The 60,393-nt window shown below is 41.0% G+C and overlaps 1 protein-coding gene and 1 pseudogene across 1 annotated transcript; both read left to right on the top strand.

The window, feature by feature from the left end:
• The first annotated feature begins 24,954 nt into the window (after window positions 1–24,954).
• LOC111545657 lies at window positions 24,955–26,171 on the top strand (annotated as a pseudogene).
• A 4,292-nt stretch (window positions 26,172–30,463) lies between these two features.
• ASAH1 (N-acylsphingosine amidohydrolase 1) lies at window positions 30,464–58,940 on the top strand. Its single transcript, XM_023216631.1, has 14 exons — window positions 30,464–30,819; window positions 39,514–39,560; window positions 43,676–43,766; window positions 45,214–45,300; window positions 47,324–47,402; window positions 50,039–50,113; window positions 51,336–51,381; window positions 52,135–52,279; window positions 52,817–52,871; window positions 53,302–53,383; window positions 55,349–55,480; window positions 55,587–55,710; window positions 56,465–56,521; window positions 57,744–58,940. Exons 1-14 carry the CDS (start codon window positions 30,742–30,744, stop codon window positions 57,831–57,833), a joined length of 1,188 nt encoding a protein of 395 aa, XP_023072399.1. The 5' UTR covers window positions 30,464–30,741; the 3' UTR covers window positions 57,834–58,940.
• Window positions 58,941–60,393: the final 1,453 nt, after the last annotated feature.

The raw sequence follows: 60,393 nt of genomic DNA, 5'->3' as shown, positions 1-60,393 counted from the left end.
CCCCCCATCAACAAAGCCCCCCATCAACAACGCTCCCCCATCAACAAAGCCCCGTCATCAACAAAGCCCCGTCATCAACAAAGCCCCCCATCAACAAAAGCCCCCCATCAACAAAGCCCCCCCATCAACAAAGCCCCGTCATCAACAAAGCCCCCCATCAACAAAGCCCCCCCATCAACAAAGCCCTGTCATCAACAAAGCCCCCCCATCAGATGCTATCTTCTTTTGCAACTGTCAGGGGCAATGTTCTAGTTGGGATGGATGGCTTGCGGGGGTGCAAAACTCAATAGGAAGGGCTGTATAATATTAATATATCAATATTAATATTAATGTATTCCTCCAATTAGCATTCTTAGAAATATCTTTTATACATGTATATTTTGACAGTGTATAACAGGCAGCAGAGTGAACACGGTATTTTATTGAAAAAACGCTATCTTGATTCATACCCACAAATAACATGCTTAGAAACACATTGTATACATTTGTCTTTGGAGAGTTTTAACCTACGTAACAGAAAGGTGAACATAGCATTCCATTGAGGTAACACAACCATGATTGCTATTTGCAACGGCTACTCTAAGAAATATCTTTTACATGTCTGTCTTTGTTGAGTGGATAATACACAGCACAGAGTTTTGAGCATGTGTTTCAGTGAAACAACATGAACTAGATTTATGTGTGTTGTACGATTTCGGGGACCAAGTGTCATCTGAACCATTAGGCATCTATATTCAAGGGAAAACAAGGAAGAAAGAAAACAAAATAAACACCGTAACTCTTCTAATGCATCAGCTGTCAAGAGATCATTTTTTGGCAGTCGGGGGTTTAGGGGTTATGCAAGAACTTTGACATTCAATTTAGGAACTCATTCCTCCCACATTTCTCTGTTAGAGGCCAAAAACACAATTACTAATGAAGAATATGACTGAGACATTCTCATGGGCGACCCAGTCCAATCTTTGGGCAACCCAGTGTGCCTATAGGGGACATAATCAAATAAATATTTGATCTGCTTTTAAAACAACAAAAGCCTCACAAGTTAAAGATGAAATATCCAGCCTGGGCAACATAGCAAAACCTCATCTCTACAAAAGTTAGCCAGGCGTAGTGGCACACTCCTATAGTCTCAGCCACATGGGAGTTTGAAGTGGGAGGATTGCTTGAGCCCAGGCAGTGGAGGCTGCAGTGGGCTATAATCATGCCATTGCACTCCAGCCTGGGCAACAGAGCAAGACTGACCTGTCTCAAGAAACAAAAGATGAAATATGATTTGTATAGATTTTAAAAATTATGTCAAACAGAGGGACAAACATTTCATGTTCTCACCAACTTGTAGAACCTAAAAATCAAAATAATTTAACTTATAGAGATAAAGAATAGAAGGATAGTTACCAGAGGCTGGGAAAGGTAGTGAGGGGCAGGAGAGAGGTAGGGATGGTTAACGGGTAAACCCTAAAGACTCATCCAGAAAGCTCCTAGAAATGGTAAATGAATTCAGTGAAATTTCAGGATATGAAATTAATGTACACAAATCAGTAGCTCTGCTATACCCTAGCAGCGACCAAGCTGAGAATCAAATCAAGAACTCAGCGCTTTTACAATAGCTGCAAAACAAAACAAAACAAAACAAAAAAACAACCTAGGAATATACTTAACCAAGAAGGTGAAAGACCTCTACAAGGAAAACTACAAAACACTGCTGCAGGAAATCAGATGACACAAACAAATGGAAATACATCCAATGCTCATGGATGGGTAGAATCAGTATTGTGAAAATGACCATACTGCCAAAAGCAATCTACAAATTCAATGCAATTCCCACCAAAATACCACCATCATTCTTCTGCCTGACTTCAGAATAATATGGTACGAAGCATTGGTAACCAAAAATCATGGTCCCGGCTTAAAAACAGACACATACACCAATGCAACAGATTAGAGAGCTCAGAAATATGCCCATGCATTTACAGCCAAGTGATTTTCAACAAAGGAGCCAAGAAGACATAATAATATTCTATTGTATGTGTATATATTTAGGGTTTTCTAGATATACAGTCATGCCACAGCAAACAGCGACAGTTTGACTTCCTCTTTACCAATTTGCATGCCCTTTATTTCTTTCTCTTGTCTGATTGATGTATATACATACCTATGTACAAATGTAAGGCTCAAAATGATAAAACTATCAGAAGAAAACACAGGAGAGATGCTTTAGGACATTGGTCTGGAAAAAAGATTTTATAAGACCTCAAAAGCACACTCAAGGCTGGGTGTGGTGGTTCATACCTGTAATCCCAGCACTTTGGGAGGCCAAGGCGTGCGGATCACGAGAGGTTGGGAGTTCGAGACCAGCCTGACCAACATGGAGAAACCACGTCTCTACTAAAAATACAAAATTAGCCAGGCATGGTGGCGTATGTCTTCAGTCCCAGCTACTCGGGAGGTTGAGGCAGGAGAACCCAGGAGACAGAGGTTGCAGTGAGCCAAGATCATGCCATTGCACTCCGGCTTGGGCAACAAGAGTGAAACTCCGTCTCAAAAAAAAAAAAGCACAGGCAGAAAAGCAAAAATAAACAAATGGATTATAGCAAACTAAAAAGCTTCCCTGCACAACAAAGGAAATAGTCAACAAAGTGAAAATACAACATGCAGGATGGGAGAACATATTTGCAAACTACTCATCTGATAGGAGATTAATATCCAGAATATACAAGAAACTCAAGCATTTAAACAGCAAATAAACAATCAGTTTAAAAAACAGCAAATGATATAAACAGACATTTCTCAAAATAAAACCTATATATGGCCAAGAAATATATTTTTAAAATGCTCAGCAACATCACTAATCATCAGGGAAATGCAAATCAAAACCACAATCAGATATAATCGTGCCCTGGTTAGGATGGCTATTACCAAAAATGCAAAAAATAAATGCTAGCAAGGGTGTAGAGAAAAGCGAATTCTTATACACTGTTGGTAGCAATGTGAATTAATACAGCCACTATGGAAAACAGTATAGAGGTTCCTTTCAAAGCTACAAATAGGGGCCAGGTGTGGTGGCTCACTCCTGTAATCCCAGCACTTTGGGAGGCCAAGGTGGGTTATCACTTGAGGTCAAGAGTTCAAGACCAGCCTGGCCAACATGGAGAAACTCTGTCTCTATTAAAAATATGAAAAATTAGCCATGTGTGGTGGTGAGCACCTGTAATCCCATCTACTCAGGAGGCTGAGGCAGGAGAATCACTTGAACCTGGGAGGCAGAAGTTGCAGTGAGCTGAGATCATGCCACTGCACTCCAGCCTGGGTGACAGAGTGAGATATCGTGTCAAAAAAAAAAAAAAAAGAATTCCATGTGATCCAGATCTCTACTGGGCATTCCAAGAAGAAGGAAATCAGTATATGAAAAACATATCTGCACCCCCATGTTTTTTGCCACACTAAATTCACAATAGCCAAGATATGGAATCAACCTAGGTGTCCAGTGGATGAATGGATAAAGAAAATGTGTCATATATACATAATGGAATACCATTCAGCCATAAAAAAGAATAAAATTCTTACATTCATGGCAATATGGATGAAACTGGAGGATATTATGTGAAGTGAGATAAACTAGGGACAGAAAATGAGATAAACTAGGGATACCACAGGTTCTTACTCATTTGTAGAAACTGAAAAGAAAAGATGATCTCATACATGTAAAAACTAGAACAGAGGATATTAGAGGCAGAAAAGGGTAGAGGGAAGGGGGTGACCTGGAGAGATTTATTAAAGGACACAAATTACAACTAGATAGGAGGAATAGTTCTCATGTTTTATGGCACTGTAGGGTGACTATAGTTAGTTAACAATAATATACATTTTCAAACAGCTAGAAAGAGGATATTGAATTTCCAAACACAAAGAAGTGATAAATATATGAGATGATGAATATGCTAATTACCTTAATCTGATCATTATATATTACATGTATTACATTACTTTGTACCCCATAATGAACAATTATGTGTCAATATTTTAAAACTTTAAAAATTTTTAAATATTTTAAAAAGAAAGAAAAATGGTAAGTACACAGACAAACTCAGAATACTCTAACACTGTATAATTGTGGTATGCAATCCACTTACAACTCTAGAATGAAGACTAAAATACAAGTCTATCAAAAATTACAATAGCTACAGCAACCTGTTAAGAGACAGGCAATATAAACATCTGTAAATTGAGATGCCAGAAAGTGAAAATGTTGGAGGATGGAGTTAAAGCCTAGAGTTTTGAAGTTTTTTCTCTGTTTGATTGTTTTTATTCTTTTCTCTGTGATCAGTAATCAGCTGTTCAAAATAGTTTGTTATATCTTAGATGTTTTTGTAAGCCTCATGGTAACCACAAATCAAAAGCCTTCAAGAAATACACTAAAAATAAAAAATGACAAATTAAACCATACTACTAGAGAAAATCACTTAACCCCAAAGGAATATGGTGACAAAGGAAGAGTTACAAAACAAGAAAAGAGGTAACAAAATGGCAGTAATGAGTTCTTACTTGTCAGTAATAACACTAAATGTAAATAGACTAAATTCTCCAATTAAAAGGTATAGAGTTACTGAATGGATACAGAAACAAACCCAACTATATGCTGTCTTAAAAAAAAAAAAATCCCTCTTCACCCATAAAGACACACATAGACTGGAAGGGAGAGAATAGGAAAAGGTATTCTATGTAAATCCAAACCAAGAAAGAGTAGGAGTAGCTATTCTTTCATCAGATAAGATAGACTACAAGTCCAGACTATAAGAACAGGCAAAGAAGGGTTACTATGTAATAATAAAGGAGTTGATTCATCAAGAGGTTAGAACAATTATAAATATGCACCCAACACAGGTGCACCCTGGTATATAAAGCAAACATTAATGGATCTAAAAGGAGAGGGAGAGTGTAAAACTCTAATAATGGTAGAGAATTTCAAAACCATACTCTCAGTAATGGACAGATCTTCCAGATAGAAAATTAACAAAGAAATAATCAGCATTAAATTCCACATGAGACCAAATAGGCCTAACTGACATTTACATAAGATTTCAGCCAAACACTTCAGAATACACATTCTTCTCATCAGAACATGAAACATTCTCTAGAATAGACCATTGTGAGGCCACAAAACAAGTCTCAGCAGATTAGAAGTCAAAATCATATAAATTATCTTTTCTGACCACAATGGAATAAAACTAGAGATCAATAACAGGAGGAACCTTGGAAACTACACAAGCACATGGAAATTAGACAACATGCTCCTAAATAATCAATGGGTCAATGAAGAAATTAAAAGAAAAATTATTACAAATGAGTATAAGAATGCAAAATACCATAATCTGTGGAATACAGCAAAAGTAGTGCCAAGAGAGAAGTTTATAACAATAAACACTCACATCGAAAAAGAAGAAAGGTCGAGTGTGGTGGCTTACACCTGTAATCCCAGAACTTTGGGAGGCCAAGGTGGGTGGATCATTTGAGGTCAAGAATTCGAGACCAGCCTGGTCAACATGGAGAAACCCTGTCTCTAGTAAAAATTAAAAAATTAACTGGATGTGGTGGTAGATGCCTGTAATCCCAGCTACTAGGGAGGGTGAGGCAGGAGAATCGCTTGAACCCTGGAGGCAGAGATTGCAGTGAGCTACCATCATGCCACTGAACTCCAGCCTGGATGACAGAGCAAGACTCCATCTCAAGAAAAAAAAAAAAAAAAAAGGAAAGACTTCAGTAAACAACCAAATTATGCACTTCCAGCAACTAGAAATTCAAGAACACACCTGACTCAAATTTATCAGAAGAAAAGATTTAATAAAAATTAGAGCAGAAATAAATGAAAATGAGGCTGCAAAAATACCAAAGGTCAATGAAACATAAAGTCGGTTTTGTGAAATGACAAACAAAATTGACAAACCTTTAGCTAGACCAACAGAAGGAAGAAAGAAAAGAGACAAAGCCAGAAACAGAACAGGAGACTTAACAACTAATACCTAGGAATACAAAGAAGCATTACAGAATATTATGAACAACTATACACCAATAAATTGGGAAACCTAGAAAAAAATGGAAAAATTCCTGGACACATTCAACCAACATACGACAATATTGAACCATAAGAAGTAGAAAATCTGGGGATTCCAATAATGAGTAACAAGATTAAAGCCATAATAGAAAATGTCTCATCCAATGAAATCCCAGGACCTGATGGCTACACTGGTGAATTCTACCAAGCAGTTAAAGAATAACTAATATCAATGGGATTTTCTTTTCCATCACATTGTCCAGCTGCAAATTTTCCAAACTTTTATGCTCTATTCCCCTTTTGAAACTGAATGCCTTTAACTGCACCCAAGTCACCTCTTGTATGCTTTGCTGCTTGGAATTTTCTTTGGCCAGATACCCTAAATCATCTCTCTCAAGTCCAAAGTTTCACATATCTCTAGGGCAGGGGAAAAATGCCACCAGTCTCTTTGCTGAAACATAACAAGAGTCACCTTTGCTCCAGTTCCCTTTGAATTGAAAGGAATTGAAATCAAAATCTCAAAGAGATATCTTCACGCCCATGTTCATTGCAGCATTTTTCACAATAGCCAAGAGATGACAATGACCTAAATGTTCAAATGAATGACAAATGAATGAATTTGACACAATGGAATATTATTTGGCCTTAAAAAAATGATGAAATCCTGTGTATTTTCTACACTGTGGACAAACCTGGAAGACATGCTAAGTGAAATAAACCAGATGCAGGGGGACAAATGCTACATAATGCCATTTGTATTAGGCCGTTTTTGCATGGCTATAAAGAAATACCCGAGACTGGGTAATTCATAAGAAAAGAAGTTTAATTGACTCACAGTTCTGTGGGATATACAGGAAGCATGGTGCCGGCATCTGCTTGGCTTAGGGAGGCCTCAGGAAGCTTACAATCATGGCAGAAGCAAAGGGAGAGCAGGAGCAAAAAGGAGAGAAAGAAGTTGGGGGAAGTACCACACACTGTTAAATGACCATATCTCACAAGAACACACTGTCATGAAGACAGCACGAAGCCATGAAGGGTCCAACCCTGTGATCTAAGCACCTCCCACCAGGTCCCACCTCCAGCACTGGAGATTACGGTTCAACATGAGATGTAGGCAGGACATCCAAACTATATTATTTCTTACCTGGCCCCTCCCAAATGTCCTTCTCACATTCATTGCAAAATAGAATCATGCCATCCCAATTGTCCCCCAAAGTCTTAACTCATTTCAGCATTAACCCAAAAGTCCAAACAAAGTCTCATCTGTGACAAAGCAAGTCCATTTCACCTATGAGCCTGTAAAATCAAAGACAAGTTATTTACTTCCAAGGTACAATGGGAATATCAACACTGGGTCAACATTCCCATTTCAAAAAGGAGAAACTAGTCAAAAGAAAGCGAGTACAGGCCCCATGCAAGTTCTAAACCCAGCAGGACAGTCATTAAATCTTAAAGCTCCACAATAATCTATTTTGACTCCATATCCCACATCCAGGGCACACTGATGAAAGGGGTGGACTCCTAAGGCCTTGGGAAGCTCTGCCCCTGTGGTTTGCAGGGTTCAGCCTCCACAGCTGCTCTCATGGTTTGTTGAGTATCTGCAGCTTTTCCAGGTGCAGGGTACAAGCTTCTAGTGGCTCTACCGCTCTGGGGTCTGGAGGACAGTAACCCCTTTCTAATAGTTCTACTAGGTAGTGGACTCTGTGGAGTCTTCAGCCTCGTGTTTCCCCTTGGCACTGCCCTAGTAGAAAACTCTCTGTGACAGCTCTGCCCTGCAGCAGACTTTTGCCTGCGCACCCAGGCTTTTCCATACATCCTCTGAAATCTAGGCAGAGGCTGCCATATCTCTTTTACTGTTGCATTCTATGCACCTACAAGCTTAATGCAACGTGGAAGCTGCCAAGGCTTAGAGCTTGCCCACCTGGAGCTATGGCCTGAGCTATATTTGGGCTCCTTTGAACAAGGGCTAGAGCCAGAACAGTGGGAATGTGGGGAACAGTGTCTTGAGACTGAGCAGGGAAGTGGGGCCTTGGGCCTGGCCTATGAAACCATTCTTCGTTCCTTGGCTTCTAGGTCTGCGAAGGGAGGGACTGCCGTGAAACTTTCTGAAATGCCTTCAAGGCCTTTTCTCCATTATCTTGGCTATTAGCACTTGGCTCCCTTTCTCTTGGCAAATTTTTCTAGCAAGTGGTTACTCCACAGCCTCCTTGAATTTCTCTCCTGAGAAAAAACTTTTTCTGTCTTCCAACCTCTGCTTGTTGCCACATGTCCAGGCTGCCAATTTTCCAAACTTTTACACTGTGCTTCCCTTTTAAAATTTAAATTCCAACTTTAAATCATTTCTATGCTCCCACATCTGAGCATAGGTTGTAAGAAACAGCCAGACCACATTTTGAATACTTTGTTGCTTAGAAGTTTCTTCCTCCAGATACCCTAAATCATCAGGCTTTAGTTCACACTTCCACAGATCCCTAGGGCATGAACAGAATACAGCCAAGTTCTTTGCTAAGGCACAACATACATGACCTTTGCTCCAGTTCCCAATAAATTCTTTATTTCCATCTGAGACCTCATCAGCATGGACTTCACTGTCCTTATCACTAGCCAGCATTTTGGTCACAACCATTTAATCACTCTATAAGAAGGTCTCAATTTTCTGTCATCTTCCTGTCTTTTTCTGAATCCTCCAAACTCTTCCAACCTCTGCTTGTTACCCAATTCCAAAGTCACTTCCATAATTTCAGGTATCTTTATATCAATGCCTCACTCCTTGATACCAATTTTATGTGTTAGGCTATTTTTGCATTGCTGTAAGGAAATGCCTGAGACTAGGTATTTATAAGAAAAGAGGTTTAGTTCGCTCATGGTTCTGCAGGCTGCAGAGGAAGTATAGCACCTTCAGCAGCTTCTAGGGAGGCCTCAGGAGGTTCATAATCATGGCAGAAGGCAAAAGGGGGAGTAGGGCTCTCATATAGCAAAAGCAACAGCAAGAGGGAGAGAAAGGGGGGAGGGTGTGCAACACAGTTTTACATGACCAGATAACATGATAACTCACTATCACAAAAAGCACCATGCATGAGGGGTCTGCCCCCATGATCTAAACATTTCCCACAGGTCCCACCTCCAGCACTGGGGATTACGATTCAGCATGAGATTTGGGCAGCACATCCAAACCATATCAGATTTCTCTGATGAATCTAAAACAATCAAATTTATAGAAGGTGAGTAGAATGGTGGTTGCCAAAGGCTGAGAGAAGGGGAAATGGAAAGGTGTTAGTCAAAGGGTACTGATATGGTTTGGCTGTGTCCCCACACCAATCTCATCTTGAATGGTAGCTCCCATAATACCCACATGTCACAGGAGGGCCCTAGTGGGAGGTAACTGAATCATGGGGACAGGTCTTTTCCATGCTATTCTCATGATAGTGAATAAGTCTCATGAGATCTGATGGTTTTATAAAGAGGAGTTCCCCTGCACATACTCTCTTGCTTGCCACCATGTAGGATGTGACTTGCTCCTCTTTGCCTTCTGCCATTATTGTGAGACCTCCCCAGCCATGTGGAACTGTGAGTCAAATAAACCTGTTCCCTTTATTTGGAAGTAATAAGGGTATTTCTTTATTAGCAGCATTAAAATGGACTAATACAGGTACAGAGTGTTGTCCATACAAGATAAACAAGTCCTAGAGATCTACTGTACAGCATAGTGCCTATAGAAACAATACTATATTGTATGCTTAAAATTTTGCTAAAATGGTAGATCTTATAGGAAGTCTTATCACAAAAGTAATAATACTAATTAAGAAGTCAGGCCGGGCGCGGTGGCTCAAGCCTGTAATGCCAGCACTTTGGGAGGCCGAGATGGGTGGATCATGAGGTCAGGAGATCGAGACCATCCTGGCTAACACGGTGAAACCCCGTCTCTACTAAAAACTACAAAAAACTAGCCGGGCATGGTGGCGGGCGCCTGTAGTCCCAGCTACCCGGAGGCTGAGGCAGGAGAATGGCGTGAACCCGGGAGGCGGAGCTTGCAGTGAGCTGAGATCCGGCCACAGCACTCCAGCCTGGGTGACAGAGTGAGACTCCATCTCAAAAAAAAAAAAAAAAAAAAAGTCAGAAGGAAACTTTTTGAGGTGACAGATAGGCTTATGGCATAGATTGTAGTGATTGTGCCATGGATATATGTTAATCTCTGAACTCACCAAGTTGTATACATTAATAATGTAAAGATTTTCACATGTCCAAAATAATTTTTTTTTTTTTTTTTTGAGATGGAGTCTCGCTCTGTCTCCCAGGCTGGGATGCAGTGGCCGGATCTCAGCTCACTGAAAGTTCTGCCTCCCAGGTTCCCGCCATTCTCCTGCCTCAGCCTCCCGAGTAGCTGGGACTACAGGCGCCCGCCACCTCTCCCGGCTAGGTTTTTTGTATTTTTTAGTAGAGACGGGGTTTCACCGTATTAGCCAGGATGGTCTCGATCTGCTGACCTCATGATCCACCCGTCTCGGCCTCCCAAAGTGCTGGGATTACAGGCGTGAGCCACCGTGCCCGGCCCCAAAATAATTTTTTAAGGATTATTTTTTAAATGACATGAGGAAGCAATGAAAATACAAGTTGCATTCTGGGAGAAGATATTGGCAATACATTTAACTGGTAAAGGATTAGTGTTTATGATACATAAAGAGCAACTATGCATGAGTTAAAAAGAAAAAAATAGCTTAATTTAAAAAAATAGGCCAAAACCAACAGGTATTTTAACAAGAGAAAACATGAAAGCCCATAAAGGTATGAGTAAATATTCAGCCTTATCAACAGCTGTGGACTGGTAATATTTAACAACTGGTCCTCCAGTGTGAGGAAGTCCTGACTTGTAATATTTGCTTATTTCTGTGTGGTAAATATCATAGACTATTCAAGTTACCAGTGTTAAGAGCCAACTTCAACACCCAATGCTTTAATAACTGGGGAACTGCAAAATAAAGCTTCAGTGAGATAGCATTTGCAGTCACCAAACTGGTAAAAATTTAAAAGTCAGTTAAAACTGGAGTTGGCAAGAATAGGAAACAATGGGAACTCTCATCCATTGTTTGTCGTAGTAAGCGGGATTCATCACTTAGATTGATTATCTGCGTATTCCACAACTCATAGATTCCACTTTTTTGGACCTTTGCATTTAAGTTATGGACTCAATGTTGGTATCCAAGAATAGATTTTATCTTTCCTACACAATTCTGGTAAAAGAAAATAAAGGGTTGTGGTTGGCTTAGTTGTGCTTCTGATTCTTTACTAGAGAAAAAACAAAAATCCAGAAACATTAGAGCCTGGAGAATAGAGAAAAAACCTATCTCAGACATAGTCTGAGATAAAAAGCTAATCCCCAGGGCATTTCACCCTTAGGTCTTTGACCTAACCCTTCTTCCCACGCTTTTTCCAATGCCCATCACATTAGAGACTTTTTACATATAGGCCAGAGAATGAGAGCACCATTCCTATGTATATAAAGAGAGCAAGAGAGAAAAAGAAAGAAATTAAAGAAGTGTGGTTGAGGAAAGAAAAGTCATGTTAGAATGTCAATGCATTTTTCCACAAAGTACTGTTATTTACAGAGGCTAGTTCCTCAGCTCTAAAAATAGTCAATAAATCAATCATCAACATATTTATTATGCACCTAAGCTATGTCAGGCATTGTGCTACATATTGCAAATATGGTGATAAATGACATAGACATGATTTCTGTCTTGATAGAGTTTACAGATTCTTAAGGAAGTCAGACATTAAACAATTTATAAATGACCAATCAAATAATTATAAGTGCACAAAGTAATGACAAGGAAAATTACAGGATATTTGAGAATTGATTAACAGGATGAACAAACTTGGTTTGGAGAAATGTAGGTCAGGGAAGGCTTCACTAAGGAGGGCAGGAGTTAAGCTCAACTCTGAGGGATGAGTAGGAGTTATAAGTACGAAGACTCACATAGGAGAAAATATTCTGTGCATTGGAATCCCGTGAGCAGGAACACTGAGATAGGAGACAGCAGGGTGTGTTGGAGGAACTGCTTTTTGGCTGGAAGGGAATGAATGAAGAAGAGTGATAAAAAAGCCAGAGAGGAAGTCGGACCCAATCTGGCTTCTGAGCAGAGCCTTTGGAGCCATGTTGAGAATTCTGAGTGTGGTCATCAGAGTAAGGGAATATCACTAAAAGGCATTAAGCAGGGAAGTGATATTGTCAGATTTGCAATTCTAGAAGATCATTCTGGTTGCAGTTTAGAGGATGTTTTGAAGAGTGAGAGAGTCCATGTAGGAATTCACTGCAGTGGTAGGGGAAAGAAATGATGGTAGCCTAGACTAGGATGTCGGCAGGGAGGGTAGAAAGAAGATGACAGATTTGAGAATTGTTTAAAACAATTAACTGTCTTAATGATTAGAATTAAATGTAGGTGATAAAGGAAAGATGGAAGTCAAGGCAACTTCTAAATTTCAGGCTTGAGCATGAAAGTAGATGGTAATACTATCTACTGAGATGGAGGATGAACAGATTTGAAAGGAGGGAAAACTGATGAACTCAGTTTCTGACTCATCTCAGGTCACCTATCAAATGTCACATAAAGAAATCAGACACAGAATCTAGACACAGAAGCCTTGGGAGGGAATGAAAGCACCCTGGGAGACAATGTAGACTAATACAAGTTAGGACAGAGACCAAGGATTTCCAGCACTAATGTGATTTAGTAGAGGAGGAGGCAGTGAAAGACTATGGAAATGAAGTCAAGGAAGGGTGCAGAAAACCAGTAGATGGAGTATAATGGAAGCCATAAAAGGTAAACTTTTTATGGAAGAAGAAGTGGTCAATTTTATCCAATGTCCCGAAGGATCTAATAAAATGAAGATTATCTTTTGCCTTACAGAGCTCACCAGGTATCTCAGTAAGAGCATTTTTGGCAGAGTTGTCGGTGCAATATCTAGATGGATAAGTATTGGTGGGTGACTTAGAGGTGAGGAAATAAATATAATAAAGTCAGTTCAACACTTTTAAACTTAAAGCAACAGTAAATAAATGCAAAATATTTTTGTATTATGTAGACAGGGTAAGTTTTTATTTTGCCAAGCAGAAATTTTTTTAGTTCTACCTACTACTGTCATTATTTTATTAAAAAGCATTAAATTTCAGAAAACTGGGAAGGATATAAAAGAATAATGAACAGTCTTCAGGAGAAAACAGTAACCTTAATCTGATTCATATCTATAACTTGCTATTGAGTAAATATGGACAACATTAGCTTATTTCCTTTTTATTTTGCTACAGACACCTAAAAATATCTCCTGATGGTCTTATAGTCCATGAATCAGTATTTGGGAATTTCCCATGTAGTTTGCTTTTGAGGACTTTGGCTACAAATGAGGGAGAGTGAGGTTAGTAACAGGATCCAAGGAAGACTTTTTCTTAGCATAGGAGAGACTTGAGTATATGTAAATGTTAATATCAAGAAGCCAGTAGAAAAGACGAGGCTGAAGATGCAAGAAAGATAAGTCATAGTTTATGGCATGGTATTCCATAAAAGGAAGAAGAGATTGACCTTAAACAGAAGGGGCAACCTCTCCATTGTAGCAGGAGAGAAGTAGAAAAGGATAGAGACAGATGTAGACCGTATGTAGACTTGATGGCAGAAAATTGAGGCAATTCCCTTCTGAAATTTATATTTTCTCCATGAAGAAGAAGACATTGTAATCTAAGAGCAATAGAAGAAATAATAGACAAAGTTTTGAGACGGTTTCAAAGAGTTAAGAGAGATAACATGCCTGAGAATCACAGAATTGCTGCATAGTATTGAGGGCTCGGTAGATTGTCTGCCATAAATTTATAATGACACCTAATCTGCTGAATAGAAGTCAATAGTCCAGGTGTAGGTATATAGAATATATAGATAGTTGTATTCATCTAGGGTTAGGTTTTACAGAATAGGCAATGAAAGGACAAAAAGGGAGAAAGTTTAATATACTGGCAAGTAAGTGGTTAAAACGGTGGCCCATGGAACCTAAGCTGCAGAGGAGAGGAAGAAAGCAGATAGGTTGATGAAAATAGAAAATCCTATTGGAGGAGAATATTTCACTGACCCCTTTGCAGGACTGGCAGCAGGGGTGCCTCATTTACTCTGCCTGCCATTCTCAACTCCTCACGAGAGGGAGCGCATGAGCAAACAGGGCAGGAACTGGGGTGCACAAGCACTGGAACTAGCCAGCCACTTTGGCACCAGCGGGATCAAACTCCACTCACTCAGACCACTGTGTTCCACCCGACAGGAGGGAATACACAGTTGAGTAGGTCCAGGAGCTACAGCGAGCGATTTTGGGCACCCCAGGAGCAAACTCCATGCAGACCCCACGCGGCAATGAACCGGCAGGGGTGCCTGCAACTCCCAAAGCCCCAGAGGGTATGTTACGGTGCTCTTTCAGCTCTGCCACCAGTGGACAGCTTGAGTGTTAAAAGCTCAGTGGGCCCTCTGCCCTTTTGCATGAGGTGGCTGCCCTCCTCTGGTGAGGGCAAAGGGCCAGTGTGACAGCCTTTTATATCAGCACTGATGGTTCCTGGGCTCTTGTCTGGCGTCCAGGAGAAATGAGGTCATACAAACAAATCGAAGGATGGTAAATGCAGTGAATTTTATCGCTGATGAAAGTGGCTCTCAGCAGGAAGGGGAGCTGAAAAGAGGATGGGTCAGTAGGTAGTCTTTCTCCGGAGTCCACCCATCTCTGGCTGGATTCTTCTCCAAAGTTATGTCATCAAGCTGTCCCTCTGAAGTCCATCTGCTTCTCTCTGACATCCAGCTGTTTCTCCTCCCTGCTGGCTGAGTCTGGGGTCTTTATAGGCATAGGATGGGGTAGGGCAGGCCGTGGTAGTTTAGGAAAAGACAACATTCAAGCAGGAAAACAGGGATATAAGTTCTCACTTTAGGCAGTGGTTTCAAGCTTTTCAGCTTGAGGGTGATGCTTCACCAGGGATCTGCCTGTCTGCCTAGAATTTCTCTGCCTCCTGCCTCTATCATTGTATCACTATCAAAGAACAGATATAATTGCGTGAAACATCTAGAAAGCTAAGAAGCCTATACTCTAGATACAGCTGTTTGTGTGTAAGATAGATATCTTCCATTCTAGTCCTTCCTTTTTATAGACTACTTTATATCTGAATTTTATGGCTTACGTAAGGTTTTATGATCTGACCTGGAAATTTAGTATAAGTGGTGAGGTACATACCTCAAAATCAGAAAACAGGCACAGTTGCATAAGCTGAGTCTCAGATTTCTCATCCACAAGATGGGGATAATAATAGTACTTACTTTATATTTGTATGAAAAATGCATATTGACTTTCCAGTACCCAACTTAAAGACATCTGGAAAATAATTCATTTGCATTCTAGTAATTTATTACATTATTTTAGACACTAGTTGGGTTAGGATGTCAATGCAGTTATTTTAGGTAGCTCATTTATTCAGTGAATATTCACTGAGTGCTACTACATACCAAACATTGCTCTAGCTGCTGACAATATGGCAGTAAACAAAACAAAAATCTCTGTCCTCATGGAGCTTGCATTCTAGTCAGAGAGAGACAGATGCTAAACAAATAAAAAAATATGTACTATGTCAGAGGGTGATAGTGTTTGGAGTCAAGTAAAGTACAGTAAGGAGGATAGGGAGTACGTTCTGAGTCCTACCTTATACCAGTCTTATATACAATGCTATAGGAAGGCCTCACTAATAAGGGGCCACTCGAGCATTTGGGTGTGCCACATAGGTATCTGGGAAAGTACGTTCCAAACAAAGGCAGCAGTAGGTGCCTCAGGGAGAGTATATTTGGCACATTTGAAGTCCAGAAAGAAGGCCAATGTGACTGGAGTACTGTGAGAAAACGGGAAAGTGGTAGAATATAAGATAGGCTGGTTGAATCAAAGTAGCCTTGTGGGCCATGGTAAGATAATTGACTTTAGGCTGGGCATAATGGCTCATGCCTGTAATCCCAGTACTTTGTGAGGCCAAGGTGGGTGGATCACCTGAGGTTAGGAGTTCAAGACCAGCCTGGCCAACATGGTAAAACCCTATCTCAACTAAAAACATAAAAATTAGCCAGGCGTGATGCACGCCTGTAATCCCAGCTACTCAGGAGGCTGAGGCAGGAGAATCGCTTGAATCCAGGAGGTGGAGGTTGCAGTGAGCTGAGATAGCACCACTGCACCCCAGCCTAAGAGACAGAGCATGACCCTATCTTGGAAAAAAAAAAAAAAAAGATCTGAGTGGGGGGGTTGGAGTCATTGAGGGGACCTTCGGGCCAGGAGTGACATGCTCTGATTTTTGTAGAGATTAGATGGGGGATGGGAGAAAGCGGTGATACCAGTTACAAGGTGGCTACAATAATCCAGATGAGAGTAAAGCAGAAGTAGAAAGTGGTGAGAAGTGGTTAGATTCTGGGTATCATATATTTTGAAGGTAAATCTAATAGGATTTGCTGGTGCACTGAGTATGTGGTAAGAAAGGGAAAAATGAAAGTGAGTGTAAGATTTTTTGGCCTAAACAAACTAGAAAGATGAACGTGCCATTTACTGAGATAGGGAAGATTTGGGAAAGAGACAGTATATATTGGGACAGAGAGAAAACAGGTTCTTTTTTATTTTTATTTATTTATGTATTTATTTTGAGACCGAGTTTCATTCTTGTTGCCTTGGCTGGAGTGCAATAGCGCAGTCTCGGCTCACCGCAGCCTCCACCTACTGGGTTCAAGTGATTCTCTTCCCTCAACCTCCGGAGTAGCTGGGATTACAGGCACATGCCAATACTTCCAGCTAATTTTTGTATTTTTAGTAGAGACGGGGTTTTGCTACATTGGCCAGGCTGGTCTAGAACTCCTAACCTCAGGTGATCCACCTGCCTCAGCCTCCCGATGTGGTAGGATTACAGGCATGAGCCATTGTGCCCGGCCCATAAGTTCTTTTTTAGACATGACTTAAGATGCCTATTAGATATCCAAAGTAGATGAGGCTGAGAAGCAGCTACATATAAGAATCTGAATTCAGAGGACAGGTCTGAGCTAGTGATATAAATTTGGAAATCACTGTCTTCGTCCATTTGTGCTGCTGTAACAGGGTATGTGACATTGGGCAATTTATAAAGAACAGAGAATTATTTTCTCAGTTTTGGAGGTTAAGTCCAAGATCAAGACCACAGCCTGTGGTGCAGCCTCCTTACTGTGTTCTCATCTGGTAGAAGGAAGAAGAGCAAAAGATGCTAAATGCTTGGTGAAGCCTTTTTATTTTTTATTTTTTTTTTGAGGTGAAACATATTTTTATTTGTTAATTAACCGTTTATATTTTCTTTTTTTGTAAATTTTACTTTAAGTTCCAGGATACATGTGCAGAATCAGCAGGTTTGTTACGTAGGTAAACATATGCCTCAGTGGGTTGCTGCACCTATCAGCCCATCACCTAGGTATTAAGCGCCACATGCATTATCTATTTATCCTGATGCTCTCCGTGCCCTCACCCTACCCTGACAGTCCCCAGTGTGTGATGTTCCCCTCCCCATGTCCATGTGATCTCATTGTTCAGCTCCCATTTATGAGTGAGAACATGTAGTGTTTGGTTTTCTGTTCCTGTGTTAGTTTGCTGAGGATGATGGCTGAGAAGCCTTTTTAATAAAGGCCTTAATTCCATTCATAAGGGAGAAACCTTCATGACTTAATCACCTCTTAAAGAAGCCACCTCTTACTATCAGCACACTGGCAACACCTGAATTTTGGAGGGGACGCATTTAAACCATAGTTGTCATCAATATTCAGATGGGACTAAAGTCATGAGAGTGAATGAGGTCACATTAAGTGGTGAGCACAGACAAAGAAGAAACGACGTCTGATGACCAGGCCCTAGGGTATTCCTGCATATCGAGGTCAGTTGATGAGGAGAAACCAAAAGACGCTATTCAAAATGTGGCCAATGAGTAAGGGAAGAATCAAGAGTGGTACCCTAGAAGCAAAATGTTGTAAATATTCCAGTGTCTAAGATATAACCATGGAACTGGGTATTTGAGGTAAAATGGCATCCGAGAACATTTTCAGAAGTCAAGAAACGAGAATACTGGAAAGGTGTCTTTGTGGATGTTGAAATCACTAAGAATGTTGCCAAGAGTCACATTTAAAAGAGCGACAGTGAGTCAGGAGTCAAAACCTTCAAGGAGTGAGGAGAAGCAGGGGATCCCAGAGGTCTACAGGTAACTACAGTGTGATGGCAAGTCAAGTAATTGTGAATGTTCTGGAATGTTGAAGTTTCCAAGTCAAGTAATTGTGAATGTACTGGAATTTGAAGTTTCCAAGTTGAGTAATTGTTAATGTTCTGGAATGTTGAAGTTTCCAAGTCGAGTAATTGTGAATATTCTACAATGTTGAAGTTTCCAAGTCAAGTAACTGTGAATGTTCTGGAATGTTGAAGTTTCCAAGTCAAGTAACTGAATATTTTGGGTGATGGTAACAATTAGGTTGGCTATATGAAAGTGTTAATATTCAAATACATTTTACCTACAAAAATGGTAATTTTATATCTTCAACCACATATAACAGAACATGTGTAAAATATGTTTCAGTTGAAGCTGCCTTTATAAGTCTATATATGTAAGGAGACTTCAAAAAGTCCATGGAAAATGCATGTTACAAAAAACACTATGCATGATTTCAAAATTTGTTTGCACCAAAATAAACTCAAACTATCTTACTGTAATATGTCTCAAAGGATCTAGCTGGAGGTACTAAGAAGAATAAGTCGTCAGTTAGAAAACAGTCCCTATCTGAGCAACACAAATTCTGTAAAATTGAAGCAAGAATATCAAATTTACAGTAAAGCTTTGGTGGAAGAACAGTGAAATCACAAATGCTTTACAAAAAGTTTATGGTGACAATGCCCCCAAAGAAATCAGCAGTTTACAAATAACTCAATTTAAAAAGGGATGAGACAGTGTTGAAGATGAAACCCACAGTGCCGGATCATTACATCCATTTGTGAGACAAAAATTCATCACCTTCATGCCCTAATTGAAGAGAACTAACAATTAACAGCACAAATAACAGCCAACAGCATAGACATCTCACTGGTTCAGCTTACGCAATTACAAATGAAAAATTAAAGTTGAGCAAACCTTCCACTCAGTGGATGCCAAAACCATTACACCCAGATCAGCTGCAGTCAACAGCAGACCTTTTAAATGAACTTTTTTTTTTTTTCTTTTTTTTAGGAGTTTCACTCGTTATCCTGGCTGGACTGCAATGGCAGGATCTCGGCTCACGGCAACCTCTGCCTCCCAGGTTCAAGCAATCCCCCCTAGTAGCTGGGATTACAGGCATGCGCCACCACACCTGGCTAATTTTGTATTTTTAGTAGAGATGGGGTTTCTCCATGTTGGTCAGGCTGGTCTCGAACTCCCGATCTCAGGTGATTCACCTGCCTCGGCCTCCCAAAGTGCTGGGATTACAGGCGTGAGCCACTGCGCCCGGCCTTAAATGAACATTTTAAACAAGTGAGATCAAGATGCTGAAGCATTTATTTGAAGAACTGTAATAGGATGGCTTTACCAGTAGGATCCTGAATACAAGGCACGATCAAAGCAGTGGCTTCCAAGAATTGCAAATGGTGCAGTCAAAGCAAAGGCAGACCAGGCTAGGTGCGGTGGCTTACACCTGTAATCCCAGCACTTTGGGAGGCCGAGACAGGTGGATCACTTCAGGCCAGGAGTTTGAGACCAGCCTGGCAAACATGGTGAAGCCTCGTCTCTACTAAAAATACAAAAATTACGCCAGGTGCAGTGGCTCACACCTGTAATCTCAGCACTCTGGGAGGCCGAAGCAGGTGGATCATTTGACGTCAGGAGTTTGAGACCCTGCTCGTCAACACGGTGAGAGCCTGTTTCTACTAAAAATACAAAAATTAGCCAGGTGTGGCGGCACGCACCTGTAATCCCAGCTGCTCCGGAGGCTGAGGCATGAGAATTGCTTGAGCCTGGGAGGCAGAGGTTGCCGTGAGCCGAGATGGCGCCACTGCACTCCAGCCTGGGTGACAGGGCAATACTCCATCTCCAAAAAATAATAACAATAAAATATAAATATAAAAATACAACATTAGTCAGGAGTGCTGGTGCATGTCTGTAATCCCAGCTACTTGGGAGGCTGAGGCAGGTGAATTGTTTGAACCTGAGAGGTGGAGAGTGCAGGTGCAGTGAGCCAAGATTGCGCCACTGCACTCCAGCCTGGGTGACAGAACAAGACTCTCTCTCCAAAAACAAAGCAGTCAAGAGCAAAGATCATGCCAACAGTTCTTTGTGATGCTCAAGGCATTTCGCTTGTTGATTTTCTGGAGGGCCAAAAAATGACAACATCTCCTTATTATTAATTTTGAGAAAGCAAAGCTGTAGCAGAAAAATGCCCAGGAGATTCACCAGAGAGTCCTTCTTCACCATGACAATGCTCCTGACCATTCCTCTCATCAAACAAGGGCAATTTTGCAAGAACTTCCATGGGAAATCTTTCTGACTTCTTTTTGTTTCCTAATCTTAAAAAATCTGTAAAGGGCACCCATTTTTCTTCAGTTAATAAAGACTGCATTGGCATGGTTAAATTCCCGGGACCCTCATTTTTTTAAAGGATGGACTAAATGGCTGGTATCGCTGACAATAGTGTCTTGACCTTCATGGTGCTTATGTTAAGAAATAAAGTTTATAATTTTTATCCTTTAACTTCATTGTCCATGAAATTTTTGAAGTCCCCTTGTACATATATTAGTGTTATATTCTTTTTCACTTGCAAACTCCCTGAGATCTGGAACTTGTATTTCACTGCATATGTATCTTCCATAACACCTAGTAATCTGCTCTTCATTTAATGGTCATTTAGTACTTTCTGTACACACATTATTACTATAATTGTTATTGTTGGCTTCTCTTGTCATTTCAGGGTGACTGTCATACTCCTCACCTTTCTGAGCTGGGAAACAATTGAGAAATATACGCAGGCATTAGAAATATACACAGATTAGATTCTGCTTTCTTGTTCATTAAACTGAAACAAAGAAAACAATTTTGACCTCAGGTCAAAATGGAATTCCAACACCTACTTTGGAATGAACTTGTGTACTCAGTCATTAGATAAAAGCAAATGACTTTTCAGGGGCACAGCCAATTTCTAACAGGAGGGGAGTGAGCTGAGGGCAGGGTGAGGATGGAGGCGTAGGGACCGGATGTGCACCCTGCTGGCAGGAGGTGCTTATAGGCTCCATTCCTTGACTGCCTTCTCTCTACGTCTCCCAGAGCTCTCATTTTAGAGTGCTTTCTTCCAAATCTTCACAGCCATTATGTTATAACGTCATGATTTTAAAGTGTGTGTTGGTGGTGTGTCACTTTGGGAAGATGTGGTCAAAGGCAGCAACTACTTTCACGTCCACTCTTGTCATCCAAGGCTTGCTGCAGTGGGATTACCACTGTGGGCAGGCAGATCTACTACTGTGGGTAGGCAGATCTGAATGAGAGCGCCAGAAGGGAGGCCAGGCCATGCATGTTCGGTGATCTTTTCAACTAATTACCAATTAGATACATCTCTCCTTCCCTAGGGAGACATGAATGGAGGAGATTGCAGAGAAAGATGGACGTTTTCTTCCGAAAACATCTGATGCTAGATCCAGGTTTTGTGACACCTGAATCTTATGCAATTTGAGTGGTCCTCCTTAAGGAAAAGAATACAAAATTACAAGTATAAAATTTGGTGAAAGGCTGGGAAGGGGCATGAGCAAGTGAAGGTACTAAAACTTAAGCTTCATAGATTTACTGTACATCCGCTTCTTAACAAGGGAGAAATGTCTGTTTTTATGTATTAGTTAGGATGCTCTCAGATACAATAATTTAACTTACAAGCAAACCAACTTGTCCAAGCTTCAATAACAGAGTAGTGGCTGATGTAAATGAAGAGTCCAGTTGTTGGACAGGATCTGGGGTTGGCTGATCTAGCCTCTTGACAATGTCATCAATGACCCAGTTTCTTTCCATCTTCCCGCCGTGCAGTCCACAGTATCAATTTCATCTTAGGCGGCTCCCTTCAGGTTTATAGCATGCATGCCAGCAGCAATGGGGATTCCTAGCTTCCTCTTTCATATTAGAAGAGAGAAGACAAGGCCAAGCACGGTGGCTCACACCTGTAACTCCAGTACTTTGGGAGGCCGAGGCAGGTGGATCACATGAGGTCAGGAATTTGAGATCAGCCTGGCCAACATGGTGAAGCCCCATCTCTACTAAAAATACAAAAAATTAGCCAGGCATGGTGGCGGGTGCCTGTAATCCTAGCTACTCAGGAGGCTGAGGCGGGAGAATTGCTTGAACCTGGGAGGCAGAGGTTGCACTGAGCCAAGACTCTGCCACTGCACTCCAGCCTGGGCAACAAGAACAAAACTCCATCTCAAAAAAAGAAAAAAAAAGAGAGAGAGAGAGGACAATTGCCTCAATTATAGAGCAAATGTCCTGAGCTTCAAACCATGGCCTGTTTGGTTTAAGCGCCTGAGTGACTAAGGCCTAAGCCAAGCACTGTGGCAAGAGGTATAAGGAGACTTTAAATGTCGTAAGCCAATTGGGGCTGGCCCGAGAGATAAGGGTAAGAATGTGTCTCATCTAAGTCACATATGGGCCACATAATGAACAGTGGAATTGAGGCTGGTGAAACATTCCCAATGTACAATATGCAACCAGATGATAGAGCCTGGAAGAATGAGTGAAATGTATTGAAGTTTTAAGCTACTTGTTTGATTTACACGTTCTCCTCTATCTTTATTTTTCTCTACCACTAGACAAAGTCCAGGAGGGCAGGAATCATTTGATCACTATTACCCAGCACCTACATTAAGAGATCAATATGTGTGACAGAATAAATGAATTTAGCATGAACTTATTACTATAATTATTTTTGTAAAATGGAACTATGAAAAATGAAACTGTGGAAATATGAAGTCGAAATGGCAAAAACATTGAGAGATGATCACATTTGAGTTACACTGAAAATAATTTTGGGGTTAGAACCCTAGGTCTCATCAAGAAAAGTGGAAAGAGAACAAAATATTTTTTTAAGTGGCTCTTCAAATTCCAACACGTTTTGGGTGTAAGGGGTTCAATGAGACATCAAAAATGTTTCAACAGAAACAGAAAGGTAAGTGCAAAGTAAAGAATAATTAACATGGGGGGGGAAGGGAGGGAGAGCATTAGGACAAATACCTAATGTATGCAGGGCTTAAAACCTAGATGATAAGTTGATAGGTGCAGCAAACCACATGACACATGTATACCTGTGTAACCTGCATGTTCTGCACATGTATCGCAGTATTTAAAGTAAATTTTTTAAAAAAAGAATAACATAACTATTTTATTTTTATATTATATGGAGGAACAATTACATTAAATGTGAGCACTAAATTTATACTTTTGTTACGGAATAAAATATAGTATCAATATACCTCAAGCTGAAGGTGATGATTTTTTATCATCTAAAAATAAAACAAGCTGGGCGCAGTGGCTCATGCCTGTAATCCCAGCACTTTGGGAGGCCAGGATGGGAGGATCACTTGAGCCCAGGAGTTCGAGACCAGCCTGGGCACCACAGGAAGACCCTGTCTGCAAATAAAAAAAATCAGCTGGGCATGGTGGCTTGTGCCTGTAATCTCAACTACTCAGGAGGCTGAGGCGGGAGGATAGCTTGAGCCCAGGAGGTTGAAGCTCAAGCTGTTCTCCTGTACCACTGTACTCCAGCCCGGGTGACAAAGTGAGAGAGACCCTGTCTCAAGAAAATAAGAGAACTAAAAATAAAACATTATCTTTTTTGGTGTGATAAAGCTGCTACAGAAAAAGAAACAATAATTTTGTATGGTTTCTGAGTTTCCATTTTTAAACATCTTTTATTATCTAGATCCCTTCCTGAAGAGTTGAACAAAAACCTGTTTGAAACTCAGAATACATTTTACATATATTAAGCCTTGAAAAAAATTAAGTAACCCACTGGTGTGGGGAAAAGAGAGATCAGACTGTTACTGTGTCTATATAGAAAGAAGTAGACATAAGAGACTCCATTTTGTTCTGTATTTGAGATGCTGTTAATCTGTGACCCTACCCCCAACCCTGTCCTTGCAAGAGACATGTGCTGTGGTGACTCAAGGTTTAACGGATTTGGGCTGTGCAGGGTGTGCTTTGTTAAACAAGTGCCTGAAGGCAGCTTGCTGGTTAAAAGTCATCACCATTCTCTTAATCTCAAGTACCCAGGGACACATACAGTGCGGAAGGTCGCAGGGACCTCTGCCTAGGTAAGCTAGGTATTGTCCAAGGTTTCTGCCCATGTGATAGTCTGAAACATGGCCTTGTGGGAAGGGGAAGACCTAATCGTCCCCCAGTCTGACACCCGTGAAGGGTCTGTGCTGAGGGGATCTAGTATAAGAGGAAAGAAGGCCTCTTGGCAGTTGAGATAGAGAAAAGCATCCGTCTCCTGCCCGTCCCTGGGCAATGGAACATCTCGGTGTAAAACCCAATTGTATGTTCTGTTTACTGAGATGGGAGAAAACCGCCTTAGGGCTGAAGGTGGGACGTGCTAGCGGCAATGCTGCTCTTTATGCACTAAAAAGGTTTATGGAGATGTTTGCATATTGCATATCAAGGCACAGCACTTTTCCTTAAACGTATTCATGTCACAGAGATCTTTATTCATACGTCTTACTGCTGACCTTCTCCCTACTATGATCCTATTATCCTGTCACTTCCCTTTTTCTAAGATGGTAAAGATAATGATCAATACATACTGAGGTAATGATCAATAAATACGGAGGGAACTCAGAGACTGGTGCCGGTGGTCTGAGTTAGCTTTGATAATTCTTCAGGTGAAGTAAATAAGCAAGCACTGAAGAAAATATCAAATGTCACAAAGAATGTGGCAGATCAGATCATGACATTTAGAGGCAGACTGCTTCACAAAAACTTGCAGGAGCATTTTTCAAACCAAGACCTTGTTTTTCCGCTATGAACACCAAGTATAACAGAAAGCTGCTCTACTCATCGACTGGAACATGCCTTATATAAACCTCAAAAATGACTTTTTCACAGGGTACCTTCAGTGGTTGCCAATCTGGGCATGTGTGAACAACCAGGTTATAAAACTGTATCAGGTTCCTGTATGTCCGCTGGTTTTAGCCGAGCAGTACAAACACACAGCTCTAAATTTTTTGAAGATGGATCCTTAAAGGAGGTACATAAGATAAATGAAATGTATGCTTCATTACAAGAGGAATTAAGAGTATATGCAAAAAAGTGGAACACAGTGAACAAGCAGTAGATAAACTAGTAAAGGATGTAAACAGATTAAAAAGAGAAATTGAAAAAAGGAGATGAGCCCAGAGTCAGGCAGCACAAGAGAAGAGAATCCAAAAACCGTCAGAACATTTTTCTTTGTCAAGCATTACGGACCTTTTTTCCAGAATCTAAATTTCTTCATTCATGTGTTATGTCTAAAAACTAGACATGTTTCTACAGGTAGCTGTAACAACAACCACTATCTTGCTGTAGTAGACAATCTGAACTTAATGGTAGAACACACTGACATTCCTGAAGCTAGTCCAGCTAGTACACCACAAATGATTAAGCATAAAGCCTTAGACTTAGCTGGCAATTCAAGAGATCACAGCGGGTGGATCATGAGGTCAGGAGATTGAGACCATCCTGGCTAACACGGTGAAACCCCGTCTCTACTAAAAATAAAAATATTAGCTGGGTGTGGTGGCGGGCGCCTGTACTCCCAGCTACTCGGGAGGCTGAGGCAGAAGAATGGTGTGAACCCAGAAGGCGGAGCTTGCAGTGAGCTGAGATCGCGCCACTGCACTCCAGCCTGGGCGACAGAGCAAGACTCCGTCTCAAAAAACAAAAAGAGAGAGATCATGGCTGTTAGACACACAACACGAACCATCTAAAACAGATACTGATAGTAGTAACCAAAAAAAAAAAGCATCCAAAATGAGCAGCCCAGAAACAGCTGAAGAGACTGAAAAAGATGAAGGTTTTGGTGAACATTCACCGTCTCCCACATTTTGATCCTTTTAACCTTAAAAGGAGATTTTTTTATTTGGCTGATGGGTAAAGCCAAACATTTTTATTGTTTTTACTAGGTTGAGCTACTTGCAGTAATACAGGTAAGTTCATTTGTTTTTACTATGTTCACCTGTTTGCAGTAATCCACAGATAAGTCTTAGTGCATTTATTTTACAAAGTACTTTTTCGAATATCAGATGCTTTTATTTCCAAACCTTTTTTCACCTTTCAATAAGTTGTTGAGGGAAAGGCTTACGCAGACACATTCTTTAGAATTGGAAAAGTGAGGCCAGGCACAGCGGCTCACAGCTATAATCCCAGCACTTTGGGAAGACAAGGCAGGAGGACTGACTGAGGCCAGGATTTAGAGACCAGCCTGGGCAACACAGTGAGACCCATCTCAATTAAAAAACAAAAGTATCAGAAAAGCAAGAATAGCCTTATTTTCACAACGTGGGAAGGAATTTATATGAAAATTTATCTGAGTCATTAAAATTCTCCTTAAGTGATAATTTTTTAGAAGTACACTATGGCTAGAGTTGCCACATAGAATGCTGGATATCACGCAATAAATTTGCAAAACATGATCTAAAATTTAAATTTGTCCTACATTTGTACTTGCTAAATCTGGCAGCCTTAATTATTACGCAACTATAACCCAACACAAACAGTAATCTCTCCCCTGGTTTGGAGTCCTTTGCCCGAAATTTAGCAAATCCATAATTTTGAGTACAGTACAAGCCTGGTAATCCAGTGTGTTTGCGACAGGTCAGTGGAACTCAGAACTGATACATATATGCATACATGTTTATCACCTTCAGTGTCTATTAGATATAAATCATCTTTTTATGTAAAAGACACTACTGGTTTGAGGATAGACTTGTCTAGGAATATTTTGTCCTCCTGTTGACAGCACCACTATACATCCCAATGTAACATTTCTACAAAGGGAAGATCTCTTAACCAGGCATACTTACATTTGCTAGTTAGAAAATCATTCTGAGCAGTTTTAACTCCATTCAGTTGAATGGTGTATTGTATGAGCTATTTGGGGACCAGATATAATGACAGTCGTACAGAACCACTTTTATTCAACATATGTGAAATGTGATGAGTTAACATTTTAAATAAGCGATCTGCTTAATGAACCTTGATTGATATGAAGGGGAAGTGTCATTCTTTACGTCACTCCTGAAACACTTTTCTATCCAAAGGTTTTGAGTCAGTATTGGCATCACACAAGCACTGACTATAAAAAAAGTTTCTTGGTGGCAATGTGATAGAATTTATTCCCGATATCTGATGTTATAAACGTTAGGGTCCCTGAAATATGCAGGATCCTTGCATGTAACTGGCATAAACCTTGTAAAGAGATAATTAAAGTTCTTGACAAAGCATAATGAGCACAGTTTCAGCTAGCTCAATTCAGTTGTTGAGGTGCTCTGTCTTACCCATTATTTGAGCTCTCTTAATTGCTTTTGTGATTTGTTTCTTCCCACAAAGACCTGTAAAATAAAAAGCTTCCTTATTCATAAAAAAGTCAATAAAGTTAAAAAATGTTTATTTCTCAAACTGAAACATTATTTCCATATCTCTTGACCTTTTAGTACACATTTTTGTATATTCAGTTTTACTAAATCAAGTCAAACCTGTTCCAAGTAATGTGGTGTTATATGTTACAGGTTTCATTTAGGGTGGGGTGGCTAGGTTGCAATGCTTTTAAATCAAGGCTCCACCTCAGGAACCTAGGAATGTTAGGTAGGAGATTAGGAAGTCCACGGCTTGCCAAGAACTTCAGCTATTCCATAAACAATCTGATTATATATCCTGACTCTTGCACGCTAAACAGGTTATCCAAGTCTTAAACTTGATGCTTCTTTGCAGTATTGAACCACCCTTTCCATGGATATAATCGTGCATTTGTACATTTAAATATCATTTTCTGTGAACAGATCAGTATGCCAAAAACCACTGCAAAGTCTCCTACACACAGCTTGCCTTGACTTTCTGTATATTTCTAGTATTAAAGAATGGTGTAGGCAAAAAAAAATAGATATATGTGTAAGAAAAAAAAAGACATGCCGGGCGCGGTGGCTTACGCCTGTAATCCCCACATTTTGGGAGGCCGAGGCGGGCAGATCACGAGGTCAGAGGATTGAGACCATCCTGGCTAACACAGTGAAACCCATCTCTACTAAAAATACAAAACAATTAGCCGGGCGTGGTGGTGGGCGCCTGTAGTCCCAGCTACCGGGGAGCAGGAGAATGGCGTGAACCTGGGCGGCAGAGCTTGCAGTGAGCCGAGATCACGCCACTGCGCTCCAGCCTGGGCGACAAAGCGAGACTCCGTCTCAAAAAAAAGACATGCATAAAATGGTTTAATTTTAGGGAAGTAGATTTACATTTTATCTGAAAAGAATATCAGTATATAATAGGCCTTTGAAAGTTAGATGCATAGTTCTACGAAAGTGGTGCCTAAGAATAGTATGCCAATCCACAAATTTTTTCCATAAACTGATTTTGCTAGACTACCTAATCACCAATTAACATCCTCTTGTAGGGAAAAATATGCTCGGTGACATGTTTAAATCGCGCTCAAGAGTACTGAAGAGGAATGATCTTCAAATCAAATAGCTATTTGATTTAGTAATAACAACTAAAAGATGGGAATCCTCTTCTTCTTGGCACACTTATTTTAAGCTCCAAGGTAATTCAATAGATTCAACATTTAACACGTGTATTCAACATTACACATGTTTTTTCTGGAGTGAACTGGCTCTGAATGCCTTACAGAATTTGCCCTGCTCTCCTTAACTCTCTTACTTTATCTATTAATACTTCTTTCTTCTTTTCCCCTTGTTCCTTCTGTGCCAGACCCACACACGTCTGCTGTAACTGAACATGCCAGGCACATTCTCCCTTTTAAGCCTTTTAACAGCTGCTGTCTCTGCCTAGAATACTCTTTCTTGGGCACACACAAAACTAGCTTCCTGGCCTCCCTCAAACTTCTGCTCAAACTTCACGTCCTTAATCATGTCTATCTGTCCCTCTTATTTAAAACTGTGACTACCACTTCTGATCTCCACATTTGATGCTTCTGGCCCCCCCCCTTTTTCTCCACAGCATTTGTCACTAACATCCCATGTAATTTTCTCACCTAGAATATAAGCCTCAGGGTGGAAGAACTTTGTCTTTTTGTTGTTCACTGCTTATCCCCAGAGTCAGGAGACATGCTTGGCACATTGTAGGTCCGCAGTAAATATTTTTTGAATTAATAACGAATATTTCTACCATCTGCTAGCTTACTGTTCATGCAGGAACTCAAATGTGTTTTAAGCATGTAGTATGTTTCAAAAGTCAAACTTCCTCCTTAAGGAGAACACTGTCATCTACTCCCCCTTTAAAAAAAAAATAGGAAAAAAAGCAAAACAAAACACCTTCTCATTTCCCCACCTCCAACAAAAAGATTGCTGACTTTTCTAAAGAAATAACACAAATGGATAAAACTGCAATTTGTTGTCCTTTCTCTCTCAAAAAAAAAAAAACTATATGGAGATTTCGGTAGCGTGCTGAGGTTCATCAAAGCACTAGAACAATGCTGCTTGAGACTTCAGAGTTTCAATCAGGAAGTGCAACTCAGAGGGCAGGATTTCCTGCTGGATTTTGAAATCCAACCCGTTCACCTACCCGCGCGACTGCGTCCACGGGCTGCACGTAAGCCAAGCGAGTCTCCCTGCCGAGCTACTCGCTTGCGCCTCCTCCCAGGCTGAGCTTTGCCCCGCCCACCTGAGTCCTTCGCCAGTTAAGAGGAAAAGCAGCCGCTTAATGAACGGCAGAGTTTGGATGGGAGATAAGCCTCGCGGGTCCCACCTGGCCTCCTCCCCAAGTCTAAGCGCGCTTTTCACCGAGGCCTCAATTCTGGGACTTGGCAGCTCTGCTGTGAAAGCCCAAGTGGGTAACCAACAGCCTGGAGGACCCGAGTGGATTCATTTCTCTCTTCCTCCTCGGCCACTCAACTGCTCCTTGTCCCTGACTCCGCGGTGGGGATGAATAACTCAACTCATTTCGGGCCCGCTTTCCTCAGAGGGCAAACATGGGTCAGGGTGGTATGTTACATTGGTGTTGAGACTCTTTGGATCCGTTTCGTGGATACCGAGGACACTCGAATACCCGAGCCGGGATGCACCCGCCTGCCGGAGGCGCCCCGCCGAAGCTGTGCGAGTGAAGCTCCCGGCCCCACCCACGGGGCGGGGCTCCGGCTCGGTCCGACCAGTGCCCGCGGTGGGGGGGGCGATGGATCAGGCCACGCGCCAGGGGCGAGCGCGACTCTCCTGCTGGTCCCTCCCCAGCCTGGAAGGCGCTCTCTGTCTCTACGCCACCCTTTTCATGGCACTGAAAAGCCTCGTCCTCTCCTCCGAATCCCGCCTCCTCCGAATGCTCCCCCACTGCCTGGGATGGTGCGGTCCCAGGTCGCGGGTCACGCGGCGGAGCGGGGCGTGGCCTGCCCCCGGTGCAGGAGGTTCTTCTGTTTGCCTCTGCTGGCGTCCGAGGAGTGGCGTTGGCTCCCGGAGCGATGCTGGGCCGGAGTCGCCTCGCCTTAGTCCTCCTGGCTGCCGCCGTCAGCTGTGCTGTCGCGCAGCACGCGCCGCCGGTGAGTGAGCTTGAGCCGAGGCGCGGAGAGGGGCGTGCAGGTGCGGGCGCGGATGGAGGCGCAGGTGTGGCGGGGCGGGCGGGGACGACGAACACCTGGTGCTGGGCAGCGTCTTTTCGGGGGTCTGTGGTTTCGCGCACAGGGATGTGGGTGCAAAGCGGGCTGGTGAACCCCGTCCTCGGTTGATTCGGTGCTACCTGGATGGAACTAGAACACCTTGAAAGGAAATCCTAATGTCTGCAGGATACCTGGGAGTGATTCGCATATTCGCAAATTTGAGTGAGTGTACTTGAATAACCAGTTCCAGGCTCTTGCATTTTGAACTGTTTAGATAAAATGTTCCGGTAGACCTGTGTGCATTACTCAATCAAGGACAGACTGCCTGATGGCCAAGTGCTTTCTTCCGAAGAAGTTCAGGAGCTCAGCTCAGGATACCGCAGGGCCCTGGGAATCGCTGAGTGGTCCCAAGCCTGGGCGGTGTTAGCAGCCCAGGGCATGCCGAGAGGGCCCCCTGTGGCCTTTTGCACCCAAGTCATGGGATCGCCTGTCCCGTGGCTCTTTCCCACGAGCAAGTCACAGGGCCACGGACTTCCTAACTGCAAGAGACAGTGAGGGACTAGCGTGACTCTTTTATTTCATAGAAGAGGAAATAGACCTAGAGAGAGAAAATCTTTAGCCAGAGGTTACACTATTGTTTACTGAACATGCCTAACGCCCGAGTACTCTTAACACTAGTACTCTTTCATAATTCATTTCTTTATAAAGCAGTCAGACTGCGTTTGTCTTTGCCAACAGACCGGATAAGTAGGAACCTGGCGCATCTGGCCTGAGGCTGGATATGAGATGGTCTTGAATAGCTTAGGTAGGTTATTGAAAGTGGAGGCAAGATGTACTTTCTCTTCTTTTATACCAGTAAGGAGAAATTCTTTAAAATCATGTTGGGATATGACTTAGCCATTAAAATTGATATAATGTTTAGCAGATAAAAGTAGAATCCAGAATAGTATATACAGTTTTTCTTGTAATAGGAATATGCACAGAACATATATGCGGACTCGATTGAAAGGCCGTAAAATAAAATTGCTCTACCGTGGGTAGGGAATTAATTTGCTTGAGGGTAGTTGGTATTACGGGAATTTTGAAAGGGTTTGATACTTTGCTACTGTCAGGGCCCTTCATTCAGAGACCACCAGTAGGAACACTCTATGAGTTGAACAAATTGGGTTTAGTGTTCTTTGAGGCAAATGAGAACACACACCATGAGCGACGGTGGGTTATAGAAAAAAACCCATTACAGGATTTGAACTTTGGTTGCATGATTTGGGGTAAGACTAAGGAACCGGGCTTTGCTGTAGATAGAATGCTGTTAGATGAGTTGGTGGGTGCAGCACACCGACATGGCACATGTATACATATGTAACAAACCTGCACGTTGTGCACTTGCACCCTAGAACTTAAAGTATAATAAAAAAAAAAAAGAGGAAAAATAAAGAAAGTGGGGCATTTCTATCACTAATGAAGCAACAGCCATTCTACTTAGCAAGAGAAGGGGATGCTTGGTGTTTTGTGCGTTGCAGGTGACCTTGTTTTTTGTCTGTGCTTAGACAAAATCCTCAAGTGGCATTGCTTTGTCTTTCTGTCACGTCTCGGAATAATCTTATCCGAGGTAGCTCTCTGTGAGATTGTTTATGTCCAGGAGGAAAACAGAGCTTACCTGACTCTGTCAGATGGGCTTATAATAATGTTGAGGTATAGCTGTGGGACTCAGAGCAGTTTCAGGTGTTGGAGGCTGTTTTTTCTTCTTTCCTAATAGCTTTATTTATTCTAGCAAAAGTATTTTGATAGCTATTTTCAGAAGAAGAATCAACAACCTCTCAATGAATATAATAGTTGTTACTTAGAACAGCGATTATCAAAGTCTAGTCTGGCCACTGGTGTCAGTTGGGGAAGCTGTTTTCAATGAAATTAGAAAAATAAGAATGCAAAACTAAAATTATTAATTTAGAATGTTAATGTTTATTCTGATTGTATGGACTTCCAGATTTCATTGTTACTAACATGTTCTTAAAAATCAGCTAACGGCAGAGGTAGATGTTATGGGCATGAAATTTGTTTTGTTTTAACATCTCCATTTGACAGAATAAAAATTTGGACCCTCCTGTGCCAAGGCCTCATTAATTTTTTTTACTGGCCTGGAAAATCCTGGGATCCATGGGCCGAAGGACCTTTAGAACCTTAGAGAAGTTCCGTTTATTCATTCTCTGAGAAGAGTAAGCAGTTTTTCGGTTGGAGTCATTATATGATAAACTATCGCCTCATGGTAACAAAAGATATTTCAAAACTACTTTTGGTAAATATGAAAGATGAGAGCTGGCTTTAAATTGGAAACAAGTCATTTGATTTGGAACATCTGTAGGGCTTTTTTGTTTGTTTTTGAGGCTTTTCACAATATTCATACGTTAAGGTCCTCCTGAGTTTTCCATCATTATTGAATTTTGTAGGAGCCTATTAAGAGATGATGGTGAAGAGAGTGGCACAAGAAATGTCTGCAGAGACAGCACCAGATGACGTCATCCAGGGTTCTGTAGACTCTTACTAAGGATTCAGAAATGTATCCTAAAAAATGGGAGGATCTGGAACCAGCCAATGGGAGGCCATTAAATGGTTTTAGACAAGATAACATTTTCACTTTAAAAAGATGAGTCTGGATTGGAGGGCAGCAAGGGGAGATGTGAGGAGACTGGTCCAGAAAAGAAAACAGGGTGCAATGAAGGATGGTGGCACCAGGGGTGAGGGAGAGAAGTAGATGTTCTAGAAAAAAGTCAGGAGGGCGAATGAGCAGAAGGAAGGATTGGGTAAGGATGAGGGAGTGAGGTGTCAGCGTGACTTGCACATTACCGAAGTGCTTCACTGGGCGAATGGTGGCCTCAGTGCCAGGGAACGTGGGGAAGGGAAAGCTTGGGGGCTAAAGAATGGGGATCGTTTTCATTTGGGGTATGTGTTAAATTTCAGGTGGCAGAGAGACATTCAGCAGGCCACTCGTACTGGCACTCAGAAGAGAAGCACTGAGAGTCATTGGCATAATGATGTTATTTGAAGCCCTTGGAGCAGATGAACTCACCTAGAAAGAGGATTAGAGAAAGAGAAGAAAAGAGAACTAGGCAAAGGCTAAGTAACTTGCACATGTATGTGTCAGGAAGAGGAGAAATTGCCTAAGTTAAAACAGGACAGGCTGGGCACCGTGGCTCATGCCTGTAATCCCAGCACTTTGGGAGGCCAAGGCGGGTGGATCACCTGAGGTCGGGAGTTTGAGACTAGCCTGCCCAACATGGGGAAACCCCATCTCTACTAAAAATACAAAAATTAGCTGGGCATAGTGGCTCAGGCCTGTAGTCCCAGCTACTAAGGAGGCTGAGGCGGAAGAATTGCTTGAACCTGGAAGGCAGAGGTTGCAGTGAGCCAAGCCTGGGCAATGAGCGAAACTACCTCACACACACACAGACACACATACACACACACGCACACACACAAAACAAAACAGAAGACTAAGTGGGACAGGAAGCTCAGGGAAGAGACTAGGACGGGTAAACTATGTTGAATATTATTGAGATGTCAATAGTAGTATGATACTGGGCAACTGGAGGTCATTGGTCACCTCAGCCAGAGCAGTGTTGGGGGCAGAAAATCACTTGCAGTAGGCCGAGGGTGATCAGCAGGAAAGGAACTAGAGGGGAGAGATGGCTGCTCTCAGTAATAAGTCTGACCCACTTATAAGATGTGTGAAGATGAGGCCGGGCGCGGTGGCTCAAGCCTGTAATCCCAGCACTTAGGGAGGCCGAGACGGGCGGATCACGAGGTCAGGAGATCGAGACCATCCTGGCTAACACGGTGAAACCCCGTCTCTACTAAAAAATACAAAAAGAAACTAGCCGGGCGAGGTGGCGGGCGCCTGTAGTCCTGGCTACTCGGGAGGCTGAGGCAGGAGAATGGCGTAAACCCAGGAGGCGGAGCTTGCAGTGAGCTGAGATCCGGCCACTGCACTCCAGCCTGGGTGACAGAGCGACTCCGTCTCAAAAAAAAAAAAAAAAAGATGTGTGAAGATGAAACATAATGGCTTAGTAATTAATTGCCGAAGTAAACTTGTAAACTTATTTTTATACATCAGCTTTTCATATGAGTTAATGGCATATGTCAGCATTGTTGACATTAGCTATTGAATCAGCTTTAGCAATGATTTTCACACAGTTGCCAGAAATCTCATAGACTGCATCTGGCCCAGGAATTTATTGTGCTTCATCTGCTTTTCCCTACTTCTCCCAAAGAAGGAAGAGACAGGTGTAATCCGTTCACTTATTCAACAAATACTGCTTGCCTACGATGTGCCTGACTCCTAAATGCTGGGAATGCATCAGCCAACGAGATAGATGAGGTCCTTCCTCTCAATGGAGGGTTTATTCACATTCCTTTGACTTAAATATCAGTAGTGTAATAGGATGCCATCGCATCAAAGCCCAGAAGACAAGTGAAAATATTTACAAGCTCATGTGACTTGTTATACACATAAGAAACCTGCCTCTTCGTATTCCGTGTTTCTGCTGAGTTGTACATAAGAGGACATTATAGGAAAAACTTGTCTGAAAATAGTTGTTGATGAATTCAAAAACTGAATGAAAAATTGTCTTGCTAGGGTTGTTTGGCTTCTGATGGGTATGAAAACTGACATGAGGTATATCATTTTAGATTATCTTTCATTGTCTCTTTCTGAGTATTTGAATAAGACAAGCACACAAGGGCTTTCTGGACTTTGAAAGTTCGTTGTTAGACGCATACATTTCATTGAGGGTCTCCTAATTCTGTAGGGCTCAAATATTTTAAGGAGCTGTACAAGTTATGCCATTTTTTAAGGGTCTGGAGCATTCATTGAGACCTTAATGAAATACTATTGTCTTTATATTTTTGTGTTTTTTAGAACGTTACGTTCAGTAGCTCTGTAATTAGTTTCTCTTAATGAGTGGGGAGGACAAAGAGGCTTAAGTTTCTATCAAATAACCAGAAAAATTAGAGAATTTGCTGACCCAAGCAGTCTTTTAAAAACACTTTCCAGAGAGTTTCTTTTTTTTTTTTGAGACGGAGTCTCGCTGTGTCGCCCAGGCTGGAGTGCGGTGGTGCTGTCTCGTCTCACTGCAACCTCCACCTCGTGGGTTCAAGCAATTCTCCTACCTCAGCCTCCCGAGTACCTAGGATTACAGGCACATGCACCACACCCAGCTAATTTTGGCATTTTTAGTAGTGACGAGTTTTCGCCATGTTGGCCAGGCTGGCCTTGAACTCCAGACCTCAGGTGATCCACCCACCTCAGCCTCCCAAAGTGCTGGAATTACAGGCATGAGCCACTGCATCTGGCCCAGAGAGCTTCACATGCATTGAAACATCAGATTTTTACCACTTCTCTCCACTCTGAGGAGACAACTAGGGGGCAGGGAGAAAGGTAGGGAAGGGGAGGGAGAGAGAGGGAAAGAGAAAGAGAGGGACTGGGAGGAGAGGGTTAGAAAGAATTGATTCTAAGTTGGATTTTGTTTCCTATGATAGGGTGTAACATAGTATACCATCCCGACCACATAATCTCTGTTCATGTCGGCTGTTTCTAATATTTATGTGTCATCTATTTAAGTTTCTACTTACCTTAATAGAGTTGTCTGTTATCAAAAGTGTGTATAAAGTTGGGAATAGTAAGAAACTTTAAATAACATTAAATAAGTTCATTATAATTCTGTTTTAGGGCTACTCATGGGTTTTGAAACTGTGTCTCCCTATAGAATTCTTTTTTGAGGGTGAGGAAGTAGCTCTTTTTTCCACCCTACCCCTAAAACTAACCTTTTTGCATAAATGACTTAGACGTTCATGCCATGTGAGTCCCTGAAATACTGTAGTCTCATAGCTGCTGACTTTCTTATTTTCTCTCACATTTATCCTGTTTTCTTGCAATCAGATTCTATGCCAATTTCATGTTTGTTTATTGCAACCAAGAGTCGTTATCAACCTCAGACTCCCACATGTATTGTTGCTAGCTTGCTCTTTAGCTCTTACTTCTGGTGCAGGTCACATTCTCTTCTAATCCTTGACAGAGCATTTTCAACTTTACTCACAGTTGTCTAGTAAGGAATGTGCCTGTAATTTGGTGTTTATTTTGGCTTTGGAACCCAGGGTGTGCAAATTTAATTATGAGGGAGGGATAGGAGTCATTAATTTGCCCAGTTGATTCTAGTAGTCATCAGAAGCCCTGAACTAAGTGCAGATTATTGTTAGGAATTAAATTGAGGCATTGGTTTTATTATCTCTGTGGGAAGCTGTTCCACAGAGCAGGGGAAGCCATTGACTCTGATTCTGTCACCAGCTGTGTAACTTTCTGCAAGTCACTAATGGAGCAGGGTCTTACGTCCACAACATGGTCATAAAGTTAAGCACTTGGATTAAGTACGCATCACAGTATTCCCAACTCATAGGAAAACAATGGTCAGATACACAAGAAAATATAGAGCGGAGTATCTCATCACAGCAGAATTTACTTACAAATTTTACAAAGTAAAATTAAGCTGCAACCCAAATAAGTCTCTAAGTAGCTCATTTATTAGCAAAATAAGGAAAGCCCTTTACCAATGGTGGGTTAACTAAATTGTATTCAATTGTAGCAGCAGAAGTATTGTGTCCAGGGAAAATGAAATTATTTTACATGTCATTAAATGAGAACCCTTGTCCTGGACTTTCGGGAGCAACATCAATATCAATTAAAGAACAAAGCATGTGAATGATTTTTCCTGACTCTCAACGTACCGATAACTGATCAGTTGTTGATATTTATTAGATGATCAGTGCCAAGTTTGAAGTGACTGAAGAGTTAGCCTCTGAATCATCTGTGTAAAACAACTGTAGGCGAGGATGTTTTCAAAGAAGTTGAGAAAATAGTGATTCAGTATAACCTGAAATGGAATCTGCCAAGATATATACAAATTGACAGTGGTAATGTTTGTGAGTAGAAAATGCTGAGTTGAGCAAATTCACAAAATTTGTGAACATGCAAGGTGTTTAAAGCTTATGGTTATTTATTACAGTATTCCTTTTCAGGTACTTTATGGAAAGTATTGGAATCTCACATGTGTTATTGAACCAGCAGTGTAAACCATGAGCTTCATTTGCTCTTGTGGATATAACCATCATCATTTCTGTGAATTTTTGTCAGAAATAGAGGTCGGATATCCTGATGTCTCTTGTGACAGAGCCATTAGATGGCTTGGTAGCTATGAAGTTTTGCAGTCTTCGAGTTCACAGTTGAGACTGAAGTTTTTCTAAACAAGAACTGCCCCCAGCCACTATTACTGAACATGAATGACTTTGGAAATTAGCTTTTGCTACAGACTTGATATTGTTTCTTAATGAATTCAACCCAAAATTTTAAGACAAAGCCACACATATATGAGAAACTTACACTGTGGTAAGGCAAATTTGACAGCTAATGTTTGAATCACAGGTAATGTCAACCTACTTTATATATTCCCCATGTTACCAAAGTAAAAACAAGATGCTAGACCCCCATTCTTACATGGCTTTGCAGCAGATACATTTTCTGAGCTCAAGCTACAGTTCCAAGAGTTTTCTTACCTACTCTACTTTATCTTATTTTGGATTTGTACTTTTTTAAAACAATTATTTTACTTTCACAGTACTAGTTCTCCAGAGGAAAGGAGATGAATACACTTGATACGTTGAATGAGTAACAAAAGAACCATACATCTGTGTGGACTTTTTTGGATAAGTTTAGGAGAAGATTCTATTTTGCCACTAAGCTTGGACAACTCTCCCTAAAACAGTCTCATTCATTCATTGTCTCAGGCAGTGACCTCAGTGTTGGGGGCCGTCCTCGCCTCAAGGAGCACAGTCTGGTAGTGATGAGGAACATGAACAAATGATTATAATGCAGTGTCATAAACGTGGTGACGTGCATGTGTACAAATGCTGTGAGAGTATAAATGAGGGTATGACTGTTTTTATATGGAAGATAGATGAAGACTTCACAAGAAAGAAAATACTTGAACTGAATCTTGGAAGTTAGAACCAGCAGTAAGGAAAAGGCATTCTAGCAAGAGGGAATAGCACAGGCACAGGCTTGGAAGGGTAAGAGAGCATAGGAAGTGCTTGCATAAATACTAAGGGGAGTGTCAGGAGATGAGGCTGAGATGGTAAGTTACAGAAAGATGATGAAGGGCCCTGTGCTGTGTGCCCTGAAAATCTGGTTTGGGAGGCAAATCCCAGGACAGGTTGCAATACACATGGCTGGTAAGTTCAGATAATACATCCTGTCAGGTCATTTACTTTTAGTGCTAAGTCAGCCTCTCTAACATCAACATTTTCCATCTGCTTTGTTACGTTTGTCTGTTACTCAATATATTTGCAATATTAGAGCCAAATTATAACACCTAGCACTTTCGCAAATTGAATTGAAACTGAAAATCTACTTAATGGTGTAGGATTTTACAAGTTTTCTTGGAAGGAAAAGACTAATTTTAAGAGGCATTGAAATGTTATGAAAGAGCAAAATCAGACTTGATTTTGTCTTCACAGATAAACTACTTTCGAAATTGCTTATTCCATTAGCAAGCATTTGTTATTTTCTGAAACTTAATTTTCTTTGCTTTTTAGTGGACAGAAGACTGCAGAAAATCAACCTATCCTCCTTCAGGACCAACGTGAGTAAACATCAGATGATGAAAACTCCCTTTGACCTTTGCAAAGTTTTTCCTCTGTGTAATAATTGCTCATAAACTAATGGTAGTGAATAAAATCTTAAGTCATGTTTTCCATTCTGAGACAGAGGTTTGTTTCTCAGGTTTGTGTATTATGCATTTGGCTGAGATCTTGGACAAATATGAAAGTATCTTCCAATTCAAATGCCCATTGCTAGCCTATCAAAATCATCGGAAAGAAAAAGATTTTCAACCAGGCGTGGTGGCTCAGGCCTATAATCCTAGCACTTTGGGAGACCAAGGCAGGTGGATCACGAGGTCAGGAGATCGAGACCATCCTGGCTAACGGTGAAACCCCGTGTCTACTAAAAATAAAAAAATTATCTGGGCATGGTGACGGGCGCCTGTAGTCCCAGCTACTCGGGAGGCTGAGGCAGGAGAATGGCGTGAACCCAGGAGGTGGAGCTTGCAGTGAGTGGAGATCGCAGCACTGCACTCCAGCCTGGGTGACAGAGTGAGACTCTGTCTCCAAAAAAGGAAAAAAAGGATTTTCATTCTCCACTAAATTCTTCTGTCTACCACGAAGTGTTTTTCTCATCTGTGACAAATATAAGGGCTGTATTTGAAATAACCTGTGATTCTCTGTGGTGCCTGGATTGTAAACCACCAAATTATTTTGGAACAAAAAAGCATAGGACCCCATATGTGATACGTTCTCAAAATAAAGCTTGGCACAACAGAGCTATCGAGGACAGAACAGGATTGGAACACCTCAGAGGAGGACCAGTGTCATGATTCACTGTGTTTAACATTAATATTTTTAGTCTAGATTTTGGTCTTTGCAAATCCTCAGTGTTTAAATGGGCCTGTGAGAAAGCAATAATAATAGCTCGCAGACCCAGAGGGTACAGAACAGAGAAAAGAAGGAACTGGTATAGGGGATGGTGATCTTACTCTCCTACACTGCCCTCTCGCTGAAAGTAGCCCGCTGGTTGTAGGGGAAAACAGTACAACTCTGTCAGGTGATACCAAGATGACATTCTCAGTTTCTGCAACATTCCAAATTATATATGTTGTACTGCTGTTGTCTAAAGGATGTATTCTAAATAGCCTCTGTCCCGGATGGCGTGAAACTGTAATAAACTAAATTATTTTGACTTACTCGCCTTTATGTAGAAAGAGGCCAGTATTTGGCAGGAAGTAATTTAGAGGTAACCCATTTGGATGGTGTTCGGGGCCCGTGTTCGTTCCAGCTCTTTCTTCAATGGCCTGCTCTCTGAAAGTCTTCCTTTCTGTCGTCACTGGCATCCTTCTGGCCTTCAGTGACATGTCTGCCTTACCGATTGATTGTGTCTTTCAGCTGGTCTCACTGGCCCAATTCATTGAACATTTAATGAGGTGCCTTCCACGTTTAAGGCCGTTTCCACTCTCTTTTAGGTGCACTTTACATGTGTCTGTAAATTGAATGCCCTGTAATTGGAAACCATAAACCTTTGCTGATTGGGCATTTTACTGATTCCTTATTGTCACGTGCGTTTGAGTGTGTGTCTACATATGCACATACGTACCTACACATGTACATACATATATACCCCGAACACATACACATGTATACGTAGACGTAACGTGCGTTTCTTTCCTTGCCTTCATTTCTCTACTAGGTTACTTTTTACCACACCAGCCTGCTTTCCTACATAAAAGCCTCAGCTTTACTCTCATCCTTCTCCTCTCTGAACTCTTATCAATGGATCTTGAGATGTAGGAGATAAGTGTGGTATTTAGATACCTCTGAATGACAAACAGTCGTCCTGTCCTGTGAGATCATCCTTTTCAATTAAGTGCATAGATTTGGGCAGCATCCATGGGCAAATATGAGGAAAGAAAAAGATAACCTGTTTGGCCAGCATGGCTAGTCAAACCAATGCTGGAGATAAAGGAACTGATAACCGGATCACCCCTGAATCCATCTGAATCGCATTCAGCATTTCTTTCCCACTGCTCACTGGGTGGCTAGCACCTGCTTTCTTATTTGTAAATGTGTGTGTTGTGTCACTTGGACTAGTTTCCATGCGACCCAGGTAGCCATGTGGGTTCAGGCGATGTTAGTTACCTATAGGTTGCCAAGTCCAAGAGTCTAAGGAAGCTCTCTCTGCTTGAGAGAGATGCACCCGAGTCTCAAATCCCTGAAGTTTTGCTGCATTTTGACTAGTAAGAACCGTCTGGTACAGTCCTTTCCAATGAGGCTCAAGGGCTGTTGTTTCCGAAAGATCCAATCTCCACATTCTAAGTTATGGAAGCCAATCCTTCCATAAGGATTGTTTAACGAGAGGTAAAATGTGCGATTATGACTAAGCTTTAGCTATTAAAATACTTTTGTTTATTAGATTAACCAGTTCTCTCAAATTCTACTTAGCGCTGCTTGGATGGTAGAGAGGTCTGTGTGGTCTTATCCCCGCTTCATTGTCATCCCTTCATTGTCTGTCCGTTGTGTTGCGTTCATCCCCTCTTCATCGCCTCTCTGAGATCCATGAGCCTACTGAAGACCCTAGGCTGAAAAAGGATCGGGACTTTATGGCAGATATAGAGGCATGATTTGGGGTTGGTTGTGTGTTATGCGGTGAGGGGCAGCTGATTGGAGTTCATAGGGACGACATGCATTGCTCCAGCAGGCCGCTGAGTTATCTGTGCTACTAAATATAGAAATCTAAGTGCACACTTGAAGGGAGAGGGAAGGCTAGTAACACCTGCCTGTAATATGGGGAACAATAATTACTTACTGAATTGTGGGACAAAATTTTACATGCGAAATTATGGTCCATCAGAAATGGAATTAATTTGTTGTGATGAAAAGCTTTTTTCTGGAATATAAGTATTGTAGTATTTCATGTAGATATCAGCTCCTAGACAATGGGGAACTTGAAAATACTTTGAGAAGAAGAAAATTCATTCACTGTGATTTTGTTTAAATGTGCGTTTCCAAAATTGAGTATGCTTTTCTTTTGTCTAAATCACAACCTGAATGTCTGCTAGTTAGCAGTTTCATAAAATCTCATACATGTACCAGGGCCCCCAGTTACACAGCATTATTTAGAGAATGAAGTGATTATTTATGACAGTGGAAATATAAATAGAACCACAGTTCATGACTTAGGTAACAACCCATCTCCAGCTATGGACATAAATCTAGATAACCTTTCTATTTAGGTGACTGGTGTCATTGTGGCACATACCAGAGTCACCCTACCAGTCTCAGGAGCAGATCAGTGGAACAGATGATGGTTATTTTTAGGCATAGGTTTATACTGATAAACCACGAAATGGCACACCCTTAAAAGCTATTTCAGTTTAGTAACAAGGGCCAGAAAATAATATTCCTATAGCAACAAAAATAGTTATAGAATTCATCCACCAGAGATATGGCCTACCTCCCTTGATAAGTGCATGGATGTTGCTTTGTCCTCAGAAATTGCTGCATGTAAGTTAAAGAGTAGGAAGCTGGAGAAAGGATATGACAGAATACGGCTCGGGCTTGGACTTCGTACAGAAAAATGAGAAGAGAAGAGGTATATAGTAGGGAAGATGAGGATGGCTGACAGAATCATGAAGGTTCTCGAAGCGGGTCATGGGAAGGTAATACATATTGCTACTCTGGGGCTTAGAAGGTGACGATCTTCCTGAAGTCAACACTGGAGACAATGGTTTGGCAGTGTGGTACACTCACTGAGAGAATTCTGAAACTGGAAACCAGTTGGAGAATTGTCTAGAGCCTGGACTAAATCTTTGCAGATATTTAGGAGGAAAAAAAAATGGTAGGTATTTCGCATCAGTGATAATCAGGTTAGAGCTCTTAAGCCATAGTTGATTTTTTCATAGAAAACCAATTCACATGAACCTTCCCTACTAGATCATTCTATTCCAAGATTTCTGTGACCATTTATCATTGTGTTCTCAACCTAGAAGCACTAGGTAGAGAATGAACTTTCTTTCCAACCTTTGGTTTGGGTAACCAGATTGGACACTGTCGTTAAGACTCTGCCTCTCATATATCCTTATAGATGTTATCTAACCCTCACAAAAAACCCTTTCATCATTTCAAGATGATACACCTCTCATTACAGGTGCAGAGGCCCAGCTCCATGGTACACCATAAATCTTGATTTACCACCCTACAAAAGATGGCATGAATTGATGGTTGACAAGGCACCAATGGTATGCTCTGATGCTTAAATCTTTTATTTATTTTTTATTTTACTTCTTTATTTTTATTTATTTATTTATTTGAGACAGAGTCTCACTCTGTCACCCAGACTGGAGTGCAGTGGCACGATCTCAGCTCACCGCAACCTCCGCCTCTTGGGTTCAAGCAAGTCCCCTGCCTCAGTTTCCTGAGTAGCTCTAATTATAGGCACCTGCCACCATGCCAGCTAATTTTTGTATTTTTAGTAGAGACAAGATTTTGCCACGTTGTCCAAGCTGATCTCGAACTCCTGACCTCAAGTGATCCTCCCGCCTTGGCCTGCCAAAGTGCTGGGATTATAGGCATGAGCCACCATGCCTGGCCATATTTTTTATTTTATTTATTTATTTTCCCCCAAGGACTGTGAAGATTCGGTATTAAATCTTTTATTATTGTATTTTTAAAAGAACACTTCATGAAATTACCCACAGAATGGTTTGAAATTGTGCTTTTGATACCTTTCTGCCATATACAATAAATGACAGTAGAGGAAAAGAGGTCATTCCTCTGTAGGCTTTGTTCTTTTTTGTAAACTTTACCTTTGTTTCTTTCCCTTTATGTTATCTCCTTTCATGTAAATCATTAAGGCTCAAATTCACTTTAAAGATAAAATTAGACTTACTGTATTAATATATTAATTGAGGCCAGGCACAGTGGCTCATGCCTGTAATCAATCCCACTACTTTGGGAGGCTGAGGAAGGCAGATCACCTGAAGTCAGAAGTTCAAGACTTGCCTGGCCAACATGGTGAAACCCCATCTCTATTAAAAATACAAAAATTAGGCTGGGTGTGGTGGCTCCTACCTGTAATCCCAGCACTTTGGGAGGCTGAGGCGGGTGGATCACAAGGTCAGGAGTTCGAGACCAGCCTAGCCAAGATGGTGAAACCCCGTCTCTACTAAAATTACAAAAATTAGCCAGGCGTGGTGGTGTACACCTGTAGTCCCAGCTACTTGGGAGGCTAAGGCAAGAGAATCGCTTGAACCCTGGAGGCGGAGGTTGCGGTGAGCCAAGATCATGCCATTGCACTCCAGCCTGGGTGGCAAGAGTGAAACTCTGTCTTAAAAAAAAAAAAAAAAAAAAAATACAAAAATTAGCTGGGCATGGTGATGCACGCTTGTAATCCCAGTTAGTTGGGAGGGTGAGGCAGGAGAATCCCTTGAACCCGGGAGGCAGAGATTGCAGTGAGCCGAGATGGTGCTACTGCACTCCAGCCTGGGTGACAGAGCGAGACTCTGTTTAAAAAATATATATATATTTTATATATATTTATATCTATATTTATATACATATTTTATATATATATATATATATAAATTGTCAAATAGCACTCTCTTTTAGCTACATACGGGTAAGCCAAAAGGTAATCTTGACAGCATTTCATTGTATCTTTTAGTAAGCATTTTATTTTTTTTTCAGCTAAAAGTTATAGTGAATTCTCTGAAGAATATGGTAAATACATTCGTCCCAAGTGGAAAAGTTATGCAGATAGTGGATGAAAAATTGGTAAGAAATATTATTTCTCACAATAAATGTTAAGCACATACACATTACAGACAAAAATCAGAAAATGCTCTGGTATTTATTTAAAGGCATAATTCGACAACCTCTTCGCAGGGACTTGGACAGATCTGCGTGAATGTAGCTTACTGTCAGAACTTCAGAGGGACTTAAATTTGGGGGACTGGTCATATTATGGTAACAGCATAGCAAATTATGGTTTCGTAAAAGGATGGGACTACATTACGACGCTGGGCAGACAAACGTACTTCATCTGGGAGTATGCTGTTTCCTTCCCTTTATGAGTGAGTTCACTAGTGAAGACTTGGTTTTTTTTCTTAGGTATCTCAGGGACATTCAGAGATTTTTTTTTTCTAGATATGACCAAATTATGACCAAATGACATACTCAGCTTGGCCCCGTATTCTGTAGAGTTCCTCAGTAGCTCTGACCCCGAAACTCATTTGGGTTGAGTGTTTCTGTGCAATCACCAAACTATTTCATTTTCATCCTTTCATGCAGAAAGACTCCCATTTCTCACTCCATTTCTCAGCCCCGTTTTTGTTTACGCAGAACCAATGAAACCCCTAGGGCCTGGCCCCTAGAACTGTTAAAGGGATCCTCATTGCACTTGATGGCAGATTTTGGGCACTCATGACATTCGGGGTTGGGCAGATTTTTTTTTTTTTTTTTTTGAGACCTCACTCATCTCACTCTGTAGCCCAAGCTGGAGTGCAGTGGCGTGATCGTAGCTCACAGCTGCCTTGATCTCCCAGACTCAAGGGATCCTCCTGCCTCAGCCTCCTGCGTAGCTGGGACTACAGTCACGTGCCACCACACCCAGCTAATTTTCTAAATTTTTAGTAGAGACAGAGGCTTGCTATGTCACCGAGGCTGGTCTCCCAACTCCTGGGCTCAAGCGATTCTCCCGCCTCAACCTTCCAAAGTGTTCTCCCAAAGTATTGGGATCATAGGTGTGAACTGCCGTGCCCGGCCTGGGTTGGATATTTTCTTTGTCATAGGGCTGTCCTATACATTTCAGGATGCCTGGCCTGGGGTGGGTATCTCTTTGTTGCAGGGCTGTCCTATACATTTCAGGATGCCCAGCCTGGGGTGGGTATCTTTTTGTCATGGGGCTGTCCTGTGCATTGCAGGATGTTTAGCAGCATCCCTGGCCCTTACCCAGGGATGCTGGTAATACCCCCTCAGTTGTGACAACCAAAAAATGTCCTTAGATATTTCTGAATCTCCCGTGGTCGAGAATCATTGCTTGGATGTAATAAGTGTTTAATAAATACCCATTAAGTCACATTTGTTTGTTAAATGGCTGGAACATTCCACTTGGGCAGTGCTTTGAGTTCCTAGGGAAAAAAAGTAATACGTTTAGGCGACATTGCATATAATTACCAAGTTGGTTAAAAAAATGAGATTCGTGAATTTTAAACACTATCTTAGCAAAAGGCTGTGAACTTAAGTTGTGATCTAGATGTTAGTAGTTGCCATTGAGAATAAATATATGATGTCCACCACTGAATTTGCTTAAAGTCTATGGTTTGCTAAGAATGCAGTTACTTCATGTTAGCCAAAGATCAGCCATTAACCATGACACAAGGTTGTGGATAGACTAGTTCAGGTTTATCTCCGTGCGTGTGGGAAGGAAATGGTAAGAAGGGTATATGCCAATGGCTAGAGGGTGAATTCATGCAGAAAGACAAGGAGTGCTTGTTATGATGTTTTTGTGGTGTGGGTCAGGTTAGGTCATCCAGGTGGAGTTACTCTCGTTCCTGCCTTCTCTGGAGAATGATGGAAAAATAAGGCAGGAAAAACAATCTGAGAATCTAGTCTGTGTATAGGGGCCCAATATTGAGTATTATATAGAATCTTTTTATAACTACACGATGTAAAAATGCTTTAAAAAATAACTCCTATCACTTACTGTGATAGCAGTATCTAGAACAAATTATATGTCAACTAGATTTCAAAATAGTTTTTTAGGTTAAATGCTTTTATTAATATATTTGTTTTCCAGCCTGGCCTACTTGGCAACTTTCCTGGCCCTTTTGAAGAGGAAATGAAGGGTATCGCTGCTGTTACCGATATACCTTTAGGTAAAGTTCACTTAGAAGCTTTTAAAAAAAAAGTAATTAAACTCTTTTACAAATTTCCATTGAGGTGTCATATACATACAGCCAAGTGCACAGGTCTTACGTATACAGCTCAGTGAAGCTTCAGAAATGCATACATGGACGTAGCCAGGACTCAGATCAAGATACGGAAGAGCCCAGCACTCCATAGTACTCCATCATGCCCCTTTGCAGAAAATACTGCCTCCTCCAGTAACCACTATTCGGATGCCACCATAGATTAGTTTTGCCTCTTCGTGAACTTCGTATAAGTAGAACTGAATGACAGGAACTGTTGTGTGTGATTCTTGTGCTTTCATTATGGGTAGTGTGCTACTCCATGAACAGGGTATTTGAGTTGTTTTCAGATTTGCGATATTAAGAATACATGAGTTATAAATATTCTAGTACATTTTTGGGGGTCTGTGTGCTCATTTTTCTGGATATATACCTAGGAAGTGAACCGTTGGGTTATAGAGTAATTGTATATTTAGCCTTGTAGATTCTGCGAAACAGTTTTCCACAGTGATTCCAGCATTTGACAATCAGCAGAGTGTGATTCAGTTTTCTCCACTTGATAATTCTCCTCTCAAGAGTGTCAGTCTTTTCTTTTTCCTTTTTTTCTTTGATAGTGTCAATCTTTACTTGAGCCTTTTTGTTGAGTGTCACAGTATCCCATTTTAGTTTTAATTTGCATTTCCTCGATATCTAATGAGATTTAACACTTTATTGCCTTTTTTTTTTTTTTGGTTTCTTTGTTTCTTTTGGAGAAGGGCTTATTAAGGTCTTTTGCCCTTTTAAAAATTAGATTGAAGGAATTCTTTACATACTTTGAATATAAGCCCTTTGTCAGATGTATGGATTCTGAATATCTGCTCCCAGTCTGTGACTTTCATTTTTATGCTCTTGCTGGTGTCTTTTGATGAAAAGATATTTTTAATTTTAGTGAAGTCTAATACCTCAGTCTTCTATTTTATGAGTAGTGCCTTTTGTATCCATTTAAGAAATCTGGCCTAGCCCAAAGTCATATATATGCTTCTGTATTTTCTTCTAGATGTTTAATGTTTACTTTTGACATTTAGGCCTATGATCTGTTTTGAATTGTTTTTGTATATGCTATATGACTTCAGGGTCAAGGTTCAGGATTTTCTCATAATGGTATATCCAGTTAGTTAAACACTATTAATTCAGAAGGCTATCCTTTCCTCAGCAAATTGCAGTGGTGTCTTTGATATAAATGTACAATACATATATACATACACACACACGTGTATATGTATATACAAACAGGTGATTATATATATGTTGTTTTGTTTGGAGAATTACTGTAAAGTTTCATTTACCTATTTGTCTTCCCTTGTATCAATGCTATTCTACCTCAGTTACTAAAGCTTTATAGTAAGTCTTAAAATTAGGTAGTATAATTCTTCCAACTTTGTTTTTCTCAACATTTATTTAGGTTATTGATTTCTCTGAGCAGTATCTTTTATTTTCAGGGAGAAGGCCTTGCATGTCATTCATTAAAATTATTCTTAGATGTGGGTGGTTTGGGGAGCTATTATTAAAATTTCAATTTAAGCTTCATGGCATGTAATGAAAAAGATTTTCCCCACGACCCCAAAAGTTTTATCTTTAAGCTACCAAAGCAGTAGTGTCGTTATTTTAAATAGCCAATAGTACTTTCATTTTATAAGAGAGATGATTGAGAATTTGTGAAAATTAGTGGCCAGTTTTGTGTGCTGCTTCTTTAAAAAAATGGTTTAAAAGATAATCAACATACTGGAATTAGCTGCTAACTGCCTTTATGAAAAACAAGTCTAATTCCCTTTTTTTGTAAAGAACTCTAGCAAATCAATACCAAATATAAATACCTTATGGATTAAGAAGAATAACATGATGTATAAGTGATGTAAATTTATATAATTATAAATTATTATAAATTTATAATAAAATAAGTAGAATTTCACCAAATCAGAAATTTAATTGAAATAAAATAAGCATTGGATTTGGGTGAAAAAAATATTGAGCTTAACATGTTAATGTTAAATAGGACAGAAATGAAATGTATTTCCTATCTTTGAATTAAATGCTAAACAGCAGTATTACACATTTTGGGAAAGTATTCAAAAAATAAAATGCCCTGGAATGGAGTGTCTTGGCAGCTCTGTACTAATTTTATTAATAGTTATTGATTAATAGTTCTTGAATCTCCTTTTTCACCTTTAAAATTTTAGTCACAGTTGAAAAATCTGGGCAAAATACATTTCAAGCAAACAGCCAAGAGCCAGTTGTATTAAATGATCATATTTACGCTCCCAAAAGAAAAATCAAAATGAAGCATGTTGATAAACATTTTTGACATGATGTTGGAGAACAGTTGCAACTTGCCCAGATGTTCAGCTGGTCCAAAGGCTGCCTCCTTGGTGACTTGTTTCATCTTGAGTCTAGAGAGTCCAGGCTGGGGAAGAAAACCACCATCCAGCCGCCGTTCCGGCACAGCCCCGCTGGCCAAAACACACACTCACACAATGAAAATACTTAAACTTTTTCTTAAAACAAATTTTTCTCCCATCGTCATGGTTCTGTATATTAACACAAAATTTTCCTTTCTTTTTTCATAGGAGAGATTATTTCATACAATATTTTTTACGAATTTTTTACCATTTGTACTTCAATAGTAGCAGAAGACAAAAAAGGTAATTGCACTGAGGGAGGGTGGGCAGTATGAAGCACTACGTAAAGAAGAATCTTCTAAAGAAATGGAATTAGAACTTCTAAACTTTGGGCTTGCTACATAAATTCTGTGTGTGTTGCATGGGGCTTTTTATTTCTTGGTAAAGTTTTATGAGTGTACTGAAAATTCTCCTTATTTTAAGACTACTATACTGCCTATCAAAGTTGAATTCAAACATGCCAAAAACCTGGGAGAAATGTTTCAGGGCTAGAAGCATTGTTCTTCTCCTCATAGTCTACTTATACCCATCCACATGATTTAATAGAAGTGCTCACAGGAGGTACTTCCTTATCTTCATGTATGTCATGACATCTGTCCTTTTCTTGAGGCCCGGAACACACATTCTCTCATCCTTTCCCAGCCAGGCGACCCAGTGTGTACCAGCCTCACTTTCTCGTATTTTTCCTAACGGGTCCCCAGAGTACAAAGCACAGGACAACTTCGCTAACTCACCCTGATCTGCGACCTATACTCTGGGTATACATCTGCCTGTACCTTACCCTTGAGGTGTCCTGCTCTAGGGGATGATGCCTGACGGGAAACATTGGATGAATCCCAGTAATTGAGGCTCAGATTTCTGTGTCCTGGTAGAACCATGTGATAGTGAAACAACATATGACCATTGATTCCTTTTCCCATATTCTGATCTGACCTGAAACCTGTGCTCTCAGATTTTGTGGGGTTGTCTGGCAGATTGACAGTGACAACAGTCCCATCTAGTGAAGGCTTAGGATATTAGGATGCTTCTTACTTCTCATTGTTTGAAGAAACAGTTGTGAATATAAATCAATCAAAATTAGAGGCCAGACATGGTGGCTTACACCTGTGATCCTAGCACTTTGGGAGGCCAAGGCAGGTGGATCATCTGAGGTCAGGAGTTTGAGACCAGCGTGGCCAACATGGTGAAACTCCATCTCTACTAAAAAAAAAACAACAACAAAAAACTAGCCGGGTGTGGTGGCATGTGTCTGTAATCCCAACTACACGGAAGGCTGAGGCACAAGAATTGCTTGAACCTGGGAGGCAAAGGTTGCAGTGAGCTGAGATCGCACCACTGCACTCCAGTCTGGGCAACAGAACAAGACTTTGTCTCAAAAGTAAATTAATTAATCAAAATTAATTGTCCAGCTTTGATTTAGCATCTTAACTGCTATTACACGTCTCTTCTGTCTACCTTCAAATAGGTCATGTAATACATGGGAGAAACATGGATTTTGGAGTATTTCTTGGGTAAGTAAAGAACACAGGGTCGGGCATGGTGGCTCACACCTGTAATGCCAGCACTTTGGGAGACTGAGGCCAGTGGATCATGAGATCAGGAGTTTAAGACCAGCCTGGCCAAGATGGTGAAATCCCATCTCTACTAAAAATACAAAAATTAGCCAGGCATGGTGGGGGCCACCTGTAATCCCAGCTACTCAGCAGGCCGAGGCAGAGAATTGCTTGAACCTGCGAGGCAGAGGTTCCAGTGAGCCAAGATCGTGCCACCGAGCTCCAGCTTGGGTTACAGAGCCAGACTTCATCAAAAAAAAAAAAAAAACCACAGGAACTGTTTAATTCTATAAGAAGGGTAGGTTGTATTACATTGATGAAAAGTGAGTTTCAAGTCACACCCAAAATGTGATCATAAGCGAAGATAAATGGATTACTGAGTGTTGAGAAAAGAGGGGTACACTCTTCTATTATATGTGTCCATCTTGACCTTTCTGACAAAATAAGAGTGCTGTAATTAGCATTCTGTGTTTGAATCTGAGGCTCACTATTTATAAGCCATGTGATATTGGGAGAGTTACCCGACTTCTCTGAACCTCAGTTTGATCATTTGGAAAACAGAATAAAGGTACCATATTGTAAAGGTCTTGTTAGGATTGATCATGGTGACTCGGTAGATAAAGCTCCCAGTGTAGTGCCTGGCCCTCATCATCATGTTCATCATTATTATCACTGTGTTTCTTAAATGTCACTGAAATTTGTCTTTTGTAGGTGGAACATAAATAATGATACCTGGGTCATAACTGAGGAACTAAAACCTTTAACGGTGAATTTGGACTTTCAAAGAAACAACAAAACTGTCTTCAAGGCTTCAAGCTTTGCTGGCTATGTGGGCATGTTAACAGGATTCAAACCAGTAAGGACTCTGTTGTTACATAATTATACAGGTAGCTTTTTGTCCTATTACTGTTATGTAAAAGGTGAAATCTAAGAATATGAGGACCTAAAGGGAATATGAAACCCCATTTCATCCCCTTGTACTTCTTGTCACTTCATAGGTATGAGATCCCGTGGTAGAGACGAGTAGAAAGGAAATGGAGGTTTCTGAGCCCGTTCTAGGATAAAGAGCATGTGGCCGGGTGTCAAGGGCTGGGAGTCACAATCTGGGATCTGGTCCTGGGTCTGCCACCCACTTAGGCAAGTCAGGCGTTCATTCTCTGCCCTTCAGTTTCCTGTCCAAAAAACGTAGCCAGTGATACCCCACCTACTTATGTCACATACTAGAATCAGAAATGCTTTGAACTTTTTAAAAAGCCTTGAATGGTTTTGATTTATTTTTGCCTTCCCCATTACCCAAGCTAGGCCTTTATATCCCACTCTGAAGTACAGTGGCGACAGGGCCTTAAAGTGCATGGTTGATGTTTCTGACTTCGTTGCTTTGTCTTTTTCTCAGGGACTGTTCAGTCTTACACTGAATGAACGTTTCAGTGTAAATGGTGGTTATCTGGGTAAGTAGAGCATTCTCAAGTGAAATGGGAATCTCAGAGCTTTTTTATGAGGATGACTGGACTGTGCCTTCTGGTTACATAGTCCAACCTCTTCCGGTTCCTAACTAGTTGCAGAGTCTAACCTCTTCTGGTTCCCAACTGGTTACATTGTCCACCCTCTTCCGGTTCTTGACTGGTTACAAAGTCCAGCCTCTTCCATTTCCTGACTGGTTACATAGTCCAGCCTCTTCTGGTTCCTGACTGGTTACATAGTCCACCCTCTTCTGGTTCCTGACGGTTACATAGTCCAGCCTCTTCTGGTTCCTGACGGTTACATAGTCCAGCCTCTTCCGGTTGCTGACTGGTTACACAGTCCAGCCTCTTCCGGTTGCTGACTGGTTATATAGTCTAACCTCTTCCAGTTCCTGACAGTGTGTTCGATCTCTTCCAGGTATTCTAGAATGGATTTTGGGAAAGAAAGATGCCATGTGGATAGGGTTTCTCACTAGAACAGTTCTGGAAAATAGCACAAGGTAAAGTGTTTCGTTGCTTTACTATCAAATAAAAATATTTGTTAAGCTCCAGCTTAACAATCCTTTGAGGAGCTATTGCAGAATTTCTTAGGTGAACCTCTGCCACTCGTGGAATTATTCATGTTTTCTTTGTGCATATTGTGTGTTTTATAGCAAAGAAATGAATTACTTAAAATTAGCACTAGGGATACTGACATTCTGAAAGGCACCTATGAATATTTTTGGTGTGCAGAAAAAAAAATCACCCACACACAAAAGAACAATTGTACAGTAAAATCTTCATTTAAATGGTAGTACAGACCAGACACAGTGGCTTATGCCTGTAATCCTAACACTTTGGGAGGCTGAGACTGGCAGACCACTTGACCCCAGGGGTTTGAGACCAGTCTGAGCAACATGGCGAAATCCTGTTGCTACAAAAAATACAGAAATTAGCCAGGCATGGTGGCACATGCCTGTAGTCCCAGCTACTCAGGAGGCTGAGGTGGGAGGATCACCTGAGCCCAAGGAGGTCGAGACTGCAGTGAACTGGCATCAGTCCACTGCACTTCACCCTGGGTGACAGAGTAAGACTCTATCTCAAAAAAACAAAATAAATAAATACAAAATGTAGTACATATTAGCCTGTAAGTTATATCCTGCTTTGGTATAGAAATCTTACAATAGCAAAACTACCTTTCCTTCGTTCAGCCTGCACTGCGTCCAGATAAATGGGCATCAATCCTGTTTCTAATAATTCCCAGGGAATAAGATTTAATGTTAGTAGTGTTCTTTGATAACCCAATTCAATTTTCAGTAGTCCTAATTTTCAAGAAGGTTTACTTTCTATTCTCTAAGTCCTATATGCTGTAATATTATTTCCCTTTGTTCTATTGTTCGGTGAACGGCATGGACAGTAAGGGTGGAAGATGATCTCTCGAGGCCACTTTGTTTCTCCTTCAGATTAGAGGGACTTCCTAAGATTCCCACTTCCCATGTCAGTGTTCACCATACAGGGTCAGGGATTGCTTTTCTCAGAGTCATTGCTCGCCATCCTTTTTTACAAATCGCTTTGTGGCTGGGCATGGTGGCTCATGCCTGTAATCCCAGCACTTCGGGAGGCAAAGGCAAGAGTATCGCTTGCACCCAGGAGTTCGAGACTAGCCTTGGCAACATAGTGAGACCCCCATCTCTAAAAATAAAAATAAATAAAGAACACGTTCCTTAGATACTTGTTTTCCTTTAGTTTCTACAGAGCTAAACATTTCCATTCTAAGTCATCTAAAAATGTTTCGTACCATCATCCTCAGCAAACTAACACAGGAACTGAAAACCAAACACCGCATGTTCTCACTCATAAGTGGGAGCTGAACAAAGAGAACATGTGAACACAGGGAGGGGAACATCATACTCTGGGCCTTTCGGGGGGTGGGGTAAAAGGGGAGGGAGAGCGTTAGGACAAATACCTAATGCATGTAGGGCTTGAAACCTAGATGATGGGTTGATGGTTGCAGCAAACCACCATGGCACATGTATACCTACGTAAGAAACCTGTCGGGGGCCGGGCGCGGTGGCTCAAGCCTGTAATCCCAGCACTTTGGGAGGCCAAGACGGGCGGATCACGAGGTCAGGAGTTCGAGACCATCCTGGCAAACACGGTGAAACCCCGTCTCTACTAAAAAATACAAAAAAGCTAGCCGGGCGAGGTGGCTGGCGCCTGTAGTCCCAGCTACTCGGGAGGCTGAGGCAGGAGAATGGCGTAAACCCGGGAGGCGGAGCTTGCAGTGAGCTGAGGTCTGGCCACTGCACTCCAGCCCGAGGGACAGAGCGAGACTCCGTCTCAAAAAAAAAAAAAAAAAAAAAAAAAAAGAAACCTGCATGTTCAGCCCGTGTATCCCAGAACTTAAAGTAAAATTTAAAAATAAATGAAGTTATTTACTGAAATAAAAAAAAGTTTCATTCTTCTTTTTCAATGTTTCTATATAGTTATGAAGAAGCCAAGAATACATTGACCAAGACCAAGATACTGGCCCCAGCCTACTTTATCCTGGGAGGCAACCAGTCTGGGGAGGGTTGTGTGATTACACGAGACAGAAAGGAATCATTGGATGTATATGAGTAAGTAGATTTGTTAAAGCAAAAGAAGTAGAAACAAAAGCATACACTGACATACTTCGAGTTTTAAGGCTGTAGCCTAAGAGGGCATCTCTCTTTTTGTATCTAGACTCGATGCTAAGCAGGGTAGATGGTATGTGGTGCAAACAAATTATGACCGTTGGAAAAATCCCTTCTTCCTTGATGATCGCAGAACGCCTGCAAAGATGTGTCTGAACCACACCACCCAAGAGGTACCTTTGCAGGGTCATCTTTAGAAAGAAACTGTTGCCATGAAAGATTCTCTTGGTTTGCCATTTTTCTTTGGCCTTCAAGTAATGTATAAACCTCCTATTATTCATAGTATCTCTGGTCACTCTCCACTGATTTTTTGTTTTTGTTTTTTTTTAACTTAAAGAGCAAAATTGTGCTGTACTTTCCCTTTCTGGTTCTAATGCGGGATTCTGAAGTTGAATAACAAACAGGCAAGAATTTAAAAAGGGGAGTGAGAGAGAGGAAAGTAATCCATGAAAACTGTTACCTGTGTTTCTAACATTGACTCCCACGGAAAGTCAACTGCGGGGGTGGAGGGGAGGTTGATTAAAGAATGTCTTGACGGGGCGCAGTGGGCTCACGCCTGTAATCCCATCACTTTGGGAGGCCGAGGCGGGTGGATCATGAGGTCAGGAGATTGAGACCATCCTGGCTAACACAGTGAAACCCCGTGTCTACTAAAAATACAAAAAAAGTTAGCCGGGCGTGGGGGCGGGCGCCTGTAGTCCCAGCTACTCGGGAGGCTGAAGCAGGAGAATGGCGTGAACCCAGGAGGCAGAGTTTGCAGTGAGTCGAGATCGCACCACTGCACTCCAGCCTGGGCGACAGAGTGAGACTCTGTCTCAAAAAAAAAAAAAACAAAGAATGTCTTGGTTTCTAGTGACCCATGTGTGTAGATAAGGCTGTTGACTTCATATTTAACTTACTGATCAAAACTTTTTGTATGTGTTTTAGAATATCTCATTTGAAACCATGTATGATGTCCTGTCAACAAAACCTGTCCTCAACAAGGTATTTTAAATATTGTATGTATATTTGCCTTAAGGGAAAGAATTTGGCCCTGTATTTTATCTTTCTTTGTTATCTTTGATCAGTTTGAACACAGAAGTTATGTTCCCTTAGTGCTGATTTTTTTAAAAATGCTTTTGTGTGGCTAAAACTGTATTTTGGAATACAACAAAGAAAATGATCACTGAGGCTTGGTAGGTCAGAGTATTGTTTATAGCTTTATTTACATGGCAACTGAATTAAGTCTAGCATTTTACTCTTATCGGTATCTATTAAAAATCTCACACTATATAACTAAGCAAAGTCTGAAGTCCATTTTCAGATGGAGCTCTGTGCCTTAGTGGTTTAGGGTTTACCTTAAACTTTACTACATCTGTTTATCTTTTCCCTACACTATAGATTTTTAAAAAATGGAAAAAGTTTCTTAATCATCCCACCACTTGCTAACAGTCATTCTGTGAACGTTCTGAATATGCCCCCTTAATTATGCCATTTGTTCCTTCTTTTTTTTAGTCCTCCTTTTCCACAGCTCTCCCTAACGTAAACATGCCACCTTTACCCTTGCCAGGAGAAATCCCTCCTGGCCTTTAGCATCCAGGTCATCCTGGCTCTGGCAAGAAGCCTGCCTTCAGTTCATGGGCCCTGCCATACTTGGCGTTTTGCCTACAGCATCTTTGAGCAAGTCACCATCTCGTGACCGTAGTTTGTGTGAACCATGAGTTTGGGTGTGTGCCTTGTGATCTGGGTGCCTGCAGTTTCCCCCACTGTATTGGAAATGCTTTAAGGATAGGGATAGCCAAAGCTCCACGGTTTTTACTCCATAGGACACCCGGAGGCCTCCCAGGACTGCTAGCTGTGCGTCGAGGAGGGTTAAGGCATTCTTCAAGCATTGGGGGTGAAGCAATGTGCTGTCAGGAATAAGCTTCTGTAAGGAGCTAGAGATCATTTCCTGAGCCTTTTTATATTTATTAACTGATACAGTGATCCTGTTGAAGTTGGTTGCTTTAATTATTGGATGGGACTGTATAATGATTAGCTAATTTTACATTATACTATATTAATGTAAATATATGCATTATATAACATGCTTTGCATATATTAACATTATATTATTTAATATTAAATAACTTCCTAAAGCAAATTCTGCAAGTACAGAAATGCTAATATGTATCAGAACATCTCTGAATTGAAAACGTCTTTAAAGTAAAAATAACTTTTCTTTCAGCTGACCGTGTTCACAACCTTGATAGATGTTACCAAAGATCAATTTGAAACTTACATACGGGACTGCCCTGACCCTTGTATAGGTTGGTGAGCACACGTCTGGTCTACAGAACGCGGCCTCTGAAACATGAAGACACCACCTCCATGTGACCGAATACTGCAGCTGTCTGACCCTCCAAAGACTAAGACTCGGGGCAGGTTCTCTTTGAGTCACAAGCTTGTCTTCCTGCAGCTGTCGACAATTGACAGACCTTTTTTTTTTTGCCCTATCAGTTGATTTTTTATCTTATTTACAGTAAGATTTTTATCTTATTTACAGATAACTTCTTTAGGGGAAGTAAAACAATCATCTAGAATTCATTGAGTTTTGTTTCACTTTGACATTTGGGGAACTGGCGGGCAGTTGAACCATGGTGAGCTCCACCTCCGTGGAATAAATGGAGATTCAGCGTGGGTACTGAATCCAGCACATCTGTGTGAGTAACAGAACAGTAAACACTCCACATTCTTCAGTTTTTCACTTTCACCTACATATTTGTATGTTTTTCTGTATAACAGCCTTTTCCTTCCGGTTCTAACCACTGTTAAAATTAATATACCATTACCTTTGCTGTTAGTGACAGCAGTATAATTTTATTGCATATGATTAGAGGGATGAGACAGACATTCACCTGTATGTTACTTTTAATGGGCAAAAAATGGGCCTTTGACTCTAAATAGCACTTTTAGGGGTTCAAGAAGTAATCAGTATGCAAAGCAGTCTTTTATATAATAATTGAAGTGTTGCCTTTTTCATAATTCCTCTACCCCCCAGTAACCCTAAGGAAGTTGCTTACTTAAAAAACCGCATCCCAGTTTCTGTGAATTTAGTAAATAAACAAAGACATGTGGAAAATAGGAAGTGAACCCATTATTTTAAATTCTCATAAGTAGCATTCATGTAATAAACAGGTTTTTAGTTTATTCTTCAGATTGACATGTCGTTTGAAAGAAATGTTAGTAGTTACTAAAATTATGTTACTGTTTTTCAGAAATCAAACTACTTATGAAAAGTACTAATAGAACTTGTTAACCTTTCTAAACTTCACGATTAACTGTGAAATGTATGCTGTTTGTGCAAGACCATATGTCCATTTCATTTTGTATAATCACAGTTGTGTTCTTGACACTTAATAAACAGTCATTGGAAAGAGTGCCAGTCAGCAGTCATGCACGCTGATTGGGTGTGTACATCTGTGTTGGTTTGAAGGTGGGGGGTTATTATCGAGAAATACAAGCTGAACATCGTATCTGAATTAAATAACAAGGGTTATGTAAGTGGGTTATTAAATATGACTAAACGGTCACAATCTTACTCTTACATGACTAATACCACCTCTTAACCAGATACTATCAACCCAATTTGCAGGCCTTTAAAGGCAGTTTTTCACTCAGATGGGAGGTGCTTCCACAAAACTTTAGTGATTCCAAGATTACTTTAGTGAAGCGAGAGGAATTATAAGAGGATTTATATTAACATAGGATTCGATTAATGAAAAAAAAAGTTTACTCAGATTTTCTGCCTCTTATAAAAATGAAGTCAGGTAAACTTGTTGTGTTTTTTTTATTAATTTAGTAATCTTTGATATGCCTGATAATAAAGAGATGAGATGCTAATTGTTTCAGACCAGTTTCTCAGGAGTAAATCACAGTTTACAAGAAATGACAGGTGTTAAGATTGTAAGAAGTAACTGTCTAGTGGTAAAGTAGTTTTAAAATAGGATATACAGGATAAACCTAGTTATATAACACTTTATACATGTACTTATGCATAACTAGATACAGATCTAGAATATCAAAAGATGACTGGGAGAATATTATCCAAAATGCCGACCGTAGTTCCCATTGGATAATGGTAAGTGCTATTTTAATTTGGAGAGGACAAAACTTAGTAGCCATTGGACATTAATGAGACTATTTTTAGAAATACTATTAAAAAAAAAAAAGTTCCAGGTTGAATCCAAACCATGTGCTATATCTCATTTTCCTGCCTAGTTTTTGGGAGTTTGATTTTGAATGGAAGGCTAAATCCTACCTGTATTCCTTCACACATGGAGCTCCTCAGTCACTCATTTAATTAGAGCTCCTACTTACCCATTTATTTAGCAGGCCTTGTGATTGATTACATGCTTGACCTAGCTTACCTCCTCAGCAAACCCCGGTATCACTTGTAATCACACTTGCCAACCATGGAACAAAGGGTAACTTGATGAAAGTTGCATTAATAGAAGGGCTTAGAGCCAGGCTTTCAGCCAGGTCTGTCCAACTCCTGTGCTCTTATCATGACACCTGAATTCTTTTTTTTTTTTTTTTTTTTTGCGATGGAGTCTCACTCTGTCGCCCAGGCTGGGGTGCAGTGGCCGGATCTCAGCTCACTGCAAGCTCCGCCTCCCGGGTTCACGCCATTCTCCTGCCTCAGCCTCCCGAGTAGCTGGGATTACAGGTGCCTGCCACCTCGCCCAACTAGATTTTTGTATTTTTTAGTAGAGATGGGGTTTCACCGTGTTAGCCAGGATGGTCTCGATCTCCTGACCTCGTGATCCGCCCGTCTTGGCCTCCCAAAGTGCTGGGATTACAGGCTTGAGCCACCGCGTCCGGCCCCGAATTCTTTT

Source organism: Piliocolobus tephrosceles, chromosome 7, assembly GCF_002776525.5.
Source record: "Piliocolobus tephrosceles isolate RC106 chromosome 7, ASM277652v3, whole genome shotgun sequence".
Taxonomy (NCBI): domain Eukaryota; kingdom Metazoa; phylum Chordata; class Mammalia; order Primates; family Cercopithecidae; genus Piliocolobus; species Piliocolobus tephrosceles.
The sequence above is the reverse complement of the archived record's forward strand: the minus strand, read 5'-3'. Positions and strand labels throughout refer to the sequence as shown.

Excerpts from the sequence above, each read along its gene's own strand:
- ASAH1 (XM_023216631.1), top strand. The coding sequence starts at position 30,742 with ATGCTGGGCCGGAGTCGCCTCGCCTTAGTCCTCCTGGCTGCCGCCGTC. Across the intron at positions 43,767-45,213 it reads TGGTTGACAAGGCACCAATG|CTAAAAGTTATAGTGAATTC; the intron begins GTATGCTCTGAT and ends TTTTTTTTTCAG. Across the intron at positions 47,403-50,038 it reads TGTTACCGATATACCTTTAG|GAGAGATTATTTCATACAAT; the intron begins GTAAAGTTCACT and ends CTTTTTTCATAG.